At 35.4% G+C, this 72,089-nt stretch overlaps 2 protein-coding genes across 3 annotated transcripts; one reads left to right on the top strand and one right to left on the bottom strand.

Annotated features, from left to right (window-relative positions):
- Positions 1 to 28,128: 28,128 nt before the first annotated feature.
- On the bottom strand, positions 28,129 to 59,153 carry fam120b (family with sequence similarity 120 member B). The gene is made up of 11 exons (XM_073834253.1): positions 59,060 to 59,153; positions 55,918 to 56,952; positions 54,336 to 54,516; positions 51,736 to 51,837; positions 47,426 to 47,598; positions 47,008 to 47,100; positions 38,202 to 38,408; positions 35,793 to 35,901; positions 30,946 to 31,056; positions 30,737 to 30,785; positions 28,129 to 28,805 (listed from the first exon to the last, which is right to left on the bottom strand). Exons 2-11 carry the CDS (start codon positions 56,923 to 56,925, stop codon positions 28,784 to 28,786), a joined length of 2,055 nt encoding a protein of 684 aa, XP_073690354.1. The 5' UTR covers positions 56,926 to 56,952; positions 59,060 to 59,153; the 3' UTR covers positions 28,129 to 28,783.
- Positions 59,154 to 63,195: 4,042 nt separating this feature from the next.
- Positions 63,196 to 68,189, top strand: dldh (dihydrolipoamide dehydrogenase). 2 transcript variants are annotated; one of them, XM_073834252.1, is made up of 11 exons: positions 63,196 to 63,688; positions 63,775 to 64,071; positions 64,440 to 64,500; positions 64,589 to 64,846; positions 65,402 to 65,462; positions 65,565 to 65,695; positions 65,804 to 65,973; positions 66,066 to 66,282; positions 66,366 to 67,170; positions 67,263 to 67,368; positions 67,465 to 68,189. In XM_073834252.1, the coding sequence occupies exons 1-11, from the start codon at positions 63,641 to 63,643 to the stop codon at positions 67,468 to 67,470; spliced, it is 2,160 nt and encodes a 719-aa protein (XP_073690353.1). In that variant the 5' UTR covers positions 63,196 to 63,640; the 3' UTR covers positions 67,471 to 68,189. The 2 variants fall into 2 exon arrangements, with proteins under 2 accessions (XP_073690353.1, XP_073690352.1); XM_073834251.1 differs by lacking the exon at positions 67,465 to 68,189 and having other exon boundaries at positions 67,263 to 67,377.
- Positions 68,190 to 72,089: the final 3,900 nt, after the last annotated feature.

Consider the following 72,089-nt stretch of genomic DNA (forward strand, 5'->3'; position numbering starts at 1 on the left):
GGCGACGACGGAGGGAGGAGCCAGGGAGGACATGGGTGGGGCGTAAGGCAGGAGGAACAGACCCAGACCCCAGCCATGATGACGGCCCACTGTGGAGCCGACGGAGGGAGGAACCATGGTGGACGAAGGCGTGCCGACTCCATGGGGCCGACCGACAGAGGCGGAGCGGATGGAGAAGGAGCCCGAGGCGAAGACGGAGAGCCGATGATCCGGGGTGACGCCGAGGATCCGGAGGGCCAAGGTGGAACAGGCTCTGGCGCCCGAGGCGGAGGCGGAGTCCCGGAGATCCGCGGCGGAGCCGGAGCGACAGAGGATGGAGGCTGTGCCCGCAGGAAGGAGGAGTCCCAAGGAGCCGGTGGGACGGCGCGACGAGGCACAGCCGGAGGAGCAGAGTCCTGAGGTGACGATGGGGTGACGACTGACCAGGGCGGAGCCGAAAAGACGATGGAGCCCGGTGGAGCTGGTGGATCGACGGGCGACGGTGTAGAGGAGGGCGTCGAGAGCCGTGGTGGAACCGCGGGGTCGAAGGGCCGAGGCGGAGTCCTGGACTCGGAGGCTGGAGGCGGAGCTGAGGGATCCTCCAGCCGAGACGCCGATGGAAGCTGGCAGCCCCGCGGCGAGCCCACTGCACAGGTGGTGGGCTGAGGGTGAGCTGAGGGGCTGTCAGGGGACAGCGGCGGCCAGACAAACATGGCATCGGATGACAGAGGGTGGGTGGGTGGGAATTCCGGGCAGACAGGACAGACGGATATTTCCATATCAAAGTCAATTAAGTTACCAGAGTTATCTTCGATGAGATCCGAGAAAAAGTCTATTAAATCCCCAGAATTTAGTCCAAGCTCACCCTCAGCGGTGGTGCAGTGGGCAGGGCTCTCTATCGCCCTCTCTTGCTCCACGTGGCAATCCACCATCACAGATGTTGTAGTCGGCTCTCGCACCTGGTCAGATGGGTCAGGCTCTGGCTCTATCGCTCTCGGCTCTGTCTCTCCATCTGCGGTGGGCTCGGGCTGCAACTCCGCATGTCGGGGTGATGGTTGGCTGGGTTCTGGGTCTGGAGTGGGGCTGACGTCCTCCTTGACGATGTCAACAGTCCAGGATGATCGGCAGGACGCCAGCACCCACTCGATGAAATCCGGCAGGCTCTCTTGAGGACCCTTCCCGGATAGCAGCGCCTTGGTGGTGGAATTCAGTCCTAAGCGGTAGTGGATGCATAGGCTGCTATCCGGGAAGTGTGACTGGTTAGCCAGGAAGAGAAACTCACGTGTGTGGTCCTCAAGAGAGCGTTCCCCCTGCCTCAGGAGGATCAGGAGAACAGTAGGATCCATAATATCAGAAAAAACAAACACTGAGTAAAAAACTGAAAAAATAAACGCAGGGAAAACGTGCCGGGTAAACTGTATTGGTCGGTCTTTCTGTTACGGTATAGACGTGCTGGATGAACGAGACGAAGTCGAGATCAACAATTAACACTATATTTAATATCTTCTTCAAGGAACAGACAGGAACAGGCAGGATAATCCACACACATGTAACAGTAACAACAAATAAAGACCGACATCAACTGAACTGAAAGACAAACTTATAAAGGGTGACTAATCATACAAGGACAGGTGCAGGGAATCACACTGACGAAGGGCTAAACCAAAAGATGACAAAATGACAGGGGGAGACAATGGGAGAAACCAATAGAACAGACATGAACTGACAGAACTGTGACAATAATGGGCCATGGTTGCATCTTCCAGCAGGACGATGATCCAAAACAAACATCAAAAATCAACTCAAAATTGTGTCACTGAGCACAGAATGAAGCTTTTACCATGGCCATCCCAGTTCCCTGACCTGAACCCTGTATAGAAACTGAAGAGAAGCCTCCAGGACCACCAACATGAAGCTGGGAATAAAGAGATTCTGGGTGAAGAAATGGCCTCTGATCTCTTGTCAGGTGTTCTCCAAACTCATTAGACATTGTTGGAGAAAACTCAGAACTGTTATCTTGGGAAAATGACGTCGCTATAATTGGGTGCCAATAATAGTGGCCAACGTGAACTAGAGAAAAGATTTCACCCCTAGTTTCTATTGATTTACTTCAATGAATTGTATGAATTTTTTGAATGAAAGATCAAAAGGATAAATTATGCAGATTTATTTTCACATCCACTTTTGCTCATATTTACCAAGGGTGCCAATCTTAGTGGAGGGCACTGTATGCTGAAAACATTGCTGCTTGCTCTGAACATATCAGACCAAAACAGATCAAAAACTTGAGAAACTAGGACTGTTTTGACAAAATTTGTGACTCTGGGCCACAAAATCAGTCTTAAGTTGTGCGGGTATATTTGTAGCAAAAGCCAAAAATACATTGTATGGGTCAAAATTGTCCATTTTTCTTTTATGCCAAAAATCATTAGGATTTTAAGGGGAGATACTGCAGGCAGAAACACTGTTTGTTCATGCACCTGTTAAGGTTTTTGGTTTTTCATATAGTGTTTTTTCAGACTAGTGGAAAGAAAACATCCAAAAGACACTGTTAAGTGTTTCTTTTATAGCACTTTATCTATTTGTGTCAATAGATTTCAATTACAATACATATATTTAAAGGCCGTTTTCTCAAAATAAGTTTTTTCTCCTACACTGAGCCATAAATAATACATAAATCTCCACTTCAGTAACACTTACACACACCAAACTTTACATTTTTATTCCTGTCTATATCCTGAAGGTTTTTACAGAGGGATTTGTTCATATATAATTAGCCTGATTTTATACAACATTTTATTCCCCCAGAAATTGTAACAAAAATCAAAACAGAACATGGTTTTCTGTCTGTTCAAAGTTTTTCCTCACACAATGAGATACCCCAAATCCCCTCTCTAATATGTCAAAAAAATAAAATAAAATAAAATAAAAAAATAAAAACAATTTTGAAACTGACTTCATCCAGTGTTTAGATTTTTGTACTAGAAATGTATGCAAATTAGCACATATTTCATTAGATGATGCCTCATTTGCATATTTAAACGTATTTTAGAAAACGTGTAATACAAAAAATGTTTGCAATTATCAATGTAATCAATCAACTGAGTAAGGTGATAACTGTTTTTTTTTTACTCTATTCACCTGCAGTGTCTCGCTTTAAGTAAAGATTATGTTCCATGAAGATACTCTGTAAATTTCCTACTGTAAATGTATTAAAATTTAAATTATGATTAGTAATATGCATTGCTAAGAAGTTCTTTTGGACAACTTTAAATGCGTTTTTCTCAATATTTAGTTTTTTTTGCATCCTCAGATTCCAGAATTTTTTAAATAGTTATATCTTGACTAAACATTGTCCTATCCTAACAAACCATACATTAATAGAAAGTTTATTTATACAACTTTCAGGTGATGCATAAATCTTAGTTAGTCAAAAAAATTGACCCGTATAGCATATTTGATTAGCAGTTAGCATTCATAATACATGAGGATAGCAAACATTTAATGTAAAACATAACCCTCACTTTCATGAACCCCTGCCCCTTTTATTAAACATGTATTTTAATTATTTATTTATTAGAAATAATTATTGTAATGTATTTAGAAATTATAATTATAAATATAATATTCTTATTTATTTTTATTTATTTATTATGTTGTATTTATCATTATAATCAGTATGTTTTATTAACTTAGTTTTAGAACTAATCATTAAGCTTCATTATAATCTTTATATTTTATGTATTTATTAAATAATCTTATAATAATAATAATTACATTTTATTTATTTAGAAATAATAATTGTGTTAATATGATCATTATCCATATATAATCTTTATTTATTAAAAATAGTCATTATACTTCATTAAAATAATCAAATGTACATTTACTTCCATTATTTATCAGAAAAAAAATAATTTATTTATCATATAACCATTATATTACAATCATTATGTGATATTTCTTCATTAATTACAAGTAATCATTACACTTCATTACAATCTCTATGTTTTATGTATTTATTAAATAAACATTATAATAATTATATTTTAATTATTAAGAAAGAACAGTTATTTATATATATATATATATATATATATATATATATATATATATATATATATATATATATAGTGCACAGCATAAATGAGTACACCCCTCTAAAACTTAACAAATTGAGCAATTACTCTTCACTTGAAATACATATTAGGATTCTTTGGAGATATAATGTTCCAACAGGCCTGCTTGATCAATTACCAAAGAAGAATGTCAAAATTATTTAGCAAATTAAGATTTTCCTGTCAAAGTGATAAAATGTTGTGTTGCAAAAATGAGTACAGCCTCCTGAAACTTACTAAATAAAACTAAAAAAAAAAAAAAAAAAGTGTAGGTTTAAAGCTATTTTTGATCAACCGGTAAGTATACTGAACCAAAACCTTTAAAGACAAGTAATTTCCTGACAGTTAAAGGCGTTTTATAGCCTACTGAATCATACCCAGACTTAAAGCTGTCAACAATGAAACCACTTGGGAGAGAACTGCCAGGTGACTTATTTCTTAGCAGAAAAGAGGACAGTGGTACAAGAGGAATACCAAATTATTGTTTAAAGTGTGAAAATATAGCAGAAGTAGCATTGACATTCAAAAACAATGGACTTGTGACAAGGCTCCTGAAATTACCAGGTCTTCACTTTAAGTTTTCATTTAATGATGAGTGAATTTTTGCTACAAAATGAGGCGGAGAAATACCATGTAAGAGTATCAGAGCCGGTAAAAGCTATGAAAAGAGTGACACTTTATCTCACAGAGTACGAAGCAGCCTGCAGAAGTGACATGCATGGTTATTGTCACCACTAGAGTTACCTACTGTAGCCAAAGCACAATAAACTCATTTAACCTCTTCCAATGCCCATATTTACAAAATATAGACTTCTGGGAATCCATCCTCTGGTGTCAAGGGACCAAGTCAATCATTTCGGATCCAAAAGCATCCAAAATGTTCTGGTGTTGCTACAGGGGGAGTACAGCGAGAAGTGCCTGGTACCTACAGTGAAGCTCAGTGGTAGTAAAGCTCTTCTACAGGGATGTGTGAGTGCTGAAGGAGCTGTGCTTTATCAGTGCTGTCATCAATTCACACTCTACTGTGTGATGGAATACAAAAAACTGAAACTGCAGATGCTACCCTCCCCTCATTCCCTGCATTATTGGGCATTTTTTCAGCATGAAAATGAGGATATTTATTCTCCCATGGTGAAAATCCTTCAGTGGACCTGTATTTCACTCAGTATTAACACTCTTGAGCAGCCGTGGGGGATTCTGTAGAGACGAGCTGAGCAAAACTCCCCATTAAAGACCAGGGCATTTAAGGAGGTCATTCTCCAGGAGTTAAACAGGACAGATGTGAAAATTTGCCATGAATTTGTACACTCAGTGCCAAGAAGGGTCAGAGCAGTTTACTTAATGTTCTGGAGGACATATTAAGTACTAGAATATTATACATTTGCTGAATTACATATAGGGTGTACTCATTTCTGCAATCCATTATTTAAACAAAATTGGCTAATTTACTTATATTACAGGAAATATTGGCATATATTTTGTTGTTTTTATTAAGTATATGTTTAATACATTTAAATATTGCCATCTTTCCATGAATTATATTAGTGATCATTAAGAAAATATATATTTTATATATATTAAGAGGGGGTGTAATCATTTATGCTGTGCACTGTGTGTGTGTGTGTGTGTGTGTGTGTGTGTGTGTGTGTGTGTGTGTGTGTGTGTGTGTGTGTGTGTGTGTGTGTGTGTGTGTGTGTGTGTATATATATATATATATAGATAGATATAGATAGATTTAACATATTCTAATCATTGTGTTATTTATTCATTTGTTAGAAATAGTTGGGCATTGCATTTATTTCTTTTATTTATTAGAAATATTATATATATATAATAATAATACATATATATATATATATATATATATATATATATATATATATATATAGTCATTACGTTTCATTATAATAATCATATTTGCATTCTCCATTATTTATTAGAAATATTTATTTATTCATCGTATGAATAACCATTATATTCTAATTACTATTTATTTATTTATCCATTTATTATAAATAATCAATACACTATTTATTTTTCATGTCTGTATTAAATAGTCATATTATAATAATTATATTTTATTTATTTAAAACAAATAATATTTTACTATACTCCTTAGATTTTTTTTTTTAGAAATAACCATTATATTCTAATCATTATAATAGTTATTTATTCATTTATTAGAAGTAATCATTACACTTAATTACATTTTTTCTGTATGTATTAAATAATCATATTATAATAATTATATTTTATTTATTGAGAAATTCTAACAATATTAATATACTAAATTCTGACAATTTAAATCTACTATAATCACTAGATTTTATTTTATTTTATTATATTATAATCAGTATATTTTGTTTACATTTTTTGGAAAAAAAAATTCTAATCATGTTATTTATTCATTCATTTATTAGAAATAGTCATTAAACTTGATTATAATAATCATATTATAATAATTATATATATATATATATGTTACTATGATAATTATATATATTTTTTCAAATATTTACCACATTATAATCTATTTTATAATAATTGTATTTTAGAAATAAATCATTATATATTACTTATTCTTTAGAAATAGTCCGTACACTTCAATATAATAATCATATTTGCATTTATTTCCATTATTTATTAGAAGCATTTATTTATTATATATAAACAAAACATCATATTTTATTGTAATCCTAAAAATATTTTAACTCATTTTATTAAATCGTATGATAAATATTATATTTTATGTCTTCATTCATTAGAAATAATCAATACATTTCATTACATAATGAATGAATGTTACCTAATTAAATTTAATTAATATATAATAAAACATAATTAATTAACTAATTCATTACATTTTAAGAGTTTTTTTTTTTTGGTAAAATATAATAAAATAAAAAATGTAAAAATACAATTTGATTAATTAAAAAAAATTATTATTATTATTTAATTTATTTAGAAATCATGGGACTGATCACCGGTGAAGAGAAAACCTCATACAGAGGGAGGCTGCAGGACTGATGGCCTGGTGTCAAGAAAACAATCTTTCCTTAAAAGTACAGAAGACCAAGGAGATGATTATTGATCCTAGGAGGAGGAAGAAGAAGCAGCAGCGTATCCCTTTAACACCAAGCAGATGCTTTTGCCAACTTACAGCACTAACAATTCAAAAGACAAGCATTAATCCTACTATGACTACTATATTTAGTAATCAAGTCTACTGGACAGTCTGTAGCCCAATAAATATTTACAAGCCACTTCATTCCTGATCACATATTCATCTCAAAGTGCCTCAAAGTGTGCTAGTCAGTGAGCAGCAGCGACGTGCGCCTGTTTATAAAACACAGCTGCTAAGTAAACAATTTTCAGCAAGAAGCGATCTTGAAGCAGTAATGCTTATTTAAAGCAGCAGGGTTTGAGTCTGTTCCAGAGTCTTGAGGAACAAAGCTCCCCAAATGTCAAGAGGGGTGTTGCTGAAAAGAAGCGATAATAAGAGGCTGTCCACGGCTCCGCAGGGCTTTGTCCGCTTTTATTGTCCTTCATTGCGCCATCGGTTACCTTGAAATATATTTGACTCATCACCAGCAAACTTGCTCAAATGTGGGGGAAAATAAAGCTGGTTTCGATGTGCTTGCTGCTGGACGCTGGGGAGGGGCTGACCACCGCATGCAATCTGTGGGGTTTTCTTCTCCCTCTTTTGTTTGGTGACACGAGCTTTTCCAGCAACGACTGGACGAGCAGGCTCCAGTAAATCACAACCGAGCTAAATTTAATGCTCAGTTTGTCTGGGGATGCATGTGTGCCGGAGGAAGATTGTTTTCCTGAAGGGGAAAATAAAACCGAGGGAGAGAGAGAAAAAAGGCTGGAGTATTAAAGCGGAGCTGTCAGACGCTACTACTGTCTGTGCATCAGCTTTCCAGTTGGATGAACACATGTGTTTGTGTGTGCCAGACAAATCTGGGACTGATTCGGAGGAAAAAATACACACACATGCTCATTATTAATAATACTATTAGAAACATCTCGGACTACAACAAAAGTAAAACCATACATTCCCTTTTGTAAAAAAAAAAAAAAAAAAAAAAAAAATACACTTTATAAAAACTTATACTTAAGTGTGAATGTAATGTTTCCATGCACTTAATTGCATGTTATTTCGATTAAATAAAAAGAAATTACACCGCACTGCATCATATTTGCTGAATAAAATCCCAATAAAAACCTGATCACAAAGTACAACGGAAATATTTTTACTATTTAAAATAACTTCTTTCTATTTGAATATATTTTAAAATATAATTTATTCTTGTGTTCAAAGCTGAATTTTCAGCATCATTACTTCAGTCTTCATTATCAAGTGATCCTTCAGAAATCATTCTAATATTCTGATTTGCTGTTCAAGAAACAGCTAATTTATTTGTATTATTTACACTATTTTAAAAAGTTAAGTACAGGATTTTTTAATGAATAGAAAGATCCAAAGATCAGCATTTATCTGAAATAAAAAGCTTTTGTAATATTATACACTATACCATTCAAAAGTTTGGAGTCAGATTCATTTTTGTTTTATGGGAAAGAAAAGAAATGCTAAAAAATAATACTTTTATTACCAAGGATGCTTTAAATTGGTCAAAAGTTATGATGAAGACATTTATAATGTTACAAAAGATTTCTATTTCAGATAAATGCTGTTCTTCTGAACTTTCTATTCATCAAAGAAATCCGAAAAAACTATTCTCTGTTGTTTTCAACATAATAATAATAATAATAACAAATATTTTTTGAGCAGTGAATCAGAATATTAGACTTATTTCTGAAGGATCATGTGACTGGTGTAATGATGCTAAAAATTCAGCTTTGAAATCACAGGAATAAATTACATCTTAAAATATATTCAAATAGAAACATTTCAGAAATATTTCAAAATTGTACAGTTTTTGCTGTATTTTGGATCAAATAAATGCAGACTTGGTGAGCAGAAGAGACTTCTTTAAAACATATAAAAATCGTACTGTTCAAAACTTATGCCTGGAAGTGTATGAATGATTTTAACGACATTATTTTAGGCTAAATTACAGCAAGTGACTGGAAAGTGACAACATGAAGGAAAATGCAAACATGTAAAAATAAATAAATAAACAAAGTAGTTCCTTAAAATTAAATCATATTTGAGCATTCAAACATATTTTCACCCCTTTGCGGATTACACATGATACACTTTTTTGTAATTAAAACTCATTTAAAATGTTTTCGAAAATTGAAAATTTTGACATTTGACAATGTGTCAATTGCCTTGCTGTCTATGCAGGGTCAGAAAGCTTTCAGAACTCATTAAAATATCTTAATTTGTGCTCTGAAGGTCAACGAAGGTCTTACGTGTTTGGAACGACATACATAAGGGTGAGTAATTAATGATATTCCTTTAAGCTAACAAGTGTAAAGCAACAACTTTGTTGCTATAATAGCTCAGATCTACAGTGTTGCCAATGAGACTTTGACTTGACCGCAAGCAGGCTGAAACAAAACCTGTTGCTCCTGCATGAGGTCCTGCAACACCACGACTCTAATCAAACATGTAGATTCGGGTCTAAATTACCTACTTATTGCTTGCGGGTTGTTTGAAAGCTCAGTTAAAGATGTGTGTTTACAGCATGTCTGTTCCCTATATAATATAGTCTCCCTGACCTGGTTTTTGACTTGCGGCAGAGAGTCTCTATCATACTGCAGCGTATTCTGTCTAGGTTCCGCCCACTTAGACAGGAAGAAAGCATTTGATTGACATGCAGTGTTGGGGAAAGTTACTTTTAAAAGTAATGCAATATTGAGTTACTCCCTAAAAAAGTAACTAATTACGTTACTTAGTTACTTTTTATGGAAAGTAATGCGTTATGTTACTTTTGCATTACTTTTTACATCTGGGCAGGGCTTGCTTGTTTGTTTTTAATATAAAAAGATCTATTATTGGCAAATGTAAAAGCCTTCTCACATCAAAAGCCTCAGGCTTAGAGCAAAGTAAATTCACGTCTGTGCGGTAGACCGCAGAAGAAAAAATGTCAACTCTTCAGCAATAAATTAAAAAGGAAAACAAATGTTAGATTATCTTGAGTAATTTTTGCTTATTGGTATGGATCAATTGGATCATCGAAGGTCGGCAGCAAAGACATCGGTTAATAAAATGGGATTAAATACATAAAGGATATTTGTATTATTTAATGTTCACATTTATTCTAGAACTAAAGTAACATCTTACTCACAATTTCTCTCAACATGAGGACAGTAGAGCTTTTAATCAATAAATGAGGGGGGAAAGTAACTGCCGTTACTTATTTGAAAAGTAACTCAGATATTTTCTTGTCAATTAAAAAGTAATGCGTTACTTTACTAGTTACTTGGAAAAAGTAATATTATTACATAACTTGCGTTACTTGTAATGCATTACCCCCAACACTGTTGACATGTAAAGCGATCACAGCTTTTAATGTTCAGGTTATAAAGCAAACACACACACCACCGTTAGCTTTGGCCAACACCTAGGCCTATCGGACATAAATCAGTGAGCTACTAGTACATTTTGTACAATGAAACAAAATACATCAATCTCTACTAAGTTTTCCACTGTTACGACATGAGCGTGGCGCAGACAGGAAGTGACCGCCCTTTCCTCTCTGCTCGTCCACTTGCTCAGTCCATCTTCTGCTAAACCTAGCAGAGACTGCCTGATTTAGAGCATTAATGAAATGTTATAACTCCACACATTATGGCAGCATAGCATGAAAATACTATAAATAAAATACTACGAACTAGTGAAAAGCAAGCAACATTTTGTTTGTTTACATCAAACTGATTTCAGATTCTAAAAGTTCTATTTAATTAATTGTTTTCACTCTGTTGGCAATGACAGTTTGCCGTTTTCAGTTTGCATGTTCCCTAGACTGCACTGTAAAAAGTTTTCACCAGATTCAACTTAAAATCCTACAGTGCCTTGCGAAATTATTCATATACATTCATACATACCTTCATTTTTTTCACATTTTGTTTTGTTGCTGCCTTATGTTAAACTACTTTAAATTACTTTTCCCCCCACATCAATCTACATCTTATACACCATAATGACAAAGCACAAAACAGGTTTGTAACAACTTTGCAAATTTATTAAAAATAAAAACTGAAAAGATCCCGTTGCATAAGTATTCATACCCTTTTCTGGGACACTCGAAATTTAGCTCAGGAGCATTCATATTGCTTCTAGATGTTACTACACTTCGAGTGAAGTTAAACTGTGGCAAATTCATTTGAATGAGATTGATTTAGAAAGACACACCTCTCAGAAATGGTCTAACAGCTGAAAATACATATCAGATCAAAAACCAAGTCCTGAGGTCAAGATAGCTGCCTGTAGAGCTCAGTGACAGACTTGCGTTAAGGCAATGATCTAGGGAAGAGTTCAGAAAAAAATCTGCTGCATTGAAGGTTCACAGAAGCATTATCCATAATGGAAGACGACTGGAACAACTAGGACTCTAGAAAATGTCTGCCAGCCCCCATCCAAGCTGACAGAGCTTGAGAGGTGAAAAGGTGAGGCAAAGATTGGCAGATAATTGCCAAATGCAGATGTGCAAAGCTTATCACATCAGACCCAAAAGGACTTGAGGTGCTTTAACTATGTACTGAGTTAAGGGTATGAATACTTATGCAATGTACTTATTTCAGTGTTTTATTTTTAATAAATTTGTAAAATTTGCAAATCTGGTTCTTGCTTTGTCATTATTATGGTGTATGGAGTGTAAATTGATGTGGGGGAAAACTAATTTAAAGCAGTTTAACATAATGCTGCAACAAAACAAAACGTGAAAAAAATGAAGGCCTTTTGTTTTTAAGTTAAATCAGCTTAAATCTACAAGTCATTTTAACATATTACAATCAAAATTAGTTCGAATTAACTTGTGAGTTGAAAGGACTTAAGTTGATTTAACTTAATATTTTAAGGCAGGTGCTAAACTTAAGTTTTTAAGTTGAAACTGGTGAAAACTTTTTACTGTGTGGTTAAAGTACTTTTGTTTAATGCAATAAAAAAATCAAGTCTACGTTTCCCATCTCAGATGCCACAGAGAACTGTTGAGCCGTTGAGTCTTGATTACTGATAAACTTCTGAAAACATTTCCCGGTAGGCTTGTACAGCTTTAGTATCACGCTTTATAGCTGAAGGCTGACATATGGCTAACAGGTCCTCCACTATGTGTGTGTGTGTGTGTGTGTGTGTCTCCTGCTCGAGTATTATCAGTTAGATACAGTTGAGTTGTAAAGCAGCAGAAAGGTTGAGGCCAAAGTCAGTGAGGTTCAGTTTCAGCGCTCGCTAACTTCTCTCTCAGCTCTTTTGTGTACGATAGTTTTTGCTCCTCCTCAGAGAGTGGTGGCGGTTGTGTAGCGTCATCAGACACCGTCAGCGTCTGTGCTGTAGACAGTAGCTTTACAAAGAGCCCCTCATTGAGGACGGCCTTCTTTACAATGGCGGGCCGTTGGTCTGTGCACCTGGGAGTCATGCGAGTACAAAGTGATGTCATAAAATTCAATCAGTAACAGCACAGATGCACAGCGCTCCGAACAACATCAGCGAGAAGTTCCTGTGGGACTGTTGTGACTGTTGGCGGGATCCTGGGTCACTATCACAAAATAAAACCAACTTTGCTTAGCTAATAATTTAGTAATGCATTTGAAATATTGATGTGAGGGGGATTATTATGTGAGGAGAAAGTGAGACAAAGCTATGAAAGAAATGTTAATCTGCTGACTGGGGCAATTGAGCTTCAATATTAGATTGCGTGAGAATTTATAGCATTATATTTATTAAAATGTTATTTTTATTTTATGAAACAGTACAAATGGCCCATTTCAGTTATTTTTTGTTTATATATTAATATTAATATTGTTTATTACAAATGAAAATTATTCAAAATAATTCTTCCTTACATTCATTTACTAATTTTTTTTGTTGATTCTTAGTGTATTTTACATTAAAACATTTGAATTTATTTGGTTACAAGGTCTGTTTTGTCGAAATTAGGATTCTTCTGATTGCAAGAAAAAAAATCTTTTTAAAACATCAATACCCAATCAGAGACAAGTATTAGAAAATGTCAAAAAACTCCCATCTAAAACAAAACAAAACAAAACAAAACAAAACAAAACAAAACAAAACAAAACAAAACAAAACAAAACAAAACAAAACAAATGATCCCAACAAAAAAAAAAACAATACAAAACAAACAAAAATCCCATCCAGGACAAAACAAAGACAATTCTATCTAAAACAATCAAAAACATAATGAAACAAACAACAACAACAAAAAAAAACAATTCCATCCAAAACAATCAAAAACAAAAAACAAAGCAAAACAATCCCATCTAAAACAAAACAATAAAAACAAAACAATTCAATCCAATCCAATCCAAAACAGAACAAACAAAAACAATCCCGATCCAGAACAAAACAAAAACAAAACAAAACAAAACAAAACAAAACAAAAACAATCCCATCTAAAACAATCAAAAACATAATGAAACAAACAAACAAAAAACAATTCCATGCAAAACAATCAAAAACAAAGCAAAACAATCCCATCTAAAACAAAACAATCAAAAACAAAGCAAAACAATCCCATCTAAAACAAAACAATGAAAAACAAAGCAAAACAATCCCATCTAAAACAAAACAATGAAAAACAAAACAATCCCATCTAAAACAAAACAATCAAAAACAAAGCAAAACAATCCCATCTAAAACAAAACAATGAAAAACAAAACAAAACAATCCCATTTAAAACAATCAAAAACATAATGAAACAAACAAACAAAAAAAACAAGTCCATGCAAAACAATCAAAAACAAAGCAAAACAATCCCATCTAAAACAAAACAATAAAAAACAAAGCAAAACAATTCCATCTAAAACAAAACAATCAAAAACAAAGTAAAACAATTCCATTTAAAACAAAACAATCAAAAACAAAGCAAAACAATCCAATCCAATCCAAAACAGAACAAACAAAAAACAATCCCAATCAAGAACAAAACAATAAAAACAAAACAAAAACAATCCCATCTAAAACAATCAAAAACATAATGAAACAAACAAACAAAAAAACAATTCCATGCAAAACAATCAAAAACAAAGCAAAACAATCCCATCTAAAACAAAACAATGAAAAACAAAGCAAAACAATCCCATCTAAAACAAAACAATGAAAAACAAAGCAAAACAATCCCATCTAAAACAAAACAATGAAAAACAAAACAATCCCATCTAAAACAAAACAATCAAAAACAAAGCAAAACAATCCCATCTAAAACAAAACAATGAAAAACAAAACAAAACAATCCCATTTAAAACAATCAAAAACATAATGAAACAAACAAACAAAAAAACAATTCCATGCAAAACAATCAAAAACAAAGCAAAACAATCCCATCTAAAACAAAACAATCAAAAACAAAGCAAAACAATCCCATCTAAAACAAAACAATCCAAAACAAAGTAAAACAATTCCATTTAAAACAAAACAATCAAAAACAAAGCAAAACAATCCAATCCAATCCAAAACAGAACAAACAAAAAACAATCCCAATCAAGAACAAAACAATAAAAACAAAACAAAAACAATCCCATCTAAAACAATCAAAAACATAATGAAACAAACAAACAAAAAAACAATTCCATGCAAAACAATCAAAAACAAAGCAAAACAATCCCATCTAAAACAAAACAATCAAAAACAAAGCAAAACAATCCCATCTAAAACAAAACAATGAAAAACAAAGCAAAACAATCCCATCTAAAACAAAACAATGAAAAACAAAACAATCCCATCTAAAACAAAACAATCAAAAACAAAGCAAAACAATCCCATCTAAAACAAAACAATCAAAAACAAAGCAAAACAATCCCATCTAAAACAAAACAATGAAAAACAAAACAAAACAATCCCATTTAAAACAATCAAAAACATAATGAAACAAACAAACAAAAAAACAAGTCCATGCAAAACAATCAAAAACAAAGCAAAACAATCCCATCTAAAACAAAACAATCAAAAACAAAGCAAAACAATCCCATCTAAAACAAAACAATCAAAAACAAAGCAAAACAATCCCATCTAAAACAAAACAATCAAAAACAAAGTAAAACAATTCCATTTAAAACAAAACAATCAAAAACAAAGCAAAACAATCCAATCCAATCCAAAACAGAACAAACAAAAAACAATCCCAATCAAGAACAAAACAATAAAAACAAAACAAAAACAATCCCATCTAAAACAATCAAAAACATAATGAAACAAACAAACAAAAAAACAATTCCATGCAAAACAATCAAAAACAAAGCAAAACAATCCCATCTAAAACAAAACAATCAATAACAAAGCAAAACAATCCCATCTAAAACAAAACAATGAAAAACAAAGCAAAACAATCCCATCTAAAACAAAACAATGAAAAACAAAACAATCCCATCTAAAACAAAACAATCAAAAACAAAGCAAAACAATCCCATCTAAAACAAAACAATCAAAAACAAAGCAAAACAATCCCATCTAAAACAAAACAATGAAAAACAAAACAAAACAATCCCATTTAAAACAATCAAAAACATAATGAAACAAACAAACAAAAAAACAAGTCCATGCAAAACAATCAAAAACAAAGCAAAACAATCCCATCTAAAACAAAACAATCAAAAACAAAGCAAAACAATCCCATCTAAAACAAAACAATCAAAAACAAAGCAAAACAATCCCATCTAAAACAAAACAATCAAAAACAAAGTAAAACAATTCCATTTAAAACAAAACAATCAAAAACAAAGCAAAACAATCCAATCCAATCCAAAACAGAACAAACAAAAACAATCCCAATCAAGAACAAAACAATAAAAACAAAACAAAAACAATCCTATCTAAAACAATCCAAAACAAAATGAAACAAACAGAGAAACAAAAACAACCCCATCCAAAACAAAAAACAAAGCAAACAAAATCACATCCAGAACAAAATAAAAACAAAACAATTCCATCTTAAACAATCAAAAACAAAAAACAAAGCAAAACAATAAAAATGAAACAATCCCATCTTAAACAAAACAATCCCATCTAAAACAAAACAAACAAAACAATCCAAAACAGAAAAAAACAAATAACAATCCCATCCAGAACAAAACAATGAAAAACTAAACAAAAACAATCCTATCTAAAACAATAAAAAACAAAATGAAACAAACAAACAAACAAACAAAAACAATCCCGTCCAAAACAATCAAAACAAAAAACAAAGCAAAACAATCCCTTCTAGAACAAAAACAAAACAAAAACAATTCCATCTTAAACAATCAAAAACAAAGCAAAACAATCAAAAACAGAACAAACTAAAAACAATCCCATCCAGAACAAAACAATAAAAAACTAAACAAAAACAATCCTTTCTAAAACAATAAAAAACAAAACAATCCCATCCAGAACAAAACAATGAAAAAAACTAAACAAAACAATCATATCTAAAACAATAAAAAACAATCCATTCCAGAATAAAACAAAAACAAAATAAAAACAATCCCATCTAAAACAAAACAATCCCAAACAAAACAAACAAAAAACAATCCCAACCAGAACAAAAAAAACAAAACAATCCCAAAACAAAACAGAACAAAACAAACAAAAAACAATTCCATTCAAATGAAACAATAAAAAAAACATCTAAAACAAAACACAACAAACAAAACCAAAAAACAATCAAACACCATCCAACCGTCATCAAACTTGTAAACAAAAACAAAACAACCCATTCCAAACAAAACACAAAATAAACAAAATATTCTTATCCAAAACAAAACAAAAACAAAGCTAAACTAAATGTAATCAAACCTGTAAACAAAATGATCCCATCCAAAACAAAACAATCAAAAAACAAAAACTCCAATCGATACAAAGCGAAACAAAACAACCCAAACCCATCCAAAACAAAACTAACAAAAAATGTAATAAAATCTGTAAAAAAAAAAAAAAAAATCCCATCCAAAACAAACAAACAAAAAAAAAACAATCCCTGTTTTGGTCCATATAATGAATGAGTTTTAATATATGGACAAAAACTGTTTATTTATTTATTTATTGTTCAAAGAAAAAGTAACTGATAAATGTTTAGAACTGAGAAAGGTTTAGAATGAGAAATCAAAAAACCAATACATTTTGCATCATGACTGTTGCAAATGAAACAAACCGTTTTAGTTTGATGATATGAACTTCTCCCAGCAGAATCTCTGAAACATCTCAAACATCAACACAGCATTACACAAGAAACAAAAGTATGTCAAAAATGTAACTATGTTCCAAAATCTAAACATTCAATGAGCATGTTTGTTTGGTTGCCTCAAGCACTGCTTGCAATCATCACTGACTCAAGAGGGGTCAGTTGGATCGGTGCAGCGCAACACAGGTCAACAACAACAAACCTTTGCGTGACCCTGTCGTGAGACGCGTTCCTCTGCACACACATGAGGAGGGGAAAAGGAAACTCTTTCCAGGGTCCGTTCCCTGAATGGGCCGATTGCCGTGGCAACAGGATCACTTCATCAGTGGAAGTGAACAGATGGTGGGTGTGCAACAGGCAACATATGTTCCAATGAGCCCAGGCCATTACTACAGATGGAGGGTGGGAAGGAGGCCGGCTCTGAAACATAACCTGACATTTCCTCCTCATTTGGCAGCGCATTGTTACGTATCACAAAGAGAGATTAGCCCGAAGCAGTGAATAGCAGCGCAAAATCTCTTTAAAGGCAAATTACTAAGAGTCCCTCGCATTTCTCCACACACTTTACTTAACCAAGCTAGGCGGACGGGCCGTATTTCATGTGGTCTGGGACAGAGGAGGGCTGCACTGTTCACAGTGACTGATATACAGCTCTCTTGTTCCCCTTGAGAGGTTTTATGCCACTTGTGAGGAGGTGGGGATGCTCCTACATGTCTTGGCTTGACATGCCTCCACACACAGCAACAGGTCACTGCGGCAAAATCACGCAGCAACAGCAGCATCCGAACAAACCTCCTAAGTTCAAACACAAAAACCTTTCTTAAAGGGATAATACAGCCAAAAATGAAAATTTGGTCATCGTTGACCTGTACATCACCTCTATGACTTTCTCCTGCAGAACACAACAGAAGGTATATTGAAGAATGTTGGTAACTAATCCCATCCAAAACAAAACAGTCCAATCCAATCCCATGCGAAACGAACACAACAAAGCAAATCATAACATAGCATAGCAAAGCAAAACTATTATCCATCAAAAAAAAAAATTGAATCCAAACCAATCGCATATTTAAAACAAAATATTCAAAAACAAAGCAAAGAAAAACAAAACAAAGCATAGCAAAGCAGAAAAAACAATTCCAGACAAAACAAAACAATAAAGAACAAAACAAACAAAACAATAATGAAACAATCCCATCCAAAACAAAATGATCAAAACCAAAAGAAAACAAGACACAAATATATACAAAACAAAAGAAAACAATCCCATCAAAAAACAAAACAAAAAACAATTAAAAAACCAACAAAACAAAAAACAATCCCATACAAAAACAAAGCAAAACAAAACAAACAAAAACAATCTCATACAAAACAAAAGCAAACAATCCCGTACAAAACAAACAAAATAGACCCCCCCAAAACAAACAAAAAACAATCCCACCTAAAAGAAAAGCAAAACAAAAACAAAAACTCAAAACAATCAGAAACATACAAAAAACAACAAAGCAAAAGAAAACAAAAATGAACCAAAAACAAAACAAACCCATCCAACACAAATAATTAAACAAAAACAACCCTATTCAAAACAAAACAATCCAATCCCATTCAAACTAAATCAAAACAATCATATCCAAAACAAAAGAATCAAAAACAAAAGAAAACAAGACAAACAAAAATATACAAAACAAAAGCAAACAATCCCATCCAAAAAAACTAAGCAAAACAAAAATAACAATCCCTATTCAAAACAAAGCAAAACACAACACAAAAAATTAAAACAATCAAAAACCAACAAAACAAAAAACAATCCCATACAAAAACAAAGCAAAACAAAACAAACAAAAACAATCTCATACAAAACAAAAGCAAAACAAAACAAACAAAATAGAACCCCCCAAAACAAAAACATTCTCATACAAAACAATCCCATCCAAAAGCAAAAACAAACAAACAAAAACAATCCCATCCAAACCAAAGCAAAACACGACAAAAATAAAAACAATAAAAACAATTAAAAACAATCAAAACAAAACAAACAAAAAACAATCCTATACGAAACAAAACAATCAATAACAAAACAAAAGAAAGAAAAAACAAACAAACAAAAAACAATCCCATCCAAAACAAAGCAAAACACAATAAAAACAAATAATCAAAACAATTAAACACAAAGCAAAAGAAAACAAAATGAAACAAAACAATCCCATCCAAAACAAATAATCAAACAAAACAAAAACAAAAAAACAACCATATTCAAAACAAAACAATCCAATCCCATTCAAACTAAATCAAAACAATTCTAACCAAAACAAAATAATCATAAATAAAGGCAAAACAAAACAAGGCAAAGAAAAAAAAACAATACCATCTAAAATAAAATGATCAAAACCAAAAGGAACCAAAAGCAAAGTAAAAAGAATTAAACTCAAAAGCTAAATAAAACAATACAAAAATGCCATAAAACAAACAAAAAGAAAACAATCTAATCCAAAACAAAACAAAGAACAATCCCATCCAAAACAATCAAAAGCCAAACAAAGCAAACAAGAATCCCATCCAAAACCCATTTCCATTAAAAAACAAAACAAAAACAATCAAAACAAAATGTCATCAGACCTGTAAAAAAACACTATAAAGATATTCAAAGATATTTTGAAGAATGTTGGTAACCAAAACATTTCTTATTCAACAAATTCCATAAGAGCTGTTTCAATAGGATTTTCTAGCAACATTTTAGTAACCTAAAAGACAAATAATCAAAACAAATTCACAATTTAGTTAAGATACATGCACATAAGTGAAATTTTAGCAACATTTGTGAGGAAAGAACTGTCTAGTCCATGGTCTACAGTCAACAGTGTAGCAATGTGCGATGTGTAACTTACTTTCAAACCAAGCAGCTTTCTATTGGTTGATGAAATAAACCCATGCAACTAATGTTGTGAGATCTGCAGAAAACTTTCGCTCTCACATAAAATTTCTGACATGTATTAGAACTGAAATAACTGGATTTCACAGAAATGAGCCAAACAACAGTAAATGTGATGCACCTTTACTCTACTGTAACACTGTATGATATACTGACATAAACATAAATAGCAATGTTAGAAAGTTCATTATAAATTTACATGACAAATATATGTTTTTAGAGTTGACATTCGGATATTGTAAGATCTCTTTTCAGTTATAGGCAGTTTAGTTTTTCACTACGTCTGCTATTAAACATGTTTTTTTAGTTGAAGAATAAAGTTGAAATCATAATAACTTGGTTTTTATTGACTGTTGTTCTCTACATTGGCTTATTAATATAAGACATGTATCAGAAAAGAAACAAACAGTTCTATGAAAGTTTGTAAGCATTAGTCAGGAGAACTGCACGCAGAGTCTTGTACCTAGTCCAAAAAACAAAACAAAAAAAAACACGAACACCAAAAATAAAAACTGTTCTTTTTTTTCCAGTAGTTGTCTATTTTTCTTTTGTTGGTTTGTATCTTGGTGTGAGTCCACATACAATTACGGCAAGAGTAAATCTGGGGCCAGTTCCTGAGTTTTACAGTCCTCTATTCATAGCTGCTGCCGTAAATATCAGCGGCTGTATATGTATTCAGTTCACCTCAGTATTTTTAGACCCATGCAAAGCCGTTTTGTGCATTTTAAGCAGTGGTCTCAAAAGAGAGATAAATCCCCGCAGCAAATCATAACACTACCTGATGCTGCTGTAATATTAGACTGCTGTTTTTATTTTCTGGGTCAGGAAGCAATTAGAGATCTTCCGAGACAGTGACAGTGGGTCATTTTTAACTACGGAACGACTTTATGTTTTGACTCAGAAACCAAAAGTCACGGGAGGGTGGTTATTACAGAAAACAGATCGAACAATCTGTAATTATCATCATTACCACCATCATCAAGCAAACATGGTGTATGATTACATTATTACCATGAAACACAACAGGACTGGTCTGCATGGGGGTTCTGGCTCCCCCAATTGAAAGTCCAAATTTTATACTTTTCATACACTGCTTGTTTTTTTATATATATATACTTTTATTTAGCAAGGATGCATTAAAATGTTCAAAAGTGACTGTAAAAAACATTTTAAATAAATGCTATTTTTTGGAACTTTTTATTCATTGAGGAATGCTGGAAAAATGTATTGAGATTTCTACAAAAATATAAATCAGCACATCTTTTTTCACCACTGATAATAATCAGAAATGTTTCTTGAGTAGCAAGTCATCATATGTGAGCCTGGACCACAAAACCAGTTTTAAGTAGCATGGGTATATTTGTAGTGATAGTCAAAAATACATTGTATGGGTCACAATTGTCGATTTTTCTTTTAGGCCAAAAATCTTTAGGATATTAAGTAAAAATCATGTTTCATGAAGATATTTTGTAAATTTCCTACCAGAAATTTAAAAGTAATATGCATTGCTAAGAACTTCATTTGGACAATTGTAAAGGTGATTTTCTCAATATTTTGATTTATTTGCATACTCCACCAGATTTTCAAACTGTTGTATCCCAAATATTGTTTATCTTAACAAACCATACATCGATGGAAAGCTTTTCATAAATTGCAAGAATAATAAAAAAAATAATAATAATCTTGTGACCCATCACAGGAATAAATTATATTTTAAAATATATTCAAATAGAAAATGTATATTTTTTTTTTTTTTTTTAATATTTAAAATAAATTTAGCCTTGGTGAGAAAAAAATAAATAATAATAATAATAAATACACACACACACACACACACACACACACACACACACACACACACACACACACACACACACACACACACACACACACACACACACTCAAAAGTTTTTGATTTTTATTATTTTTTTTAAAGATGTCTCTTCTGCCAAGCCTGCATTTATTTGATCCAAATATTTTTACTATTTAAAATAACTGTTTTCTATTTTGATGTATTTTAAAATGTCATTTATTTCTGTGATTTCAAGGATGAATTTTCAGCATCATTACTCAAGTCACATGATCCTTCAGAAATTATTCTAATATCCTGATTTGCTGTTCAAGAAACATTTTTTTTTTCAGGATTCTTTGATGAATATAAAGATCCAAAGATCAGCATTTATCTGAAATAAAAGGCTTTTGTAATAGTATACACTATATAATTCAAAAGCTTAGAGTTAGTATAAGTTTCTTCTTTGTTTGGGTAAGAAATTATAGAAATTAATACTTTTATTTAGCAAGGAAGCTTCAAACTGACTTTCTATTCATAAAAGAAACCTTAAAAAAATTCTACTCAGCTGTTTTCAACATAATAATAACAATAATAAATGTTTTTTGAGCAGCAAAACTGAAGGATCATGTGACTGGAGTAATGATGCTAAAAATTCAGCTTTGAAATCACAGAAATAAACTACATTTTAAAATATATTGAAATAGAACATATTTATTTTAAAAAGTACAAATATTTCAGAATTGTACTGTTTTTGCTGTACTTTGAATGAAATAAATGCAGGCTTGGTGAGCAGAAGAGACAAAAACATTAAAAGCCTTACCGTTCAAAAACTTTTGACTGGTAGTGTGTATATAAAAATTTTCTCCTGTTTTAAAAACTTGTTTTATTTTTGAGACAAATATTGCAGCATGAATATTTCTTATAGAAACTGCTTTAAAAAAGTGAGTTGACTGCAGCTGAAAGTCATTGTATTATTCACACACTGACCAAAATTGTTACAGCTCACAGGAAGGCGAATGTTGCTGTGGCTTTTTTTTAATAGAAATTAATACTTTAATTTAGCAAGGATGCTTTAAATTGATCAAAAGTGATGATAAAGACATGTATAATGTTACAAAGATTTATATTTCAGATAAATGCTGTTCTTCTGAACCTTCTAGTCATCAAAGAAACCTGAAAAAAATTCTACTCAGCTGATTTCAATATAATAATAAATGTTTTTTGAGCAGCAAATCAGCATACTACAGTTATTTCTGTAGGATCATGTGACTGGAGTAATGATGCTAAAAATTCAGCTTTGAAATCACAGGAATAAATTACATTTTAAAATATATTCAAATAGAAAACAGTTATTTTAAATAAATTTTTAATTTTTACTTTTTTTTAATTTTTAAATTTTAAATGCAGGCTTGGTGAGCAGAAGAGTATTTCTATGAAAAAACATTAAAAACCTTACTGTTCAAAAACTTTTGACTGGTAGTGTATATATACAAAATTTTAAATGTGTTTGATTGCAGGTTGAAAATTACTTACAGAAACTGATTAAAAAAGTGAGTTGACTGCAGCTGAAAGTCATTGTATTATTCACACGCTGACCAAAATGGTTACAGCTCACAGGAAGGAGAATGTTGCTGTGGCTTTTTTTTTTTTAGAGAAATTAATACTTTAATTTAACAAGGATGCTTTAAATTGATCAAAAGTGATGATAAAGACATGTATAATGTTACAAAGATTTATATTTCAGATAAATGCTGTTCTTCTGAACCTTCTAGTCATCAAAGAAACCTGAAAAAAATTCTACTCAGCTGATTTCAATATAATAATAAATGTTTTTTGAGCAGCAAATCAGCATACTACAGTTATTTCTGAAGGATCATGTGACTGGAGTAATGATGCTAAAAATTCAGCTTTGAAATCACAGGAATAAATTACATTTTAAAATATATTCAAATAGAAAACAGTTATTTTAAATAGTACAAATATTTCAGAATTGTACTGTTTTTGCTGTACTTTGAATCAAATAAATGCAGGCTTGGTGAGCAGAAGAGTATTTCTATGAAAAAAACATTAAAAACCTTACTGTTCAAAAACTTTTGACTGGTAGTGTATATATACAAAATTTTAAATGTGTTTGATTGCAGGTTGAAAATTACTTACAGAAACTGATTAAAAAAGTGAGTTGACTGCAGCTGAAAGTCATTGTATTATTCACACGCTGACCAAAATGGTTACAGCTCACAGGAAGGAGAATGTTGCTGTGGCTTTTCTTTTTTAGGGCTATAAAACATCAAAAAATGCCTACAGTCTCCATCTCTGTCATTGCAGATACGTTTTTTTCCACAAACGGACCCCAGACTCAAAAGAGCGGCCCCGCCTGTCCTCAATTTCACAAGCAGAAAGTGAATATGCGAGGGACGGAGTGCCAGATAATTGTTGGCTCCATCATGCCTGCTTTCCCTCCCTCCGTCTCTCTCTCTCATGCTCTGTGAAGGAAACAGTGATGACAGCGTGCCAAAGTCTGGCTTCTTGTGGCAGCGTGTGTCCCCACCTCCACCCCACAGCGCCTGCTGCAGAACAAACGCTCTGTTCCCCGCTGAGGCTGCAGAGGCGACTGCCGCCCACCCTCAACGGGCCGGCACCCGATCACCCTCACGCTAACTCCAGCGTCAGCCCGCGGAGCCCTGACCGCACGGCCATGAGAATAGAGGCTATATTTACCATTAGCGCGCACATTCAAACACACGCTATAATTAAACAGATGAAAAGGACAATGTGTTGTAGTGTTGCTAATCTAGTGGTTTTATTTATTTAGTTTTAAAAAAGCACTGGATACACAATTGGCACCCGGTCGTGCCAGGACTGAGCAAACAGATTTAGAATCAAAGCAAAACGCTGCACAGGAAATGATTCTGCGCGCTTAAAAATAACTTCATTCAGCGTTGCATTTGCATAAGAAACATCCCAGCCCTTTTCAATGAAGCGTGACGGCTGGGTTCCGGAAATAAAAATCACGTTAATTTTCTCTGTAAGGAAACTGATGTTTAGCGAAAACACATAAACCTTTTTGACAGAGCCAAAAAGAGCTCAGCAGCAACCATTCTTGGGAAGACTTTTTTAAAAGAAGGCTCTAATGCTCACCAAGGTTGCATTTATTTGGTAAAAAAATACAATAAAAACTGTAATATTGTAAGATATTATTACAATTTAAAAGAACTGTTTTCTATTTGAATATATTTTAAAATTCAATTTATTTAATATTTTTTATTTATTTAATATTTTTTGTTTTTAAAAGAAGTCTCTAATGCTCAACAAGGCTGCATTTATTTGGTAAAAAATACAATAAAAACTGTAAAATTGTAAGATATTATTACAATTTAAAACAACTGTTTTCTATTTGAATATATTTTAAAATTCAATTTAATATTTTTTATTTATTTAATATTTTTTGTTTTTAAATTAAGTCTCCAAAGTCCAACAAGACTGCATTTATTTGATAAAAATACAATAAAAACAGTAATATTGTACAATATTATTACAATTTAAAAGAACTTTTTTGTATTTGAATATATTTTAAAATTCAATTTATTTCAAAGATGAATTTTCAGCATCATTGGTAAGATTTTCTGTTTTTAAAGTTTGTAATTCTCTACACGGCTGCATTTATTTGATAAAAATACTCTAAAAACAGTAATATAGTGAAATATTCTTACAATTTCCTATTTTATTAAACTTTTTAAAAAACTGTTTGCAATTTGAATACATTTTTAAATGCAATTTATTTCTGTGATGCAAAGTTTTTCAGAATCATTGGTAAGATTTTTATTGTTTTAAAAAAAGGTCTCTTATGCTCAACAAGGCTGCATTTATTTGGTAGAAAATACAATAAAAACAGTAATATTGTGAAATATTATTAAAATTTTAAATAACTGTTTTCTATTTAAATAAATTTTAAGAAGTATTTTATTTCTGTGATGCAAAGCTGAATTTTCCGCATTATTGGTAAGATTTTTTAATGTTTCTAAAAGGTCTCTAATGCTCAACAAGGCTGCATTAATTTGATAAAAAATACAATAAAAAAGCAATATATTGTGAAATATTATTACAATTTAAAAGAACTGTTTTCTATTTGAATATATTTTAAAATTCAATTTATTTCTGTGATGCAAAGCTGAATTTTCAGCATCGTTGGTAAGTTTTTTGTTTTTAAAAGAAGTCTCTAATGCTCAACAAGGCTGCATTTATTAAAAAAAATTAGTAATATTATAAAATATTATAACAATTTAAAAGATCTGTTTATTATTTGAATATATTTTAAAATTCAATTTATTTCTGAGGCAAAGCTGAATTTTCAGCATCATTGGTAAGATCTTTATGTTTTTAAATTAAGTCTCTAATGCTCAACAAGGCTGTGTTTATGTGATTAAAAAAATACAATAAAAACAGTAATATTGTCAAATATAATTAAAATTTAAAATAACTGTTTTCTATTTTAATATATATTTTAAAATGCAATTTATTTTTGTGGTGATATAAAGATAAATTATTTAGCATTGATAAAAAATACAACAAAAATAGTAAAAATAGTAATATTGTTAAATATTATTACAATTTAAAAAACAGTTTTCAATTTGAATACATTTTAAAATCTAATTTATTTATGTGATGGAAAGCTTAATTTTCAGCATCATTGGTAAGATTTTTTTGTTTTTAAAATGTCTCTAATGCTCAACAAGGCTGTATTCATTTAATAAAAAATATATAATAAAAACAGTAATATTGTCAAATAATATTATAATTTTAAAAGAACTGTTTTCCATTTTAATAGATTTTAAAATTAAATTTATTTCTGTGATGCAAAGCTGAATTTTCAGCATCATTGGTAAGATTTTTTGTTTTTAAAAAGTCTCTACAAGGCTGCATTTATTTGATTAAAAAATACAATAAAACAGTAATATTGTCAAATAATATTATAATTTTAAAAGAACTGTTTTCCATTTTAATAGATTTTAAAATGCAATGTATGTCTGTGATGCAAAGCTGGATTTTCAGCATCATTGGTAAGAATTTTAAATTTTTAAAAGGTCTCTAATGCCCAACAAGTCTGCATTCATTTGATAAAAAAAACAAAAACAGTAATATTGTGAAATATTATTAAAATTTAAACTAACTTTTCTATTTAAATATATTTTAAAATGAAATTTATTTTTGTGATGCAAAGCTGAATTTTCCGTATCATTACTCCAGTCTTCAGTGTCACATGGTCTTTAGAAATCATATACAATTAAATTATACACAATTGTAAATTAGTACCTATCACTCACTGTTCATATTTTTTACACATTTTCAGTCATTCTCATTCATTTAGACTCCTATGTGATTTCTGAAAGACAATGATGGTTTCATGGTTTTCAATTTTCAGTGATCCCCTACTGTCAATTTCAAATGCTTTTCAATTGCCAAACGTTTGTCAATCTGCACTTTGTTTTGCATGAGTAAATCTGTCGCCTCCATTTCCTGCTGTGCCTATATGCTCTAGCCATGCCTAGCCAAGTCACGTGTTTGTCTAGTACTGTTTTTCATTCCTGTGGCTTTCATTCTCTGTAGATAAGGGGAAGAGCTGTGCTTTGACCACTTAAGCTGCGGAACTTTCTCCATATCCTATTTCCGCTCTGGGGTGTTTAACAATACCTAGCAGAGGCACCGTTTCACAGCCTTATGGACAAACAGACCACATAAGAGCTCATTATATGGATAGCAATAAATTCATTAACGGAATTGTTGTATTAGGACTCAAGTTTCATCATAATTAGATTAATATATCACTAGTATCACAATAGTGTTTTTCTTGGATAATGGATAATGTGCCCTTAGACCTTGACTGAAGATGAAAATTCGAACAACTTTCTCTTAAACAGCATGTAATACGGCTTTTTAAATGTTTGCATGACATAAAATACCGCATGAACAAACACAGAAAGTTTATGTAATACTTTCAGACATGATGGACATGAAACAGAGCATCAACTCAATATGGGGTTGAAGTGCATTTTGGTCACAATATGCCAGAACCACAACCGCAACTTTTGATGAAATGACACATACATTATCATTAACAATTTTTTTAAAGAATGGCTGCTTGAAAATCTAGAATCTGAAAGTGTTGAGGGAGACAAATAATCGTTGTAATTGCGAACAACTGGAGTCAGCGCCAAACCAGCAGTTGAAAGGTAAGAGATCATCTGAGACTAATTAGGGTCTGAGCAGAATGAATGGGTTTGGCACACAGTTTAGGAAGCTTCCATTTTGGTCACTGATTCATATCATCCACATGGAAGGGGAAAAAAGACTGTAATCTCACTATAAGATATAATTGTGAGGGCTTTCAAGGATATCACTGAACACAGAAGGGAAGGGTTACCCCTATCTGCCTGGTAAAAATGCACATTCATGAACAATTTGATGTTTTGGGTTGGAGTTTTTTACTGATATTGCAAAAACGTCTGTCGGAAACATTTGCAGTCAAAACCAAAAGAGCAGAATCTAAATTAAGGCGCACAAGAACATGGACATGAACATTCACATCTGAGAATGAAATGCTTTGTTCTGTGGGTGACAATTGTTTCCACAAGAGCCTAGTAATTCATTTTTCATCAGTCAGCGTTGTTTAGTTTTGAGACTGAGGCCATCTATAACAAAATAAAAGTCATTTCAGTTGTCAGTGCACAACAGAAGTAAACTGTTCATTGTACTAATAATGGCATGCTGTAAACTACAAAAGTACAGCTTGTCAGGAAAAACTTTGATGTAGGCTTGACAAAACCAGAACATTTTAAAAGACAGACAGACAGACAGACAGACGGACGGACGGATAGAAAAATAGACAGAAAGATAGACAGACAGAGAGAGATACATAGACAGAAAGATAGATAGACAGACAGAAAGACAGAGAGAGAGATACATACACAGTCAGACAGACAGACAGATAAATAGATGGATGGACGTATGGACAGACAGACAGACCGACACACACACAAAAAGTTAGAATAATAAACAGACGGACGGACGGACGGACGGACAGACAGACAGACAAACTGAAACAAATACTCAGAAAATAGATAAATAGACAGAGAGAGGACAGACAGATAGACAGATGGATGGACGTATGGACAGACAGACAGACCGACACACACACAAAAAGTTAGAATAATAGACAGACGGACGGACGGACGGACAGACAGACAGACAAACTGAAACAAATACACAGAAAATAGACAAATAGACAGAGAGAGGACAGACAGATAGACGGATGGACAGACGGATATACAGACACAGACGAACAGATGGATAGAAAAATAGATAGAAAGAGACAGAGTACAGACAGATAGATAGATAGATAGACAGACAGACAGACGGATGGATGGACAGACAGTTGGACAGATAGAAATATAGAAAGCTAGATGGACAGACAGTTGGAGAGATAGAAATATAGAAAGCTAGACAGACAGACAGACAGACAGACAGACAGACAGACAGACAGACAGACAGACAGACGGACAGACGGACAGACAGTTGGATAGATAGAAATATAGACAGACAGACAGACAGACAGACAGACCGACCGACGGACAGTTGTATAGATAGAAATATAGAAAGCTAGACAGACAGACAGACAGACAGACGCATGGACAGTTGGATAGATAGAAAAATAGAAAGCTAGACAGACAGACAGACAGACAGACAGACAGACAGACAGACGGATAGACAGTTGGATAGATAGAAAAATAGAAAGCTAGACAGACAGACAGACAGACAGACAGACAGACAGACAGACGGATGGACAGTTGGATAGATAGAAATATAGAAAGCTAGACTGACAGACAGACAGACAGACAGACAGACAGACAGACAGACAGACAGACAGACAGACGGATGGATGGACGGACAGACAGACAGACAGACAGACAGACAGACAGACAGACAGACAGACAGACAGACAGACAGACAGACAGACAGACAGACAGACAGACAGACCGACCGACCGACCGACGGACAGTTGTATAGATAGAAATATAGAAAGCTAGAAAGACAGACAGACAGACGGATAGACAGTTGGATAGATAGAAAAATAGAAAGCTAGACAGACAGACAGACAGACGGATAGACAGTTGGATAGATAGAAAAATAGAAAGCTAGACAGATAGACAGACAGACGGATAGACAGTTGGATAGATAGAAAAATAGAAAGCTAGACAGACAGACAGATAGACAGACAGACGGGTGGACAGTTGGATAGATAGAAATATAGAAAGCTAGACTGACAGACAGACAGACAGACAGATAGACAGACAGAAGACAGATAGATAGACAGACGGTCAGACAGATGGATGGACAGACAGACAGACAGACAGACAGACAGACAGACAGACAGACAGACAGACAGACAGACAGACAGACAGACAGACAGACAGACAGACAGACAGACAGACAGATAGATAGATGGAGGAACAAGAATCACAAATTTGGGTCTTGGGACAAGAGGGTCAAGCCAACATCAGAATCTGTGAACCACAGGTTCATACTAGTAAATATTGAGTTATGTTAAAAGCACAGAGCTCACCGAGGTGCGAGGTGATACCTTCCTCTCTTTGGATGTCTTGGTCTATAACCTATGGAAGACGTTATGCTTTTATTACATCTTAAAAATACCAAATGGACTTCTTGATATAAAAAATATATAAAATATCAAACAAACTATACAAGCTATGTTTATTGCTGATTACATATTAATTCTGTGTATGCTGGTGTCTGTTGTGTACTGTGGTATACCGTGCTGGTAGTGTGATGAAGCTCTGGGCTGCTGTCTGAACTCCTGGTGTGTGCTATGATGGAGCTGGGGTCGTCTTTCTTGATGCAGATCATCAGCCTCCACGGCTCTCGCTGAGGCAATAAAAGAAGCATTTAAATGCAGTTTTAAATGGAGGTTTGACTCTCTCACAATTAGTATTTGCAGTGGAGCATCACTGGAAACATAAAACGTACAATTCTGAAGCCTGAACTTCACCACCACGTCCCCAAAAGACTGAGGCAATGATTACAGCCTCAAACGCACATAAATTACAACCAGACTTTTTTATACGTCTAGCCCCGACAGCATCTTGCAATTGACACTTTAGACCATCTGAGATTCAAAACAATCCTCTCAGTGACAGAGAAATAATGGGGTGAATTAACTTCAGGGAAAAGAGGCGAAGTTTAGGAAGCAGAAAAGAAAGATAAACTGTCAGAAACAGTCTTGTGTTGGCTTTCGGGGCAATTGAAGAATTATAGGATTTCATTTCTGTTTTGGATTTTCACTCTTTAGACGTTGGTGTTCCACTACTTTTTTTAAGCATTAGAGGCATGAATGCTATGTTTTCTGTTGCAAGAAATACTAGATAGTTAGCTATTTAACATACATCAAATATCTGCATCCCCACCTAAAATGATCCCACTTCATAGTTTGTGAACTTTTTGACTATATTTAGCAATTTAAAAATAAATATTATAGAATAAAGTCTAAATATTTTAAGAATAAAGTCTAAATTACAAGATGGCCCAGATTGTGAGCACTAGGAGAAGCTGCCAGGCCACCGGAATTTATTTGAATATATGTGGTATTATTAGCAGAAATCATACCATGTGTTATACTCGCAGGGACATTATGCTTGGAAATAATATTTCACATCTTCGATTGCATTCATTAGGCCTATTTGTAGTGCACCAGCCACCCAATAATAGCAATAAGCTTTGTGCTTTTGGTACTTTTCATATAAAACAAAGTCTCAGCTTTTAAAATCTGTCAGTTTTATAGAGAAATACAAACAATATGTCTTACAATGTGTTTTTCATGCTCTTTAATGTGGCGGGACAGATTGCTGTATTCATGTCAATCAATTGTTTTTTCGATTACACCAACATTCGTTTCATTAAATTATACTGTTTTCTTTGTGAAAATCCCACCAACTACTCTGCAAAAACATCTGTGGCATCCAGTCTTGAAGTGGACTCTAACTTGTTAAGTTATATTGTTGTCTTTTCTGAGGTATATAACATTAAGCGACTATTCACAAGCTGTTTTATTCATGGTATAATACAGTAAATGACTGAAAATAACATTTAACATTTTCCATTCATTATTTGTGCTTTGTTGCTTTTAATATAACAAAGCTCAGCTTTCAAATTCTGTCAGTTGTATCATGAAATACAAATTATAGATGTGTTTATCCTCTTTATTTCAAGTTTATAGCACAATATAAATGTGAAGGAACATCAGAAGGAATTAAAAAAAAGTGTAGGCTAATTTAATGAAACAAATGTCTTACTGTAATCGGAAAGATGACTAAATTACATGCTGCTTAAACTGAGACAAATACAGCGATCTGTCACTCCACATTAAAGAGTGTGAAAAACACATTATTGTAATAGACATATTGTTTGTATTTTGCTAGAAAACTGACAGATTTTAAAAAGCTGAGACTTTAGAATATCTCCCGGTGCTCCCAATCCGGGCCATTTGCATGTGCAATAAGCTAGAATATACTCTCAAAATATTATAACTTCAAACTCGTAATTGCTATGAATTAATTCTAGTAATTTTGACTTTATTCTTATAAGATTTTGACTTTATTCTCAGAATTTCAACTTAATTCTCGAAATATTTCGAAAAGTCGATGAAGTAGAAGACGAAGCAGAAGTCAACAAAAAAGTTAAAGAGGCAGAAGCCAAAGTAGAAGTCGAAGAAAAAGCAGAAGAGGCAGAAACCATAGAATAATTCGAAGAAAATGTCAAAGAAAAAGAAGTAGGAGTTGAAGAGGCAGAAGCCAAAGAAGAAGTCGGAAAAAAAGTTGAAGAGGCAGAAACCATAGAAGAATTCCAAGAAGTAGAAGTCGAAGAAAATGTCAAAGAAAAATAAGTAGAGAAGTTGAAGAAAAACTTAGTAAGAAACCATAGAAAAAAACCTAGGCAGAAACCATAGAAGTTGTCGAATAACTAGAAATCGAAGAAAAAGTCAAAGAGGCAGAAAGAAGTAGAAATCGAAGAGGCAGAAGCCATAGTAGAACTTTGTTGGACTTCTTTCATGGCTTCTACTTCTTCGACTTTTCCTTTAATTTCTACTTCAAAATTTTTTCAACTTCTAGTTCTTCAACTTTTTTCATGGCTTCTGCCTCTTCAACTTTTTCTTCGACTTCTATGGTTTCTGACTAGGATTTCTTCGTCTTCTTATTAACGTAATTTTTTACTTTTTTCTCATAATTTTTACTTTATTCTCAAAATATTATGACTTTAAAGGGATAGCGACTTTATTCTCGGAATATTATGACTTTAAAGCGATAGTTACCAAAAAAATGAAAATCTGATGTTTATCTGCTTACCCCTAGGGCATCCAAAATGTAGGTGATTTTGTTTCTTCAGTAGAACTCAAACCGTTGCACTCACATAATGGCAGGCAATGGGATCCACGGCTTTGAGAGTCAAAAAAACATACACAGACAAAACATGCCAACTATTGTGAATGTGCTCAGGACAGCTGAACGTTGCGGTGGATCAGAGGTAAAAAATTATATAATTACTGTTCAGTTTCTTGCACAGACCGATTGTTTGGTGTCTTAAGACCTCAATGTATCGCCACAAGCCGCAGGGTTTATTTTGGTTTTGTCTGTGTATGTTATTTTGACTCTCAATGTTGTGGAGCCCACTGGCTGCCATTATATGACTGACAAACTGCAACGGTTCGAGTTAAAAATCTTCATTTGTGTTCTACTGAAGAAGCAAAGCCACCTACATCTTGGATGCCCTGGGGGTAATCTTAGAATCTCGTAATCTTAGAATATATTTATATATACTACCGGTCAAAGGTTTGGGGTCAGTAAGAGTTGTAATGTTTTTAAAGAAAGTCTCTTATGCTCATCAGTGCTGCATTTATTTAATCAAAAATATAGAAAAAAAACTGTAATATTGCGAAATGTTATTACGATATGAAATAATGGTTTCTATTGAAATATACTTTAAAATTTAATTTATTCCTGTGATGCAAAGCTGAATTTTCATCAGCCGTTACTTCAGTCTTAAGTGTCACATGATCCTTCAGAAATCATTCTAATATACTGATTTATTATTAGAATGATCTATATTGGATCTATATTGGATTATATATTGCAACAGTTGCCATTTAGAAATTGTGATATTTTTTCAGGATTCTTTGATGAGTAAAAAGCTCAAAAGAACAGCATTTATTCAAAATATAAATATTTCCTAACAATGTAAGTATTTGCTATCACTTTTTATCAATTTAACACACCCTTGGTGAATAAAAGTATTAATTTCTTTCAAAAATAGAAGAAGAAAAATTGACTGACCCCAAACTTTTGACCGGTAGTGTATATATACATATATATTTTTTTAACATTAATAGATGCAACTTTTGATTTTTATAATGCAGTAAATGTTGGAATCAAGATTAATAAATGGCTTAGAAGTATTTTAAATTGTTAGTTTATGTTAACTAACATGAACAAATGAAACCTTGTTGTAAAGTGTTTTCACATTTTGTATGCATATATAAATATTTATTATTAAATTATTTTTATTATTAAAAATACAAAATCACAAAAATATTGGTTTAAACTGAATTTAAACATGGCATATTTTGATGCTTTCACTGACCATTTGTTGCAGAAAATAAAATATTTTAAGATTTTCAGACCATGAAAGAGCTAACAAGCATTTCTTACAAAATCCCACAGTCGGGGGTTTTGAAGTTAGAAAACATGTTGTGCACAACAGATGCTCCAAGAACAGCTTATGACAAAATAAACTAGCCTGAATTCCAGACGACCAAAAAACAACTATAAACAAAAGAACATCAATCTAACAAGACGAATCTTGAGGCTCAAAACACAGGCACCGGGCCACTCTACCATAATCTGACTAAAATATCTGATGACAAAAAGCAGCCTATTTGCCTCTAAGACACAACATGAGCAGTTCATGAGCTGGTCGACATCAAGAGGCAAACCAGATGGAGACAATTTCACCATAAGGTCTCTTTTAATCTTAGGACAGAACCACAAAACTCTGGATGGCGGTAAAAAGCAAAAGGGGCTCAAGGAGTTTGTAACAGCCACCACGTTATAATTTTGTTGTCTTGTTATGTTACTTAATATAGATTGCTACCTATAAAAAGCAACCCAGAATTATTCTTGTTATGACAAAGCATCCCCTCAATCTAAAATAGTGTGCCAAACAGATTGTTTCCACTGTCACAGACCAGATGGAGGGTGTTATGAAGACTGCTGGCAATTGTTTATCAGCAAGTAACCTGGACATCTCAGCATGTATTCCATTTGTTTGAGTCACAATCGGCTCAACAAGGAAACTGTGCTTGAAAAAAGCTTGAATTCAAACGTCTGTTGCTCAAACATTTCTACGAATTCAACAGGCCATGCCTGTTTGTTTATGAAATAATTCTGGCCAATCTGAATACGCTCAGCTTCACTACAATTGACTAAATTCAAATTCACTTCATAGAATTCCACATATGTTCCTCAAAAGCTATAACAACGTAAAAATTCATTCATATGAAGTAAAGTGAAGGATATGAATTAATGGATAAGGAAATTCAGAGTGATCTGCACCATCTCTGTGTTGTAGTCTGCGCGGTCGGCTTTGGACGGGGACGCCGCGCCTCCTGCAGGCTTCCAGCACCAGTTCTCTGACAGACAGGAACAAAGACATCCAAGAGGGCTAAAAAAACAACAGACAAAATAGATATTAAACACATAATGCATGTACCAGTATGTGTATTTACAGTATCTCACAAAAATGAGGGCTCCCCTCACATTTCAGCAACCATTTTAGTATATCTTCTCAAGGGACAATTCTATAGAAATTGGATATATTTTAAAGTAGTCAATGTGCAGCTTGTATAGCAGTATAGATTTACTGTCCTCTGAAAATAACTCAACATACAGCCATTATTGTCAAAATAGCTGGCAACAAAAGTGAGTACACCCTAAGTGAATACAGCAGTATGTTGTTTACTCATGCAAAGCTACATGTCACAAAGCCACAATTGTCTCATACTGACCACTGGATGTTCAACATGGCATCTCATGGCAAAAAACTCTGAGGATTTGAGAATTAGAATTGTTGCTCTCCACAAAAATGGCCAAGGCAATTCAAGGTTCAGTAACACCCTGAAACCGAGTTACACCACAGTGGTCAGGGTCAGACAGAGGTTTTCCAAGATGGGTTCCATTCGGAACAGGCCTTGCAAGGGTCGATCAACAAAGTTGAGCACTCGTTCTGTGCGTCAGGTGCAGAACCTGGCTTCAAAAAACAAATGCATGAGTGCTGCCAGCATTGCTTTAAAGGTTGCAGAAGTAGAAAGTCAGCTTGTCAGTGCTCAGACCATACGCCGCACACTGCAACAAGTCGGTTTGCATAGGCATCGTCCCAAAAGGAAGCCTCATTTGAAGCTGGCTCACAAGAAAGCCCACAAACAGTTTGCTGAAGACAACCTGTCCAAAAACATGAATTACTGGAACCATGACTAGTCTGATGAGACTATAAGATAAACTTGTTTGGCTCAGATGGTGTCCAGCATGTGTGAGGAGTACCAAGAAAATTGTGTCTTGCCTAGAGTCAAGCATGGTGGTGGTAGCATCATGGTCTGGGGCTGCATGAGTGCTGCTGGTACTGGGGAGCTGTAGTTCATTGAGGAAAACATGGATTCCATTATGTACTGTAAATTCTGAAGCAGAACATGATGCCTTCCCTCCAGAAACTAGGCCGAATGGCAGTTTTCCACCATGATAACAATCCCAAACACACCACCAAGATGACAACTGCCTTGCTGAGGAAGCTGAAGGTGAAGGTGATGGGGTGGCCAAGTATGTCTCCAGAACTGAACCCTATTAAGCACCTGTGGGGCATCCTCAAGCGTAATGTGGAGAAGCACCATGTGTCTAACGTCCAGCAGCTCTGTGAGGAGTGGAAGAGAGCTCTGGTCAACTCCATGCCCACGATGATTAAGGCAGTGCCAGATAACTATGGTGCTAACACAATATATTGACACTTTGGACAAGTTTACTTAGGGTGTACTCACTTTTGTTGCCAGCTATTTTGACAACAATGGCTGTATGTTGAGTAATTTTCAGGGAACAGTTAATCTATACTGCTACACAAGTAGCACATTGACTGCTCTAAAATGTATTCAAGTTTCATTTCTATAGTATTGCCCCTTGAGAAGATATACTAAAATGGTTGCTGAAATGTAAGGGGTGTACTCACTTTTGTGACATACTGTATAATTAATCAAATCCACACAGTGGATTATTAGGTGATTAAGTACTTTTTGGGGCCCATTGTAAATACAAAAGACTTAATAGTGACTTGCGGTATGGAGACCTCCATGAAGCCGGGGGGGTGACTATGCACGGTCTATGTTAGTTCCTGACTGCATTTATAATTGCGAACCCATGTTTATATGTGTGGGTTAAAAAATTATTTAGATGTTTTGGTCCCTTGACTCCGGAAAAAAACATTAGAGCAATCAAAAACAAAAGAGATTCTGTAACTGTTTTCCAGTAAACCAAAGACATGTAAACAAACGTTAAACAAAATCCAGTAAACAAAATATGTGTGGGCCATACTATGACCTGATTTTCATTTAGCATGTTAATAGGCTGCAGTAGAGCTGCATAGTCCATCATGACACAATACACATACTTTTTTTAAACAAAAAAGATCATGCTAGGTCCTGTTTACATGTGATCTGATCACAAGTGGAGCTAAAGCATTCAAAGATAGTATAGTATAAATTCCAATCCATTATGATGCATCCTAGACAACAGTAAAAGCCAGCCCACTTACCTGTCAATCAACTATTTCACTAAAACAAGGACTTTGTAAAGCAAAAAGTCATATTTGTGGTCAGAATAAATTTGAAGTATCTGTCTCGACTGAGCATTTGTGATCTGATCAGCCAAAACGGATGTTAATACCAAGTATAAACATGGCCAACGGCATTTTCCTGTACTTACATTTCCTTCAAGAAGCTCCTCTTTCGGACAGCCTGAGTGGGCTTGCAGATACTTTGAATGGAAGAGCAGGCCATCAAAGGTCTTCCACGGCATGAGTTCGCCCATTGGGAAAGGAAAACCACAAGCACTGTTGGCTGCAATGAGGTAGGTCAGACCCCGCACAAAGAGAGAGCCGAGCTGGATGGCCCTAGGGTCCACAACTGGGATCTACGTGGGGGAGGGATTATAGAAAGATATACGAAATAAAGTACGAAAACACAACCGTTTGTAAAATTGTGGTCAGCCAAAATTCATTCATTTCACTAGGAATCTGTGCAGTCAGTGCATGTGTTTGGTCACACAAACAGAAAGTTACTTGAAAGGGCCTTGTTTGAAAATGCCTTCTAAGTGGTGCTTCATGCATCGCTATGCTATTGCCAATGGAACTTTTTATACCTGTGAAATTTCTCTAATGTTGCCGCTAGGGCTGCCCCCTAATAGTCGACTAACCGTTAGACAACAAAAAGAGGCTTGGTCGACCAAAATTTTATTAGTCGCTAAGTCTTCGAAAAAAATGATTTTTTGGTCATAGAGATAAGAATAATACATCTTTTGAATCTGTAAGACTATGTTTATTTGTGTGCACTCACAGTAACAACAAAACTTTGCGCATTCATAAAATAATGAAAGCATACAGGATGCGATTTCTGCTGTCTTGGTCTCTGTGAACTTCAGCGCAAAAGTTCGATGCCTTACAGACATGAAAAATATGTCTATAGAGAGCGAAAGTCTACTTTTAAATTAACCAATCCAAATGGACAACAAATATTCTCAGATTATGTAATCCGTATGAAACATGCATACAGGCGACTTCATCTCTTAAGCCAAAAACAAAGAAAGCACTAGTTTATCAATAAATGATTAAAACAGTAGTGCAGTCTTCTTGCTGTTTTCCCCTGACACATTCATAATTATTTTATTTGCCGGTGCGCTGTGGTAAGCTTTTTTGTGTGCGCTTCTGCACTTATTAGGCTATGTAGGAAATTAATAGCTCATTATGATTTATATGTTTTTTTTTTTAATATAAACGTGCGACTAATAGTCTACTAATGCTTAAAATGAATGACTACTAGTTGACCAGAAAAATCTTCGGCTCAGATGGTGTCCAGCATGTGTGGTGATGCACTGGTGAGGAGTACCAAGAAAATTGTGTCTTGCCTACAAGTCAAGCATAGTGTTTTCAGCATCATGGTCTGGGGCTGCATGAGTGCTGCTGGTACTGGGGAGCTGCAGTTCATTAAGGGAAACATGGAGTCCATTATGTACTGTACATTCTGAAGCAAAACATGATGGCTTCTGTCTAGAAACTAGGTCGAACAACAGTTTTCCAACTTGATTACGACCCAAAACACAGCTATTTTGACAATAATGGCTGTATGTTGAGTATATTTTCAATTTAATAAATTTAATGAAAACCCCAAGTCGGATCAGTTTGAAAAGTCATAGCAACTAACTAAAGAACAGACTAAAGTTCTGACCCAAGTTAGTAGCTTTAAAGCTCTAGGTGGAGATACTGACTCAATTTTGGCTCAGAAGAAGAAGGATAAGCTTCAATAGCAGATCAGTAAGCTCTTTATTCATGACTGAACTGTCCCTTCAAACCAAACCATTATTACAGTATCCTGGTTTTGAATTCATCATACTGTCAATACCCATTGTGTTTTTCAACTCAGGCTGGAGGGAGGCAGGGTGTGACCCGTAGAGCTCACCTGAAGTGGCAGCGTGGATAAGGGGATGTTTACAAAGGGTCCCCCACCCCCCCCACCAAACTGTCCGCTGGTCACCTGTTCCCCCACCCCCACCCACAGGAGATAAGAGACAGACTGATTAGCTTCCGTGACATCAAAACGTAAAATTGGCTTGCCACCTGCTCTGCTCTCAAACACAGCTTAGACTAAAGCAAACAAAAGGGAGGCTGGAGATAAAGCCGAAGTGACAGCAGCAACCCACTGCCCGCGCCTTCCAGGCGCACAGATTGAGAGCCAGGCCGCCGTTTGAAATATTACGCTGTTTACACGGACCCGACTTCCTCCTCGTAACCATGCGCCTCTTCAGAGAAACGAGAGCGTTTAATCACATTCACTGTTATGCATCAGGTTTAGAGAGCGGGGATGAAGTAGACCGGCTTTGATTAAACCGCTTAAAAAGACACGTAAAAGTCTTAGCACCTTTAAAGCCGCTAATTGCTCAGCGTGGAAGTCAATAGGCCTCGGGACAATGCTGATGCCACCCTGCTGATGTAAAGGTATAGAGTGGGACAACAAACCAGAACAGCAGCTGCTCTGCAAGCATTTCAACAGTGAACAATGAGAGCCGCTCCAGCCAGATGCCTGAAGGACCGCTGGACCCCCTGAGGACACGCAGCTCCACATTAATGGCAAACTACAGCCTTGCGATCAGCCTCTGCACCTGTGCCATACCTTAATGCACATCTGCTCAATGTTACTACTGTAAACATTCACGCATGACAAGACCAGGCTTGTCTGAGTCTTTGTGTGGTATTTCAATGAACTTTCAATTTTTGATTTACTAAATAAACATTGTGGGCTGTGTCTGAAACCAGTCTTGTTTGGGAATCAAGAACAGATTCTGGTTTTTAGAAAATACTGCAATTGAAAGATTTGGTTCGGGTAATGGTTCCTAATTTGGCCGCATTCATCCACCAATGCAAAGTGTTGAAATACTTGTTCTAGTGATTCATGCACAGTTGCTGAATCTAAAGCACAATGGAAAAGATTTGTTTTAGTTACGGTTTGTAATTTCAAGAAATTCTGGCTCTGGATCTGGCTCTGATTCTATTTTAGTGAATGAGTGGCTTGCTAGACTTATTCAGAACTGCTCAAAACAGTGATTTGTACGTCTATTTAACTCAATAAAAGGAACTGACTCATAAGATCATTCGTTTACGAGTTGGACTACTGTGTGAGTCGCTCTGTGTGTTTGTGGTAAGGAACCAAATAAAAAAAGATCTGGTTTTGAATACAACAAATCACAAATCAGTCTCTATTTCATTCATAATCAGTCTGAATTGGTCTATGTCTCACTCACTCATTACTGTTAAATTATTTATTTAAAAAAAACTACATAAACGACTACTATTTTCTACTTGGAGTAAAAATATGTTGTTATTCTCATAAACTGTTGTTCTTTGATGCTGTACTAAAATAGTTAGCATTTTAGTATCTTCTGTTTAGTGTAATTGTTCTTCTTTTGGGATTCATTGGTCAAAAAATTAAAAAAAGATGACTTTGACTGATAGCATGGTTTAATTACTTATTTATACTTCTAAGGATTTCGATATATAGTTCAAGTCAAAAGTTTACATACACCTTGCAGAATCTGCAAAATGTTACTTGTTTTACAAATTCTTTGGTTTTTCTGCATTTTTGTGTATTTGAACCCTTTCCAACAATGAAGTGTTTGATTTTCAGATCCATCTTTTCGCACTGAGGACAACTGAGGGACTCATATGCAACTATTACAGAAAGTTCAAACACTCGCTGATGCTCCAGAAGGAAAATAGATGCATTAAGATCCAGGGGGTGTAAACTTTTGAACAGAATGAAGATGTGTACGTTTTTCTTATTTTGCCTAAATATCATATCTTTTTTCATTTAGTACTGCCATTCAGAAGCTACGGAAGATACTTACATGTTCCCCAGAGAACAATATAAGTTACATTTAGCCTGATCTTCAAATTCAAAAGCTTTTCACCCTCTGGCTCTTGTTGCATTGTTTTTTCTTCTGGAGCATTAGTGAGCATTTGAACCTTCTGAACTATTACATAGTCCCTCTGTTGTCCTCAGTGCGAAAAGATGGATCTTAAAATCAAGCAGTCATTGTTGGAAAGGGTTCAAATACACAAAAATGATAAAAAAAAGATTAAAAAAATCAGTGGGACCTGAAGGGCTATTCTGAAGAACAGCAGGCAGTTTAACTGTTCAGGACAAACAAGGGACTCATGAGCAACTATCATTAAACAAAAAACAGCTGTGGATCATTCTGGTAACAACGCAACTATTATTTTCTCTTGTGGACTATTTGTAAACATCTTTTATGTGAAATACCTTATTCAGGTCAGTACAAAATAAAATATAACATGCATTTTGTATGATCCCTCCCTCTTATTTTGGTCAAATAATTACCGTTTTGCAGACTCCGCAAAGTGTACGTAAACTTTTGACTTCAACTGTTTATCACAATATATCATTATGGTGAATTTTTGTGGCCATAATATTAGTTTAATGAAAAATCTTGTTTTTAAAAGATGTCTCAACAAGTACAGTAATATCGTGAAATATTATTGCAATTTAAAATAACAGTTGTCTATTTTAACATATGTGACCATGGACCAAAAAGCCAGACATAAGCGTCAAGTTTTTGAAACTTAGGATAAAACAATATTTGCCTGAGATACAACTATTTGAAAATCTGATATCTGAGGGTGCAAAAAAATCTTGAATCTTAAATATTGAGGAAAATCAGTTTAATACAATCTTAATGAATCAAAGTATGAACTTCCTCCAAACTAAAATTGTATATGAATACATATGGGTTGTTCCTCAAAAATTTGAAAGTGGAATCAGAATCGTTAAATTCTTTACGATTCTCGTCTCTTACAGATGCTGTGTAGTGGCATCCTTAGCTTGCATTTACATTCCCTCACTGACAAAGCAACACAGGGGGAAACAGATTAGAGGGGGGTAATCAGGCAGCCCCTGGAGACTCTCCTGCCATCTGTCTGGCTCTTACAGCCTCCTAATACACCCCCTCCCGTCCCTTTTCACATTTCAGGCAGATGTGACAGTGTAACTGTCCCGATGGGAGACAACAATGGCGCGTGTAACAGGTGCTCCAGCCACCCCATGGCACATGGGAGGCAGGAGAGCTTTACACACTTTCATCTGGCCAGCGGCAGGCTGTCGCCGCCGCGCCTTGAGCACACACGCGTCTCTGGGTCAGCGAGCAACCCGACACCTGTTGCCGTGCGCGCCCTCTAAACACACAATCCCTCAACGCTATCATTCATCGCCCAACATACTGTGGGCAACATAAACCCAGCCGTATCACTTCACTTGAGCCAAAACGTAAACACGCGAAACCATATATAAATAAATACTGTGGCCAAGTGCACAATAAACAGCCATTACAGAGCATAAAAGATACAGAGTCAGTCATTGTCTACCTGAGCGATTGAAATACTTGGCTTGAACCACATTAGCAAAAGTAAATAAACATATCATCTGTAAAAATATAAATACAACTTAACAGTTCATTTGTATTGTCAACAGCTTGGCGGTTCACAAGTCAAGGGCGAGATATGCATCAGCATCTGAAAACAACAGACTGGAGGGATTCACACCAGACGCAAAAAGGATGGCCGAAGACACAGGATGATCTGTAAATTAGGAGGTGGCTTGCTGGATATCTCCCAAGAGGCTCTAATTTGTCCCTCTATCATCCATTATCTGTGCTGTGGGGAGGGCTCTCAATCCAAGCGCTGCGAAACCACAGGCCGCCCTTGGCGGCCGTGTCTGAAATAGCACGCATAGGAGGCTTAAATTAGGGTGGGAGCTGAAATAGCCCTGTGGTCGCCGGCGGGGACGACGCGGAGCCCGTCACCAGAGCATCGCTCTCAGGTTCAGACCACAATTAGAGTAGTTTTTGAGAGGAATGTCGCAAAGCAACCAGAAATTATCCCTCCAGTCTCTTTCCCCATCTTTTTTTTTCAAATAGCAAAAGAATCTGATGCATCTCTCCAGCAAAAGGCCTTGATTTGTTGAATCTCCGTGTTGTTGTGCCGACTTGACATGGTTTACAGTGTTTATTATCCACTGTAGCTATTTTAAATGAAATTCTGTCTTCATTTACTAACCGTCATGTTGTTCCAAACCCATAAAACTGTGGTTAATCTTTAATATAACTCAACTCAAGATATTTTTTATGAAACCTGAGGAGTTTTTGTTCCTATGCAGAAAGTCTATTCCATCAAATCATAGTACTGTCCTGAGTAAGATATTTTACATAAAAGATGTTTACATATAGTCCACAAGACAAAAAACTAGCTGAAACTATTTAAAAAAAATAAACCCTGCAAAAGTTTGGGAAGCCTTGGTTCTTAATACATTTTGTGGTGACCTGCATGATCCACGACTGTTTTTTTGTTTTGTGATGGTTGTTCTGAACAGTTAAACTGAGCACCGATCTTCAGAAAAATCCTCCAGATACTTCAGTTTTCCAGCATCTTTTGCATATTTGAACCCTTTCCAGCAATGACTGTATGTTTTTGAGATCCATCAATTGAGGGACTCAAACACAACTATTAAAAAAGGTTCAAACATTCACTGATGCTCTAAAAGTAAACACGATGCATTAAGAGCTGGAGGGTGAAAACTTTTGAACAGGACGAAGACGTCCAAATTTTACTTATTTTGTTGAAATATCATTTTTTCAATTTAGTACTGCCCTTCGGAAGCAACAGATAATACTTACATGTTTCCTGGAAGACAAATTAAAAACAATTTACCTTGATCTTCAAATTCAATGCGCTTAATGCATCGTGTTTACTTTTGGAGCATCAGTGAAAGTTGGAACCTTTTTTAATAGTTGTGTTTGAGTCCCTCAGTTGTCCTCAGTGTGAAAAGATGGATCTCAAAAACATACAGTCACTGCTGGAAAGGGTTCAAATATCCTAAAGATACTGGAAAACTGAAGAATCTGCAGGACCTGGAGGATTTTTCTGAAGAACAGTGCTCAGTTAAACTGTTCAGAACAAACAAGGAACTCATGAACAACTGTCACTAAACAAAAAAAAAAGAAAAAAACAAAAAAAAAGTTGTAGATCATCCAGGTAACCACACACAATATTAAGAACCAAGGGTTCCCAAACTTTTGCAGGGGGTTATTTTAATAATTTCAGCTATTTTTTTTGTCTTGTGAACTATATGTAAACAGGTTTTATATAAAATATCTTTTATATTATAATATCTGTATGATCTCTCTTATTTTGTTAAAATGATTTACATTTTCACAGATTCTGCAATGGGTTCCCACACTTTCTCATTAAAACTGTACAGAGCACATCAACACACAAGCCTGTGCATGCCTGCATGCCTTTTGGGTTTTCTAAGTTTTGTTGCATTGACTTTTAATGGAGGAACAGAAACCTGACAGGTTTCATAAAAAAATCCATTTGTCTATACAATGAAACTCAATGGCGTTTAATGTTATTTTAAAAAATAGTTAAAAACTAATAAATTCACTGTTCCTCACTGGCGGAATGATCTTCCCAACCATACCAGAACAGCCGAATCTCTTGCAATTTTCAAGAAATGGCTTAAAAACACATCTTTTCTATGAGCACTTAACTGTATTTTGCTGACAATGAATTTTATGTCTTACTTTCGTTATTTATTTAATCTCTTACTTTTCAAAACTAGAATTGGACTTTTTATCTAGTTGTTTTTTGTATTTTTTCCAAGAAGACATTTCATCAACTGAGCAGCTGGTATGTTGTTAAACAACAGTACAATCCACTGAAGTATATTTTTATCCCTCACAACCTCTCAAAAATTAAATACAGAGCTACCCTGTCTAAGGTCTATTGTTGCCACTTTTCACTTCAACATTAACAAATTTTTGATAACATTTCATAGGCCAGAAACGTTCATAGTCAACAGAAGTCAGGTTTCTGTTGGTCACTGTGGTAAAATCTGTAAAGAAAAATCTTCAGGCTGGCTTGAAATTCCCAATCATGTTGAATCCTATTCTGATTTTGAAAATTTACTGAGCCAGTGGGGTAAAAACTGGAATTTGAAGATCAGGGTAAATTTAACTTATTTTGTCTTCTGAAAAACATGTAAGTATCTTCTGCAGGCAGTACTAAATGAACAAAAAATATGGTATTTAGGCAAAATAAGAAAAATGTACAGATCTCCATTTTGTTCAAAAGTTTTCACCCCTGGCTCTTAATGCATTGTGTTTCCTTCTGGAGCATCAGTGAGTGTTTGAACCTTCTGTAATAGTTGCATATGAGTCCTTCAGTTGTCCTCAGTGTCAAAAGATGGATCTCAAAATCATACAGTCATTGTTGAAAAGGGTTCAAATACACAAAAATGCTGAAAACCAAAGAATTTGTAGGACCTGAAGGGTTTTTCTAAAGAACAGTGGGCAGTTTAACTGTTAAAGACAAACAAGGGACTTATGAACAACTATCACTAAACAAAAAAAAAAAAAAAAACACAGCTGTGGATCTTTCAGGTAACAACACAGTATTAGGAATCAAGGGTATGTAAACTTTTGAATGGGGTCATTTTTATAAATGCAACTACTATTTTCACTTGTGGACTACATTTAAATATCTTTTATGTGAAATATCTTATTCAGGCCAGTACTAAACAAAAAATAACATGCATTTTGTATGATCCCTCTTATCCTTATCCCTCAGATTCTGCAAGGTGTATGTAAACTTTTGACTGCAACTGTATGTTGTATGGTACTTCTCATTTCTAAGAGGGCACTAAACCAATAAATGGAAATGGAAACATGAGAGTGCACAAAAAAAAGGGGATGGAGTCAAACTCAGGTTTGGACCTAGTAATCGAAAAAACTGCAAAAACGGCCTGTCTTTTTTAGCTATGGTACAAAATAAAACTCATGACCACAGTTGTTTTCTAGAAGACTCCAAACCAAGCCAAGTTAAAACGGGTGAGAGTATATGTGTAAAAACAATGCTTTCAGAAAGGCAGAGGCGGCGCCAATGACTCACCCTGAGCTGTTGCATTTCTCTGAAGGATTTGAATCTGACACAAACAGCTTGGCTTAGATATGCATCTACGTCTTCCAGGGAAAGCTGTCTCACCTAGATCCAGGAGCAAACAGTGTTTTTATTCTGAATGCAAGCTGTGAAAATCACACTCAAGTATACACAACAAGCATCAAGCATCACCACGCACACATCCGTACACAATGCAAGGGTATCTGAGTTGTCTGATAAGGACTACACACAATAAACAGCGCTGAAGAGACACCGCTGAACTCTTTTGAAATGCAAAGAGGCCACATTATTAATAAATAAAGGCTAACAGAGCATACGTGGTGCGAATGGACCTGAACAAAGCCATTTGTTTACATTCAAGCCAAAACCTCAGTGGTCCGTGGCATCAACGATGATAAGTTAAACACACCTGAATGGCGATGTAGGTTACAAGACAAATCACAGCAATCAAAGGGCTGTCAAAGGGCTTCAGCTCTTCAGCAAACTCATACAGGTCAAAGACATCCAGGAATGTTGATGTTTGGACTGCTTTCACCTCTGGGTCCGTCCTAAACCACAGAGCCATCAGATCAGGGGGCCCTTCTGTTGATCAATGAAAACCACACGTCTTAACTTGTGGGGATTTGGCGCGTATGAGAGTAAATTAAAGGGACGCTTCACACAAAAATGTAAATTTGCTGTTAATTTACTCGCCCTCAGGCCTTCCAAGATGTAGGCTTTTTCTTCAGTAGAACAGTAAAGAAGATTTTTAGCTGAAAATGTGGTCCTTGGTGATTCATAAAATGCAAGTCAGTGGCTGCTGGTTTTTAAGAATAAAACGCATATAAAGGAACACAAAATTAATACCCATGGCTTCTGATGATGTACTGAGGAGTTATGAAGCGAAACAACTGGCAAGAAACTAAACATCATTTACAACATTATTACCTGTAATCCAGAGGCAAATGGTCCAGAGTAATGTGCGGTTCACAAACAAATCATTCTTTTGAACTGGTTCTTTTTGGTGAACTAGCTGAACCACTTGAATGCACTTGAAGAAAAGAGGGGGAAATTAATGTGTTTATGGTTTCTCATTGTTTTTGTAAAAAAGTAAGCTTATGAAGACAATATTAAACACTTTATATGCTTTATAAATGTAAAACATCCCTGTTTCACATCCTTATTCGGTGCTTAAGTTTACATACACCTTGCAGAATCTGCAAAATGATAATTATTTTACCAAAAAAAGAGGGATCATACAAAATGCATGATATTTTTCATTTAGTACTGACCTGAATAAGATATTTCACATAAAAGATGTTTACATATAGTCCATAAGAGAAAATAATAGTTGAATTATTTTTTTGTTTGTTTGTTTAGTGATAGTTGTTCATGAGTCCCTTGTTTGTCCTGAACAGTGAAACTGCCTGCTGTTCTTTAGAGAAATCCTTCAGGTACCACAAATTCTTTGGTTTTTCAGCATTCATGTGTATTTGAACCCTTTCCAGCAATGAAGTTTAAGAATGAGTTTAAGATCCAGGGACTCATATGCAACTATTACAGAAGGTTCAAACACTCACTGATGCTCCAGACGGAGAAAACATGCATTAAGGGTCGGGGGTGAAAACTTTTGAACAGGATGAAGTTTTTTTTTTTTTTTGCTGAAATATCAAATTTGTTTAATCTAGTACTGCTCCTTTAGAAGTTTCCCAGAAGACGAAATCAGTTAAATTCAACCTGATCTTCAAATTTAAGATGTTTTCAGTCCCTAGATTTTAATGCAAAGTTTTTCCTTCTGAAGCATCAGTGAGCACCAGTGTCTTCTGTAATAGTTGCATATGAGTCCCTCAGCTGTTCTCAGTGTGAAAAGACGGATCTCAAAATCATACAGTCATTGTTGGAAAGGGTTCAAATGCACAAAAATGCTGAAAAAACGAAGAATTTGTGGGACCTGAAGGATTTTTCTGAAGAACAGTGGACAGTGTACTGTTCAGGACAAACAAGAGACTCATGAACAACTATCACTAAACAAAAAAACACACAGCTGTGGATCATTCAGGTAACAACATGGTATTAAGAATTAAGGGGATATAAACTTTTGAACAGGGTTATTTTTTATAAATTCATCTATTATTTTCTCTTATGGAATATATGCAAATGTATTTTATGTGAAATATCTTATTCAGGTTAGTACAAAATAAATAAATAACATGCATTTAGTATGATCCCTCTTATTTTGGTAAAATAATTAACATTTTTGCAGATTCTGCAAGGTCTATGTAAACTTTTGACCTCAACTGTAATTTGTTACGTTATTGCGTGATTATGTAAACCAATTAGTGAACTGAACCAGTTCATTGAAACAAACTGTCTGAAAGAACCAGTTTGTGAAAGATAATCAGACTGTTTGTCTGAGGCTCTGGATTACAGATAATAATGTATATAATGTTCACTTTCTTGCACAGAACGATCGTTTCACATCTTAAGACATCAACATATTTTTAGGAGCCACGGGTATTAATTTTGTGTTCCCTGATATGCTTTTTTATTCTCAAAGACATTTTACGAATCACCAACAACCACGGTTTCAACTAAAAATCTTCCGACTACTCAAGAAAAAAAGTCACCTAAATGAACAGTGAATTTTTATTTTGGGGTGAACCATTCCTGTAAAGACTGGACAACTGAACAGTTCTAAAAAAGTTAGCTTTATTCATATCATTACTGAATAATGTTTTTTAGAAAAAATTTGTAGAGGATGCAATTACAAGTCTAGCTAATGGAATATAGCTTAGAATAACTAGAAATCTTTATATTCACTTTTCTGCCTTTTTCAGGCTGAGAAATGTATTTCCAAATTCCCTAATATTCTCATATTGGATGCTCTGTAATGCAGTGAAGAAATATGCAATGCAGCAAAATGCAGTGATGAATCTGAATGTCCTTTTTCTTTTTTATCACAAAGCATCTGTGTTGTGTAATCACTGATTCAAGGAAACGCAACAGGGAAAAAGAATTATGTACACTAACAACAGAACAAAATTTCTCGAGGTTATCACAGGATTACTTAAAGAGATAGTTCACCCAAAAATGAAAACTTGGTAACACTTTACAATAAGGCTCATTAGTTAATGTATTAACTAACATGAACTAACCATGAGCAATACATTTGTTACTGCATTTACTAATCTTTAACATTAGTTAACGGAAATACAGTGGTTCATTGTTTGTTCATGTTAGTTCACACTGCATTAACTAATGTTAACAAAATTTTAAAAATGTATTTGTAAATGTTGAAATTAAAGGTTGTATCAGCGATTTCTAGCCTGAAACATAAAGTGTCAAATTCAGCTGACCTTTCATCACGATCCGCTCGCTGCCTGCCCCATAAATTGTCTGTGAAAAAACGCGTCTCTCTGGTCAGCCTAGGGTCCGAGATATGCCAAAAAAACAATCGGCACTACCAACCTTTCCACAGATAAACAAACAGTGTTCCAACCAATCAGCGTCAGGGATTTGGTGTTGTGGACTTTCGCTCCGCCTCCCTCACATCCCAGCACCAGTAGGAAAGTCCACAACACCAAACCCCTGACGCTGATTGGTTGGAACACTGTTTGTTTATCTGTGGAATAATTGATAGCGCCGATTGTTTTTTTGGCATATCTCGGACCCTAGGCTGACCAGAGAGACGCGGTTTTTTCACAGACAATTTATGGGGCAGGCAGCGAGCGGATCGTGAAGAAAGGTCAGCTGAAATTGACACTTTATGTTTTAGGCTAGAAATCGCTGATACAACCTTTAACATTAACAAAGATTAATAAATGCTGTATAAGTGCAGTTCATTATTAGTTCATGTTAACTAATGTGGCTAACTAATGTTAACTAATGAACCTTATCGTAAAGTGTTGTCATTAATTATTCACTTCCATGTCGTTCCAAAACTGAAGGACCTTTGTTCATTATTGTAACACAAATTAAGATATTATTGGTGAAATCCAAAAGCTTTCTGACCCTGCATAGACAGCAACACAACTACAAAAATACGAAAATAAAAATAACGACTTTATTCAACATTTTTTTCAGATGGAAACGGAAGAGAAGAAATTATTAAATAAAGGTGCTCTTTTTGTTTTCTTTCCGCAGAAAAAGTATTCTCATAGCTTGATAACATTACAATTGAACCACTGATGTCACATGGACTATTTTATCAATGTCCTTACTAACTTTCTGGGTCTTGAACATCTCAGTTGCGTTGCTGTCTATGCAGGGTCAGAAAGCTCTCAGATTTCATCAAAAACATCTTCATTTGTGCTCTGAAGATTAACGAAGGTCTTACAGGTTTGTAACAACATGAGGGTGAGTAATTAATGACAGAACTTTCATTTTTGGGCGAACTATCCCTTTAAGGCTGCAATATACTACATAACTTTAGAGGTTATAGATGCAGAAACATGTGCTTTGCAGTTAGGAGATGCATTATAAATCATTATATAGTTATATATATATATATATAACTTGTATAAACTTAAAAGAAGTCTGCATCCTTTAAATACTACATGATTTTCTGTGAAATCGGTCAACTCGTGACCGAATCGTCCAGAGCAAAAGTTGTGTAATGTATTCCAGCCTTTAGCATCAAATGGGGTTTTTGATGTGTGATGCTTAGCACATGAGAAACTCCAATTGAGGTACTTCATTATGACGAGGAAATATGTCAAACATAACTACTACATTACGTACTTAGATTGTTTAGGGGTTTTGGAGTCACTCTGGTTGGCTCCTTCAGTGGATTTCCTGGAAAGACGAACCATTCTTTGACTGACACAGTCTGACCAGAGCCATCTATTAAAGACAGAGAGAAGTTAATATAAACTGAGAGCAACAATCCAAAGAAATGCCTTAAAAGCAGCAGAGAAAGGGAATTTGCGCAACAGGCTTGTATGTTATGAAATAATTTGACTGACAGAGCCTTTCCAAAATTACAGTGTAGCCTTGACTGTTTGAAATCTGATATGTTTTGTCCCCTTCGGTCTGGCCCTTCTTTTCAACAGCACGTTCACCACATATTTGCCAACACCACAAATATTGGACAGAAACGAGACAATTCCCAGAATACTACAGAGCAATGGAGATTTATTTTCTGTTAGCAGCACAGAGTACAACCTATACTTGTATATGTTAAAGGATAAGTTCACTTCCAGAATAAAAAATTCCTGAGAATTTAATCACCCCCATGTCATCCAAGATGTTCATGTCTTTCCTTCTTCAGTCGAAAAGAAATTAAGGTTTTTGAAGAAAACATTCCAGGATTTTTCTCCATTTAGTGAACTTTAATGATGGCCAAAGGGTTGAAGGTCCAAAATGCAGTTTCAAAGGACTCTTAACGATCCCAGCCGAGGAATAAGGGTCTTATCTAGTGAAACGATTGGTAATTTTCTAAGAAAAGTTACAATTTATATACTTTTTAAACACAAATTCTCGTCTTGCACTAGCGCAACTTCTTGCATTATGTAATCATGCACAAAACATATAAAGCGAACGTGCAAAGAAAGTCAAACGCCTTTCACAAAAAAGGTTAAACAACAATGTTAAAACAAGGATTCTGAAGTTGGAGGAGAAAATGAAATGTCATTTTTCACACTACTCTACCTTTTTTGAACTAAAGTACACAGCGAAGAACTAACTCCATGTGACTTTTCCAACGTAATTATGTAATACGTAAATTATGTAAAGCTAGTGCAAGACGAGCATATGTGACTAAAAAGTATGTACTTTTTAATTTATTACATGGTTGTTTTACCTTTTTTGTAAAAGGCATTTGACTTTTCGCACGTTCGCTTTGTATGTTTTGTGCGTGATTACATAATGCGAAAGATTGAGCTAGTGTAAGACAAGCATTTGTGGTTAAAAAGTATATAAATTGTCATTTTTCTTAGAAAATGTTTTACTAAATAAGACCCTTACTCCTCGGCTGGGATCATGTCCTTTGAAACTGCATTTTGGACCCTTTGGCCACAATAGAAGTCCACTATATGGAGAGAAATCCTGGAATGCTTTCCTTAAAAACATAAACATCTTGGATGACATTGGGCTGAGTAAATTATCAGGAAATTCTTGTTCTTCTCCTTTAAGGAAAAATACAAATAATATTTTAATTAAAATAATAATTTTGTCCAAAAAAGCACTATAAAAACTTTAGTCGTACTAAAGTCTTCTAAATTTCTTCAAAAATCACTTTACAAAAATACACTTTACTTAACTACATTTTTGAAGAATGAATAAGAATTAAAAATATAAAAAGTAGATTTTTTAAGCAATTTATAGCCAATGAAATATTTAGTATTCGAACATAAAAAAAAAATTAGTAAACTTTTATTGAGCATGGACATTTACATGACTTCTTAAGATTTTACTAGTTTTGTCAATCTCAGAAAAGTTTTATATACACTACCGGTCAAAAGTTTGGGGTCAGTAAGAGTTGTAATGTTTTTAAAGAAAGTCTCTTATGCTCATCAGTGCTGCATTTATTTAATCAAAAATATAGAAAAAAAAAACTGTAATGTTGCGAAATGTTATTACAATATAAAATAATGGTTTCTATTGTAATATACTTTAAAATTTAATTTATTCCTGTGATGCAAACCTGATTTTTTATCAGCCATTACTTCAGTCTTAAGTGTCGCATGATCCTTCGGAAATCATTCAGAAATTGTGATATTTTTTCAGGATTCTTTGATGAATAAAAAGCTCAAAAGAACAGCATTTATTCAAAATATAAATATTTTCTAACAATGTAAGTATTTGCTATCACTTTTTATCAATTTAACACACCCTTGGTGAATAAAAGTATTCATTTCTTTCAAAAAAAAAAAAAGAAGAAAAATTTACTGACCCCAAACTTTTGACCGGTAGTGTATTTCTAAAGATTTTTATATTTCTTTTCTCATAACCGCATGAATCAGTGTTATTTCAGTATTACATATATCATTATAGAATTAGCTTTTACTTTTAAATTCTCATGTTTTTTTTTAATTATGTTTTTTGATTGCATTTTTTTTTTTTTTCAATTAAAGTAATTATAGGATTTTAACTTTTTTTCAATTGGATTAATCTAACATTTATCTTTTATTTTAACTTTATTTCAATTAACAATTTTAGCTAATATCAACAAACACTGCTGGGAACTATTTGTAATGCTTTTTTGCAAACTACTTTGTTTATACTAGTTATATGACGGCACTAATGATGATGTTATTAAAAACATTCTCCTTCATTTAGTTGGCTTCCTCACAATTGCATACATTACCCATAAATTCTAAGTAAATACAGAAATGAAACACCTGGCTCCACTGGCAGTAAAAGGCCATAGATGCGTTCTCGGACAGGCAGATATAAGACGGCCTGTGGTGGTATCTCCACCTCATCCTCATCTTCCAAAGTGTTACTGCACTCCACAACTCCATCATATAACACATTATAGACCAGGAAACACTCTGCCCGTCTGTGCTTCTCTAACGCTGCCTGAAACATGAAAACACTTAGTAAGAGAAAAAACAAAGTCATGTTACTTCTGGTGGGTCTGATGCTTTTGTTAAAGGAACACTCCACTTTTTTTGGAAATAGGCTCATTCTCCAACTCCCCCAGAGTTAATAAGTTGAGTTTTGCCGTTTTGAAATCCATTCAGCCGTTCTCCTGTTCTGGCGATATCACTTTTAGCATAGCTTAGCATAGATCATTGAATCCTATTAGACCAGTAGCATCGCGTTCAAAAATTACCAACGAGTTTCCATATTTGTCCTATTTAAAACTTGACTCTTCTGTAGTTATATCGTGTACTAAGACCGGTGGAAATGCAAAGCTTCAATTTTCTAGGCCAATAAGATTAGGAACTACACTTCCATTCCGGCGTAATAGTCAAGGAAGTTTGCTGCCGTAATATGGCCGAAGCAGGAGCAGTAATACCACGCAGCACATGTGCAAATGCTAAACTAGCTGGGAACTCATTTCTGCTTCGGCCATATTACGGCAGCAAACTTCCTTGACTATTACGCCGGAATGGAAGTGTAGTTCCTAATCTTATCAGCCTAGAAACTCGCAGCTTTGCATTTCCACTGGTCTTAGTACACGATATAACTACAGAAGAGTCAAGTTTTAAATAGGACAAATATGGAAACTCGTTGGTCATTTTTGAACGCGATGCTATTGGTCTAATAGGATTCAATGATCTATGCTAAGCTATGCTAAAAGTGATATCGCCAGAACAGGAGAACGGCTGAATGGATTTCAAAACGGTAAAAATCAACTTATTAACTCGGGGGGAGTTGGAGAATGAGCCTATTTCCAAAAAAGTAGAGTGTTCCTTTAAATACAGTGGGGTCCAAAAGTCAGAGTTAAAATGTTTCCTTTTTGTATTTACTATAATTGTATTACTATTTTTTAAAAGACAAATGTCACCCTGGACCACAAAACCAGTCATAAGGGTTGAAATGGCTAAGATTATATTTGGCCGAGATACACTTATTTTAAAATCTAGAATCTGAGGGTGCAAAAAAGTCAAAATATTGAGAAAATCGCCTTTAAAGTCCAAATAAAGTTCTTAGCAATGCATATTACCAACCGAAAAGGAAGTTTTGATATATTTATGATAGGATACTTACAAAATATCTTCATGTAACATGATCTTTACTTAATATCCTAATCTTTTTTTGGCATAAGTCGAAAAATAAATATTGATAAACTTAAGATTTTGTGGTCCAGTGTCACAAATTATATTATCAGCATACAAACGTCTAAACATTATATATTTAATTCATGCAAAATTATAAAACTTTGTTTAATTGCATGTTTAAATTAAATTTAAATCCCATATTTTCAATGTGACCTCAAACGCTTGGATCCCACTGTGCATTTTTTCTGTTTACCTGTAATATGTCAGCCGGTACATACTTGCCCATCAAACTCATGGACTCAGGAATAGGACAGCTGCTTTCCAACCAAGGGGATGTTTGCCCTGGAAGTAAATATATGCGTATACTTTTTTCTAAAGCTTCTTTCTCTGCTTCAACTAATGAAAGTGAGGAAACACCAGTCGTTCCCTCACTGCTGGGATGATGAACGCTAATGAAGTCTGCGACAGCGTAGACCTTTTCTCCTTGAACTTGCTTGTATTTCTTTCTATATGACGCCAACGCATTGTTGCGGAGACGCTGCATTTGCTGTTCAGGCACAATGTCATTACCCAACAGACAGGACAAGAGAGGCAGGTCAGTCATATGAAGCTTCAAAACTTGGCATAACCGCTCTCTGGAGAACAGCACTGTTGTCATGTTGTGTAAATTGAGTTTATTGATGGACAGGTACTGAACCGTGTTGTAGATCACAAAGTCTGTATCTTGACCAAGGATGCCCATGCAGTTGTGAGACAAAGCATAGTCGGAAATCTCATAATCTCCTTCGCGAACAGAGCACCGTGTTTCCTGGCCAAGGCTTTTGAGGGCAAATCTGGAGAAGGTTGCGAGTCCGGAGGGAAGGCAGAAGAGGTCTCTGCTGTTCGGTTGATGACCGTGAGTCTTAACGTGCTGAAATACTCTTGCGATGTCTTGGTTGACTCTTAGCCGCCTCTTCACCCACTCTGCCCGCTTTTGTTCCTCGACTGTTCCGTCGAAGAAAAAGACTAAGCGTATGCCTGCAGCCGTGAACGCATCCACAAATTCTTGAAGGATATGCATATATTCCTGCCACTGACCACCAAAGACCCAAGCTTGACAGCAATACCAGTTTCTCAAGCAGGCCATTCCGTCCAGTACTACTGTGGCGGATCTGTCTGGATGGGCTTTGACATGATCGGCTGCCATCTGTTTCAGATCCACTGGCACACAAGTGTCTGGGCAGCATGTCTCCATGAAGTACTGTAAGCCCTTTACACCCATCTTCAGCTCGTCCGCAAGCTCAAGCACCTAAAAGCAAACATAAAAATGCAAACATGAAGAAGTTGAACCATTTTCTATTTAGATAAATTATGACATTGTACAATCTCAATGCACTTGTCAAGGCAATAATGGATATGTATTGAAATACACATTAAACCTTTTGGTTTAGAACTTTAGAAAGTATGTCTACATTAGTAATATTACATTATAACTATGTCCCTGAGGAGGAAATAAAAGTTTTTAAAAACCCTCTTTTGTAAGGTTTCACGACAGTGTCCCTACTTTTATTTACGATTTCTGCAGGTTTTATGAAGGTATATTTAGGATCCTTTTAAGGAAGGAATTTTAAGGAATGAATTTAATGATACAATACATTATTATGGCCTCTAAATGTCCAAAGTCTAAAGTTTTTTAACAGTTACATTTTTAATAATTGCTAAAGTCTCTTCTGCTCACCAAGCCTGCATTTATTTGATCCAATACAGCAAAAGCAGTAATATTGTGAAATATTTTTACTATTCAAAATAACTCATTTTTATTTGAATATATTTTAAAAAGTAATTTATTCCTGTGATCAAAGCTACATTTTCAGCATCATTACTTCAGTCTTCAGTGTCACAAGATCCTTCAGAAATCATTCTGATATGCTGAGTTCCTGCTCAAAAAAACATTTTTTATTATTATCAATATTTAAAACAGTTGAGTAGTTTGTTCAGGATTCTTTGATGAATATAAAGATCCAAAATCAGCATTTACCTGAAATAAAAAGCTTTTGTAACATTATGCACTATACCATTTAAGCTTGGAGTCAGTATAATTTTTTCTTTTTTTGGGAAAGAAATGATAGAAATTAATACTTTTATTTAGCAAGGATGCTTTAAATTGATCAAACATTTATAACGTTACAAAAGATTTCTATTTCCGATAAATGCTGTTCTTCTGAACTTTCTGTTCATCAAAGAAACCAAAAATATATATATGTTCAGTTGTTTTCAACATAATAATAATAATAATAGTAGTAATAATAAATGTTTTTTTGAGCAGTAAATCAGAATATTAGAATGATTTCTGAAGGATCATGTGACGTAATGATGCTAACAATTCAGCTTTGAAATCACAGGAATATATTACATTTTAAAATATATACAAATAGAAAGCAGTTATTTTAAAATATTTAAAAATTGGTTGGCTTGGTGAGCAGAAGAGACTTATTTAAAAAAAATATTACTGTTCAAAAACCTTTGACTAGTAGTTTGAATATACAACTTCCCACAAATCTCCATTTTAGATTCTCAAAGAAACAAACAAACAAACAAATAAATAACTAAATAAATAAATAAATAAATAGTAAGAAGCAATTTTCATACCACACTAGCAGATATATGTTCTTGTTTTAAGCATAAACTCACCTAAGTTTGTTCAGTTTCTCAGATAAAAAAAAAAATACTTACTATCTTAAACGTTCCTTAAATCTTGATTTAAGGATGTTTGTACTATATTTGTACTTGAAAGCAAATACTAAGGAATGTGTGCAACATTTAATGCCATGACTTTGAATTTAAGTCTGCTCTAATTTAAGGTTTTTAGGAACCACAGAAACCCTGTTCACTTTACACCATCATAAATAAATATATAATAAATAAATAAAATATACAATAAGTAAATAGTCACCATAACAGTTTTACTTATAGTTTTAAATAATTTAATGTAGGTCGTTTAATATAGTCAGTTTTTTTAACTGATCAGGAACAGACCATACAAAAATGATTCTGAAACCATTTTTTAATCTCTGTTTGATGCTAGATTTGCCAATATAAAAACACGTTTTACATTCCTGTTATGTCCCATGTCTCAACAACCATTAAATGCGAAGAGTTTAAGCTGTAAATTATTATCAAATAAGCATATTTCTATATGCTTTTTCTCACTCGTTAGAATAAATTTGACTCATGAAAGGCACCAGGTAATATGAATTAAGATTTTCAAAAAACGCTTCACTGTGATCACTTGTGTGTTTGAATGCTGGTTATTTCACCACCAATGCTGCGACGCTGTCAGCAAAGATATGCAACAATACTGTCTTTTATCGCAGATATTTAACCCAATGCTGCTAAAGAAACAAAAACCGACTCACTATTCGGTGGGATGACAAGCATAGTTAAACTAGACCGCTATAGTTACTGAGAGTTAAGCGCTCTCTCGCTCAATGCTACAATAGCAGAAACCGCTAGTGTTTACAATGTTGCGCTCACTTCCTGTTCCGGCGCGATGATCTCAGCAGCCAATCAGCGTATTCCTTTATAATGTTTGTAAATAGAAAAGAAGACCACATCTTAAAACACAGATTAGGAATAGTTTATGATTTATTAAATACTCATTATTTAAGATAAAAGTAATATATTTAATTTAAATACATGATAACTGTACATAACAAGTATTTTTTATGTTGTTTTATGTTATTCTGTTTATTCGTTTATGTAATTGTTTATTATTGTGCACTGTATCTCTCCATGTATGTTGTAGGCTGTTTTTATTCTGTTTGTCAAAATGCAATTATATAACACCAAAGTTTAAAAACACAAGTCACGAATGAACAGATCGAAAATTAAAAAGGATTTAAAACGCATTATTCAAAATATTTTAAAAACTGAACTACATTTTAAAATACTCATAATCAGATTTCAGTTTCGTTTTTATGGATTGCATGATTGCATATTATTTACACAATAACAATAAAATATTCATAAGTGATTCTCTCTAATTCCTTTTTTTTATCTTTTGCATTTTCCTTTCTATAATAGCCTATAATAGCCTTCAAGTATTTGACCACGGTTCACAAAAATCATTTCTTTTTTAAGAAGTGTGTTAACATTGTATCAACTACTGAAGAACACATTAATTTTTTTATTTAAATTATTACTTAGTAGGTTATTTAACCATGTATTTCTATGTCTTTGGAAGGCTTTTGTCTTTCAAACACATTAAATGCACAAATTCACAGAAACGTTTATGTCATCTGATCCTTTTTCACCTAATATATTCACTTGAGATTTTAAAATAAACATTTTAATAATTAAGTATCACATTTGCATGTGCACTGGTTCTCTGACATTGGTTAATGGTCACATGACATGCATGTAAACATATTTTTTTTTTTTTTTTTTTTTTTTTTAATTTTAACTATGATTGTATTAATTATTAGCTTTTCAATAAACAACTGCAAACCCCAGTTTGGGAAATGTGATAAACAAGTTAGGTCAAAAGTAATCTGACCTAACGTTACTAACTACAATTTTTGTCATGTATTTGGAATCGGTAACGATTACAATTTGTTAGCTTAAGATTCATTCTATAAAAACGATGCATTTAAGTTTAGATGTTTTTATCTCTCCACATTTCAACTATTTACGCTACCAGCATAATAGACATAACAGATGTGTTGTCACATGATGCGGGATTTCAATGTAGCCTACAAGAGCAGCACAAGTTTTGGGTCAATTATTGATTTTTCTGTCTCTTTGAACCAAAGTTTCTCACATAAACAAAACCACCCCAGGGAAAGGGGCAGATGTTCCCTAAAGGACGATGGCACGCGACAGTCCTCAAGCCTGTTGAAGAATTCACTCGCCCCTCCTGCTCTCTCTCTCTCTCTCTCACACACACACACACACACACACACACTAGTAGCTTAAACTCAAAACTCTATAGGGACTCTTAATTTAAGCAATAGCTTACTTACACTAATATAATCAACTGCAAAGTAGTTTTGATTTAACTTAAACAACTTATTAGAACCGGATGCACCTATTTCGCAGTACATTTCATTGTTACTTCTTGCTTGTTGTTGCTTTTTCTATAATGAGTGCGCCACCCGAGCCACGCGACACGTCCTTTGTTATTTTAATCAGCGCAAGTCCTTGCTGCGTCATGATGGGGAACCTACTCTTACTATAGTGTATTGTCCTTTTCCTGAACACAAAATAAGCTTTAAACGCATTCACATGCATGATGCCACAACACTTTCATCGTCTCCGCGTCTCCTGTTGCGCATACAGGAATGCGCGTTCATGGAACAAATCTCATTCGCGCTCTACTTAATTTGACTGATCGATACGCAGACACTCTCCCACAAGCCGTTAGCGCGGTCGTTACTGCCCGTGTTCCCACGGCCACTTACAGCAGCTTCCCTAACCATATGGCCCAGCAGCAGCAACAGCAGCGGCATTCATGCGCTCATGCTTCCAGTCTCATTGGGAGAAGCCTGCGTGTGCGCGGCTGCGCGCTGCCCAGAGAGGCAGTAGAGACATGCAGTTGTGATGTGAAAAAACGCCATTTGGTTGGGAGCAGATGGTTGGCTTGGGGGGGCTGTCCGCGTCTTCAGAGAGAGTCCCCGAGGGCTCCCCTTGTATTCAGAATCAATGAAAATTAAAGCGCAAAGAAAGATGAAGAGTCAGACCTCGAGTCCCGGCTTTGTTCGTCGCAGCTACTGGTGGGCAGGAGTTAAAGTACAACAGCCCCCTATAGAAACACTTAAGTTAAACAGTCTCCCCATAGTCCACCTTCAGAAAAGAGGAGGAATGCGAGAAAGGAGCTTTCTGCTTGATTTAACCAGGACAGAATCGCGTGGCATAAATTATGCTTGAAAAGAATAAGCGAAGTGGGCATAAATCTGAGGGTTTTCAGCATGCTTTTCACTGACGCTTTGCTGGAGTAATCGGGAAATGTGTGCAACGTCAGGCCAAAGAATTGTGGGTGAAAGTGTGATGATAGCTGGCTGACACGGTTCCGCTCTTATTGATGGCCAGCGCTATAATAACTAACTCCGGAGTGTGTTGCTATGACACCTGTCGCGTTGCATCGCATTTCAAAAAACAGTATTCGTGTATACTTAAAGTAGAATTACTTTCTAAACAACTTTCATCAAGCGATTGCGCGCACCAGTGCGCGTAACTGTGTCACTGATGCGCCATTGTTGCATTCCTCTGGAGCGCTTTTAATTAACGCACTAATGAAGACCACCCTCGCTCATCCACTCAAACAAACGCTCGCCAGACAGAGCGAAAAGACCCAGAGCAACAATATGAACGATTAAAAAAAGAACACATCGGAAACTTCCTCGTCAAATTAAACGCAAAATAATTGATAAAACACCAAAACAACAGAAGCTGCTAGGTACTTTTGTCAGGGATGATGTGGAGAGAGGGGAGCTCTTTCTCCCCGCGACATTGTGAGGGGAGCAGGTGCTGTGTGAATTACCATACAGCTGAGAGCAGAGAGAGAGAGAGAGAGAGAGAGAGAGAGAGAGAGAGAGAGAGAGAGAACTTATTCTCCCTCACACAATAACAAAGTGCCTTAATGACAGCCACGCGAACGACACACACCAGTTCAGCGTTTACAATCCAGCTTAGAGATGGAAACTCGGAATTTACAGAGTCACCAAAACGCAAACCACTGAAATGAAGTGTTGTTAAAAAGCCAAAGAAGGTTCATATGCATATGCGTGTCCATGTTCACGTTACGTGACCTAATTATATGAGGCGCCAGCAACACTTGCGTACTTCGACTTTGTTCTCACTTTTAAAACTCTTTGTGAACGGAAGTAAAATGCTACAGTAAAACTGGTTAACTGTATCTTGGCACAAATGTTTCAGAAATAAGATATTATAACATATTAAATCATTTCAGTTATTTTGAGTATAAAAACTGTTAATTATTTACAATGTTTACAACATTCCATGTCTTATTATTAGCACATTTTATGGAGACCAGTGCAAAAAATGTTTGTATAAACATTATAGAAAGATAACTTAGTCAAAATAAATGAATCCAAAAAAGAGAGAAAGACAAAATAAGTTTGCACCCCAAGCCATGTTGCTTAGAACAGCTCAGAAAAGCCATAAATCCCTCTGTACTTTTGTCCCGTTATCAGGAACGCGACATTCCTGCAATGTGTGATGTAATTTGTGGTTTAATGTCAGAGTGGGATGTACAGGATTCTCAAGGTTGCTTATTTTCCTGTATGCAAATTAGATTTTTTTCCCCCTCTCTCTCTCCCAGTGGCAAAGAGTTGCACATTTTACAGCTCAGTGACCATTTGCCGATTTTTTTTTTCTTGGGGGGTTGGGGGTGGTGTAGATTGAAAAGTGTCCCTTTGTGACAACCAGAGCCAGATTGGGGAGTAGCTCATTTGCATCTCATTACCCTAGCAGGCGCTGCTTGTATATAACCGGCTGCAGGAGGACTGGGACATTAAACACGCACAATCCAGTCAGTCTCTCACATGGAAGCAAGAGCACGGGAGGAAAGTTTGGATCAGTAGTTTGGATCATCTCCACGCCAATTGTACAAACGGAGAATATACGCGTAGATAACCCTGCGCTTGGGTTTTCTGCATTTTTTTCGGCTTCCTAAACTATCCGCAAGTGGACTGCAAACTTTTGACAACTTGGAGTAATCGTCTTCTGAGGGAATTTCCTGTTCCTGCGCATCGGGGTTTCCTCTTTATATTCGTATTTGGGATTTAATTGCTTGATTTTTTTCCACTTTGATGGGCTTGCATGAGCAGATCAAGTGAAAACAACAGAGCATCAACCAGAGCTGCCTCCCACTGAGTGGAGAACTTCGAGTCTCAATGATTTATTGAGACACGGTCTCATACAATTGCCTGGCCCGTGGAAGCTTAGCTTAACAACGTATAGTTCAGATCCTCTCCACCATGGGACGTTTTATGATAGCTGCTTTGCTTTGCGTCATGATAAGCCAGGTAATTAAAATTGAGCGATTTCACAGTAGATGTCTGCCGTATGCTGGCAACTTGTAGTAATTAATCCAATTTCGATTTCTTTCCAGGGGTTTTGTTCTGGGGTTTTCGAGTTGAAGTTGCAGGAGTTTCTAAACAAGAAAGGGGTGACAGGCAACGCTAACTGCTGCAAGGGATCCGCGTCAGATGCTCAGCAGTGCGAATGCAAAACCTTTTTTAGGATTTGCCTGAAACATTACCAAGCCAATGTATCTCCAGATCCTCCATGCACCTACGGTGGCGCAGTTACCCCGGTGCTCGGATCAAACTCCTTCCAAGTTCCCGAGAGCTTTCCTGACAGCTCGTTTACCAACCCCATTCAGTTCTCATTCGGATTCACATGGCCGGTGAGTAGCTCTTTTATATTGAGATAAATTTGTGCGTTTTGATGTGGTTTATAGCATTTAAAAACCCACAATAATGAGTCACAAGGATTCAGGATGTGAGTATTTAGAAGTTTTAGCCATGTTGGTGGGGTGGGAAAAGTCACATCCCCTGGGTTGGAATATAATTGTCAGCTCAGTGTGAAATTCCGAAACCTTTCATTTTACTGCAATAAGTAAGTGTGAAATCGGAGAAATGAGGCTTGAATCCCTAGTGCGATCACACCTCAAGTCATTCACATCTTCCGTTATATGTAAAACAGCGGGGAGGTGTGAAGGAATGCGCTTCTGGTCGATTTTAATTTATACTAACACGTTCTTTTTTGTTTCAGGGAACCTTTTCGCTCATTATCGAAGCGTTGCACACCGATTCCAATGATGATCTGTCCACAGGTAAGGAGAAAATGCATTTGCAATGCAAAAAAGTTTTAAGACATCATTGCGCAGCAAAGAGATAACGCTGAAATTAAAACCTCCACAGAAAACCCAGAGCGCCTCATCAGTCGCATGACCACCCAGAGGCACCTAACGGTGGGCGAGGAATGGTCCCAGGATCTACAGGTTGGTGGGAGGACTGAGCTGAAGTACTCCTACAGATTCGTTTGCGACGAGCATTACTACGGCGAGGGCTGCTCTGTCTTCTGCCGTCCCCGAGACGACACTTTCGGGCACTTCACCTGCGGAGAGCGCGGAGAAATTATCTGCAACTCCGGATGGAAAGGACAGTACTGCACTGAACGTAAGTATAAACTTGTGTTTGAAAGTTAATGCGCATGTTTTCGTGAGAAAAACAACAACAACAAACTTCGTCGCTATGGTTGCAACAGGCGTTTGTGTGATTCAAATGAGGGACGTTGGCCAAATAATGGCACGCGTGCCATAGATTAAATGTAACGCCTGATTGGTTACTTGGCAGAGCGCTCGGCGCTGATTGGCTCAGAGCATAGAGGTATTGTTGGAAGGGGGCAGCTGCAGAGTGAAGGTAGACAATAGAGCAGCTGTCCTGCACTGGCACCATGTACACCAGCTGTCCACCCTTATCTGCGCCGACCCTGGGACGTTATGGGGAGGGGGTTGGATGAACAGAGTGAAAAAGGGGACTTCTGACCCACAGTTAGGGGAAAAAGGAGCTTTTGTTTGGGGAGCTTTTGTATGAGTGCAACTGTGTTAACCATAGTGTCCTTCCAATGGTAGAGAAGAACTTTTCTTTTGGTAAAACCAGGCTGTGACTGTACTAGAATAATAATGGTTTTCGAAAGGAACTGGTGTTAATAAAAACATATTTCTTTTTTAGCAATCTGTCTTCCGGGATGTGACGAAGATCATGGATTTTGCGACAAGCCTGGTGAATGCAAGTAAGTTAAATGAAGATTTTCAGTTCCTCTATGTTCAACACTTTTCAACTTTAATTGCAATGAAAGTCAACAACATACTAACAGTTCCTCTGATGTTTATAGATGCAGAGTGGGATTCAGTGGAAAGTATTGTGACGACTGCATCCGCTATCCGGGCTGCTTGCATGGCACCTGCCAACAGCCATGGCAATGCAACTGCCAAGAAGGTTGGGGAGGCCTCTTCTGTAACCAAGGTAAGCCTTTGACATTGTAAAAAGTAATAGATCAAGTAAAGTTTAGAGTTGTCCATTGACACTAGACGCAGCAGGAGACTAACCTACATGTTGTATTTTGTGTTGCAGATCTCAATTACTGCACACATCACAAGCCCTGCCAGAATGGGGCCACTTGCACCAACACTGGACAGGGAAGCTACACCTGCTCATGCAGACCTGGCTTCACTGGGGACAGCTGTGAGATTGAGGTCAACGAATGCTCTGGCAGCCCGTGCAGAAATGGAGGCAGTTGCACTGTGAGTTTCAGTGGATATATGAACTGTTTTATTCTCTGTTTATGAGTTTTGTCTGGTGTCCTAACTTTTTTTTCAATTCTTGGATTTCACAGGATCTTGAAAACACCTACAGCTGCACGTGTCCTCCTGGTTTCTATGGAAGGAATTGCGAGCTGAGTGCCATGACTTGCGCTGACGGTCCCTGCTTCAATGGTGGACGCTGTGCAGACAACCCTGAAGGAGGATACTTCTGTCAATGCCCGATGGGCTATGCTGGCTTCAACTGTGAAAAGAAGATTGATCACTGCAGCTCCAACCCTTGCTCAAATGGTACATTAAATGCTTCTATTCTAACCCCTCAAATGAAAACTGTGAATCAGGAGGAGTTGTCTAACATCTGTCTTCTTCTTCAGGTGCTCAATGTCTAGATCTTGTGGACTCCTATCTATGTCAGTGTCCTGAGGGTTTCACTGGAACACACTGTGAAGACAACATCGACGAGTGTGCCAACTACCCCTGCCAGAACGGCGGCACGTGCCAAGATGGACTCAGCGACTACACCTGTACCTGTCCACCTGGATACACCGGGAAGAACTGCACCTCTGCGGTCAACAAGTGCGTCCACAATCCGTGCCACAACGGTGCAACTTGTCACGAGAGAGACGGACGCTATGTGTGCGCTTGCATCCCGGGTTATGGAGGACGCAACTGTCAGTTCTTGCTCCCTGAGAACCCACAAGGACAAGCCGTTGAGGGAGCCGACAAAATATACTCTTATGACGAGGATGAGGACGCCTTTCCTTGGACGGCGGTTTGCGCTGGGATTATATTAGTGCTTTTAGTCTTGATCGGCAGCGCCATCTTGGTCGTCTACATCCGTCTGAAACTGCAGCAGAGGAGAGAGCAGATCGATAGCCATAGTGAAATCGAGACCATGAACAACCTGACCAACAACTGCAGCCGAGACACGGACTTGTCCGTAAGCATCATCGGATCCACGCAGGTGAAGAACATCAACAAGAAAGTGGACTTTCAGAGCGACGCGGCAGGCGGGGAGAAAAACGGATTCAAATCGCGTTACTCACTAGTGGATTATAATCTTGTTCATGAGCTAAAGCAGGAGGACTTGGGAAAAGAGGACTCTGAGAAAGGCGAAGCGACAAAATGCGAGGCTCTCGATTCAGATTCAGAGGAGAAACACAGAAAGCATTTAAAAAGGTAAATGTTTGTGGATTTCGGTGATTATGAGGGATAAATATGAGGTTTGGGTGTTGTTACGCAGTACTAAAAGTGCTTCTTTTCATTTTCAGTGATTCTTCAGAGAGGAAACGTACAGAATCTTTGTGCAAAGACACAAAGTACCAGTCAGTCTTTGTTTTATCAGAGGAGAAGGATGAATGTATTATCGCAACCGAGGTAAGCTGAGAATTCAATCAGTTACTTTTAATTGCAGTTGCTTGCAAATATAAATTTCAGAATGCTAAATGTATGCCCTTTTTCTTCTTGTTCCAGGTGTAACACCACAACGGAGCTGTAGCTCGTCTTGTTCTACAGGAGGTTTTACTCCAGTAATGCTGCTCAAACCAGAGGGAAGGTTTCCTTCATGTGACTGCTGCTGTGAAACTTATGTTGAAGGTGATATTCAGAATGAGCTGGTTCTCAACTGAAGTAAACACAGTGACTGCAGGAAAGGACGTTGGGCCATACTGGCTCGGACTCTCAAAGTTTGTTTCCCAGGAACGTGCCAAACGGACTCGCTGCACTTCCTGTAGGGACGGTTTTACCTCATTGCACTATGATGGGTTGTATTTTTAATGTATTTAACACACAATTGAATCGGATACTGTGTATGCATATGCACTGACCGCAGTGTGTATCTGGAAGTTCTCTGATCATTACGTGGATCGGAAGAGGAAAAACACTGCCATCAAATATGTTTGTGACTGATTTGTTTTTTGAAAGCTTGTATTTCTTTTATTTAAGTGTTATTTGTGATCGATGTGTTTGTGGTTTCTTTTGTCATGTGTGTGAAGTTTGATGTAATTTAAAATCTTTTTCATTTTGCAAATTTGTCTATTGTAAATAAGGCACTTCGGGTCGATGTGACTGTTTTCTGATATGTAAATGTATTTAAACATGCTGTCAAAATTTACAGGAATTGTTTTTATGACTGTTGCCCATGAAAAAAAAAATCACCTTAATATTTTTCCAAATAAATCCTGTATGAAATATCAAGAGTTGAACTGTTCGGAGTCATTAATCTCCAGATTTATGTGACAAAATTATGATGTTTTTCCTTTCTACCTCACTAAGTGAGACAAAGACACACCCGGTAATCACAAATTACAGCCTCGATCTTGATGGCAGGATATTTTGGGGATGTAAGAGCTCTTTGACAAAAACATCAAAACCACTTTTTGCAAATGGTTTGGTTGAAGTTTCTGTTTGGTGGAATGTTTTATGTCAAAGCTGTAGCCATGCTCATTATGTGACTTATATAGCAAATGGTGAACAGGAACACTGCTAATTTGAATTAAATATGCAGTACTTCCATTTTTACAATTCAAAACAGTCTGCGAGCCAAACTAGATATTTTAAGGGTGCCATTAGGCTCGCTTTATTCAAGCAGACAACTGAATAGTGCTATGAAGTCATTTTACTGGTGATATGACATTTCTTCACCCATTTTTGTACAGAATAACTCTTAAACATTGCTATTATTTCTATTTCAAAGATCGTATTCATTAATTCCAACAAAATTATATGTGTTTGTGGAAGGTTAGATATATACAGTTGAGGTCAAAAGTTTACATCCCCCTTCAGAATCTGCAAAATGTTTATTATTTTACTAAAATAAAAGGGATCATATAAAATGCATGTTATTTTTTATTTAGTACTGATATTTCACATAAAAGATGTTTACATATAGTCCACAAGAGAAAACAATATAGTTGAGGTCTTAATACTGTGTTGTTACCGGAATGATCCACAGCTGTTTTGTTTTTTTTTGTTTGTTTGTTTAGTAATAGTTGTTCACGAGTCCTTGTTTGTCCTGAACAGTTAAACTGCCTGCTGTTCTTCAGAAAAATCCTTCAGATCCCACAAATTCTTTGGTTTTCCAGCATTTTTGTGTATTTGAACCTTTTCCCAACAATGACTGTATGATTTTGAGATCCATCTTTTGACACTGAGGACAACTGAGGGACTCATATGTAACTATTACAGAAGGTTCAAACACTCACTGATGCTCCAGATGGAAAATTGATGCATTAAAAACTTTTGAACAGAATGGAGATGTGTATATTTTTCTTATTTTACCTAAATATCATGTTTTTTCATTTTGTACTGACCTTCAAAAGCTACAGAAGATACTTACATGTTCCCCAGAAGACAAAATAAGTTAAAATTATCCTGATCTTAATATTCAAAAAGTTTTCACCCCCGGCTCTAGCGCATTGTTTTTCCTTCTGAAGCATCAGTGAGTGTTTGAACCTTCTGTAATAGTTGCATATGAGTCCCTCAGTTGTCCTCAGTTTGAAAAAATGGATCTCAAAATCATACAGTCAGTGTCGGAAAGGGTTCAAATACACAAAATTATTGAAAAAACAAAGAATTTGTGGGACCTGAAGGATTTTTCTGAAGCACAGCAGGCAGTTTAACTGTTCAGGACAAACAAGGGACTCATGAACAACTATCACTAAACAAAAAAACACAGCTGTGGATCATTCGTGTAGCAACCACAGTATTAAGAATCAAAGGAATGTAAACTATTTTCAGCTATTATTTTCTCTTGTGGACTATATGTTAACATCTTTTATGTGAAATATCTTATTCAGGTCAGTACTAAATAAAAAAATAACATTCATTTGTATGATTCGCCTTATTTTGATAAAATAATTAACATTTTGCAGATTCTGACAGGGGGTGTAAACTTTTGACCTCAACCGTAGCAGGTAAAGGAGAGTATATAAAGTTCAATAATGATTAATTACTGTCATATATTTACTTTTGATCAATAACTGTAATAGTTTGAAGTGACTTGAGCTCTGTAGAACGTGTGGAGTCTTTGGTTGTGGGTTCAGAGAGGATACAGTGAAAATTATTCACTGGTATTACCCAACTGTTGGACAGTTGCTTTCACATACCACGCTAAGCTTTTAACTTAACTTTTTTCACTCGCACAATAGGATTTCGCTGAGTTGGAAAATATCAGGAGACAGGCCTAAAGCAGTTCTTTTGTTTCTTCATTCAGTGTAGGCTTGACGCACTGCTCAGTCGCCTGCGGCAAATATCTTCTATCAGATCTTTTTCAGTCGTGTGCTTTCAACAGTGTGTTTGGTGTGTTATTCATTAGCAAAATACTTATGCTACAATCGTATTTAAAAACAAAAATGCACAGCAACAATCAGAATATTTATAATCGTTTTATTAGACTCAGGATGGAAAGATTTAAATATGATTACATGTTGCAGATTTTTACATTAAAATGCAGTAAAAGCTCTAGCCTGAAACTATAGCCAGCTTTCTGTTTATCATTGTGGTACTATTACATTTTTTGTTCCTCGTTAGTTTGGTTTGTCCTAATCAATGAAGACCAAAAGATGCAGTGCAATAGAGCTTTTTTCACATTTTCTCATAGGTCTTCAGAAGCAGAAGTCATCATAGATGGTGAATTGAAACCACAACAAATATATATTTTTTTGCATTCTTATATCATTCAATGGCAGAAGACAGAATCCATGATAGCATTTCTATGACTTTCCAAATATTGAAAGATTGATTACTGTCAGAAGCAGAGATGTCAAAGAAAGATGTCAAATTTGCATTAGAAACATTCACGCAGCAGTGTTAATTCACCTAAAAATGAAAATCATTGAAAATGTTCTGACCATCCAATCCACAATAACACTTCCTATAGTGAAAAAGTCCATCTCCTGTTGTCCTCTCGCATCAAAATCCATGCACATTCACTCTTAAAAATAAAGGCTCCAAAGAGGTGTTTCTGCTGTGATGCCATAGAAGAACCTTTTTTGGTTCCCCAAACAACCTTTCAGTGAACTTATCTTAAAAGAACCATTTTGAAGAATATTTTACAAAAATCTAAAGAAGCTTTTTCCACTATAAAGAACCCTTTCTGCATTTGAAAGGTTTCATGGATGTTCAAGGTTCTTCATGGAAATTTTTATTTGTTTAGAGTTCTTTTCACTTTTAAACGTACCTCTTTTTTTTTTTTTTTTTTTACTGGAGAAAGCTATATTATGCTCCCTTTTCACATTTTCTCACAGCAGCTCACGAACAGAAGTCAATATAGTTGGGTAAACTTCTATATTGGTGAACAGAAGCTACAACAAATATATTTTTTTGTATTCCTATATGATCCAATGGCAAAAGACAAAATCCATGATAGCATTTCTATGACTTTTCAAAAAATGAAAGAAATATTGAGAGATTGATTGCAGTCAGAATAGAGATGTCAAAGAAAGATGTCAAATATGAAGTTCTTCCCATTGCATTAGAAACACAAACGCACTAGTATTAAAGGAATAATTCACCTAAAAATATTTTTTGAAAATGTACTGACTATCCAAGATGTACAACCCATAATAACACTTCCTCCATTGAAACCTGTTGTCCTCTCACATCAAAATCCATCCACATTCACTCTTAAAAATAAAGGCTCCAAAAGGAAATGTTTTTGCAGTGATGCCATAGAAGGACCACTTTTGGTTCCCCAAAGAATCTTTCAGTGCAGTGAACATTTAAAAAAATCTAAAGATGCTTTTTCCACTATAAAGAACCTTTTCTGCATTTGAAAGGTTCCATGGATGTTCAAGGCTCTCCATGGAACCATTGATGCCAATAAATTACCAATTTATTACCAATATTTATTTGTTTAGAGCTGTTTTCACTTGTAAACTTGCCTGATTTAGACTATCAACTTTTTTTTTACTGGAGAAAGCTATATTATGCTCCCTTTTCACATTTTCTCACAGCAGCTCACAAACAGAAGTCATTATAGTTGGGTAAACTTCTATATTGGTGAACAGAAGCTACAGCAAATATATATTTTTTTGCATATGATCCAATGGCAAAATACAAAATCCATGATAACATTTCTATGACTTTTCAAAAAATGA

This window comes from Garra rufa, chromosome 2, assembly GCF_049309525.1.
Source record: "Garra rufa chromosome 2, GarRuf1.0, whole genome shotgun sequence".
NCBI classification, from domain to species: domain Eukaryota; kingdom Metazoa; phylum Chordata; class Actinopteri; order Cypriniformes; family Cyprinidae; genus Garra; species Garra rufa.

What these genes read in the sequence shown, in the direction of transcription:
- fam120b (XM_073834253.1), bottom strand. Translation starts at nt 56,925, where the DNA reads ATGGGTGTAAAGGGCTTACAGTACTTCATGGAGACATGCTGCCCAGAC. An exon ending in TAACCTACATCGCCATTCAG is followed by an intron (nt 47,101 to 47,425) that starts GTGTGTTTAACT and finishes TCCTGGATCTAG; the next exon opens with GTGAGACAGCTTTCCCTGGA. An exon ending in AGGAGCTTCTTGAAGGAAAT is followed by an intron (nt 35,902 to 38,201) that starts GTAAGTACAGGA and finishes TTGTTTTTTTAG; the next exon opens with CCCTCTTGGATGTCTTTGTT.
- dldh (XM_073834251.1), top strand. Translation starts at nt 63,641, where the DNA reads ATGGGACGTTTTATGATAGCTGCTTTGCTTTGCGTCATGATAAGCCAG. An exon ending in CAATGATGATCTGTCCACAG is followed by an intron (nt 64,501 to 64,588) that starts GTAAGGAGAAAA and finishes AAACCTCCACAG; the next exon opens with AAAACCCAGAGCGCCTCATC. An exon ending in CACAGAAAGCATTTAAAAAG is followed by an intron (nt 67,171 to 67,262) that starts GTAAATGTTTGT and finishes TTTCATTTTCAG; the next exon opens with TGATTCTTCAGAGAGGAAAC.